This window comes from Lontra canadensis, unplaced genomic scaffold (genome assembly GCF_010015895.1).
Source record: "Lontra canadensis isolate GAN:19392208 unplaced genomic scaffold, GSC_riverotter_1.0 scaffold65, whole genome shotgun sequence".
In the NCBI taxonomy this organism is placed as follows: domain Eukaryota; kingdom Metazoa; phylum Chordata; class Mammalia; order Carnivora; family Mustelidae; genus Lontra; species Lontra canadensis.
The window spans coordinates 10,233,640-10,304,400 of NW_022631059.1; the positions used below are offsets into that span (position 1 = coordinate 10,233,640).

Sequence of the window (70,761 nt, forward strand, 5' to 3'; positions counted from 1 at the left end):
CACACGGATCTGCATCTGTGTGGCCTCCCTCACTAGAATGTAAGCTCTCCTAGGGCTGGAAATGTCTTTTGTTTCCCGAGTGCATGCTCGGTGCTCGGCTTATAGAAGGGTCTTAATGAATGCATGTCACATGATCCAATGAATGAAACCAAAGAACAAAAAGTAAAACATCAAAGAATAGGGTGTAGATTCACACTTCCAAAACAGACATTTGCCCCCAGGACAGGGAAAATGACCAAGAACATCAGTGCCCATTGTTGACAGCAGCCATGAAAATTTGCTCTTGCAGAGAGGAACGGCTCATTTGGGGTTCCCACAAAAGGACCGTGGCATCCCATAATGACCAGAGTTCAGCAAAGCCCCCAGGAGAAGCACACAATGTACGATCCATCAGAGCTCTCCTGGGTGTCCTGGATGGATCTAGAACTAGAGTCAGGTACAGCCTCTTCCCTGGAGAGATGGTACAGCTGAGAGGCTCAGGGTGCCACAGAGGGGACGTGTATCCATTCACACACCTCGTCTAGTAGCACAACCTGAACCAGAACCCAGCTCTCCTGACTGCCAGTGCTTGGGAGCACCCCGGACTAGTTACCCAGCTGGGGGGCACTCACTTGGGGTACAGAACTTAAGGGGGCACTTAAGCCCAGCAATCAAGATAAATAACATCTTGATACAGTACTTTTTAAAATCAAAATTCAGTGCAAAATAAATCCATGATGAACAAAATACTAACTATAAAAATACTTGAATACAGCCGCACCCTTGCGCTCCCAACCTCACCCTCCACGCCCTGATCCAGGCCGGCAGTCCCAACGGGACAACTGAGACCGGGACGAACTGGTTACCTGGAAAACTGGGCACAGGTCACTCCAGGCACCAGGACAGAGCTTGCTTGGGGTGTCTGAGGCACACAAAAGCAGAATGCCTAGGGCAGAATGCCAGGAAGTGGCCGAGGTGGGAGGTGGCCCCGTGAAGGCCCTCCACCCCACCCCACCCCCACTCCCAAGCAGCACTCTTCCCACTGGGTGTGCATCCCGCAGACATCCAGGCAAGTCCCCTGCCAGGAGAGCCAAGGGAGAAAGATCCCACCTGTCACCCACTCTCCAGACTCCTGTCCTGTTGCCAGTTGTCTTGCAAATCGAAGCCCTCCCATCTCAAGGGGTGGGGGGATGGATAATAAAAATTTTGGACAGCTCTGGCTAACCCTTCCTGCCATGGAAAAACAACCTGGAGCTTTATGACTTACTGAAAGTTGGTTATGAATGGGAAGGAAACCATATGCTTAAACCACTGACAGTAACTCCCTTTTAAGGTGTTTCTCGGGGCCAAGAAACCCCCAGACTCCTGCCCCCGTCCTGATAGCAGCTTTCTGCCCATGACGGGCTTGGGCTTTAGGTCAGACAGGCCTGGATTCAGATCCAGTTCTGCATTGACTGTGTGGCCCTAGACAGTCCGCCAGCTCACACTTCCGGGGACCCCCTGGTTGCACGAAGGACATGATGTGGGCTGAGGGGCCCACGGGCTGAGGCAAAGGGGTGTCCCCAGCCCAGCAGCAGCTCGCCACTCACTTGAGGGATATCAGCCAGATCTCTCAGTGTTTCAAAAGAAAAAATGTCATGTGAAATCTCCCGATTTTTAAAGGCTGGCAACTAATTCATGATTTAAAAAAAAAAAAAAAATTAATCCCGCAGAGCCAAAGAAAACGGGTCTTCGAGCCAGAGCCAGAACCCATTTTGTGCCTCTGATGCCTACAAACCGCCCAGCAACCTGCCTGGCCCCTAGCAGGTAGTCAGCAAGCATCGATGGTTCATCTTTCCAGAAAAACCTTCCCTGGCATCATCAATGTGCATTTCCACACAACAGCTTGGGAAGGAATGCTTCTTAGGAGGGAAATGAAGATATGAAGAGAAGAGCTGAAAATCTGGAAGGCTCTAAACGGAGGGAGGAACTACAAAGAGGGAATTCCTTAAAAGGATTTAAAAGGATTTTATTGGACATAGTTTAGTACAAGTCAGAGATAAGATCAGGCGGTAATGTAACTCCTGGGCACAACAAGTGAGTCTGTGTCAGGGGGTGCATTGGGGGGTGTGGGAAGAAAGGACTGTCCCTACTGATGGTCTCCATCCAGTGATGCAGAGTCTTCTGTCCACAGGTCACCCGAACACTCGACTCAAGCACATAGTGTTCTGATAGGCCCAACCCCAAGGGACAGTACCCCTCTCCCAGGAGTGCTCATAAGGTCCAGCTGACCCTACACCCCCACTGGATCTCATAGATCATGTCAGTTTTGAAATCAGACCCAGCTGGGATGAGCTTCAAGTCTTCAACATCAATGGTTCTCAAAGTCCCAGACTAGAAGCATCAGAATGACCAGAGAACTTACTAGAAGGGTCCCACCCCAAACTACTGAGTCAGAAATCGGGCAGGGAGTGGGGGGTAGCAATTCTGTCTTCGTCCTGTGCTCCCCAACAAGTCATATGTGCCCCTGGGATGATCAAATCTACCCTCAAAGGATTGTCCTGAGTGTTCCTCCTTCAATAATTTCAGGAACCTGGTCTGTCTGTGCCTGGCAGTGTGGAAGATGCTGGAAGGATAGTACATAGATGGAGCTTCATGTCTAGTCGGAAGACAGACAATATGCAAGGAAAAAAAGAAAAGACATAAATGCCCATTTTCAGACAGGAGAGGAAGACAGGGACCTGAGCCACCACATAGGGCTTGTTCCTCAAAGTGTGCTCCGGGGACCACCTGACCGCCAAAGCACATACAGATAGGAAGACCTCTCCTACACACCCTCCGCAGCACCTCTCTCTGCTGTCCCCGCCGTCCCTCAAAGATGCGTCCCTCTCCTTCCTGCTGCAGGATCATTGCCTTCGCCATTCCATCCCCCTGGAAAGCTCTCTTACCAGATGCTCCTTGTTCACGGCTGTGTAAATGTTCCCTCCTCAGCGGTCTACCGAAATTGGTCTTTCCCTTATTCTGTACCCGACCCCCCCCCCCCGGCTCTGGCTTCTTCCTTGCCCCCCTCACAGACTGCAATCATACTTGTCAGCGGTTTTCATGATTCAGCCAGAAGGTGAGTTCTTGGGGACAAGTCCTTGTCTGTTGTGGTCATCTCTGCGGCCCCAGGAAGCCACCATTTGCTGAACGGACAGTCGAACCCTATTTCTCTTCCTTAAGTCCCAGAAAGCGTGGGCGTGCACCTGCAGAGGCTGCTCCCCACCCTTCGGTGGGAGGTCTCAGGCCCCGCCCACAGTGGGGTTTCTTCACCGCCTTTCTGGGTTCTCCGAGGGCGGCGGGAAAAGGCGGTAGAGACTTCAAGGAAAAGAGGAAAGGAGGGTGCGAGGCAAAGGACCCTAAGAGGCCAGCCCTGCGGTGGCTCTGGAGGAAGCCGTCCAACCCGACCCCCAGCAAAAGCGCAACTCCTTCAAATTTCGAAGCGAGCCGTCGCTTCCGACCGGCTGCCCGTGCACCAAGGGGTGCTGGACCCCGGGAACCCGAGACCCCAGGCCCGGGTGTGAGTGCCCCGCGTCGGCCAGGCGTGCAGGCGGCCGGACCACGGGGACCAGGAGGGAAAGACGCCTGAAGGGGCAGGTGCCGTCCTTAAGAAGTTGACGCTGCCAGGCGCTTGCAGCCCCTGGCCCGCAGGGGCACGAGGACCCCGCGGGAACAGCACACGACAGGCTGCGACATGTGGCCCCCAGAAGGCTGAAGGGCGCGCGGCCCCGGGGCCGCGGAGCGTGGGGACTTCGCGTGGCACGTGTAGACCCGGGGCCGTGACGCGAGGGATGCAGAGCCACTGGGGCCCCGGAGCGCGGGGCGGGGGGGGGGGGGGGGCCCGGGGGGGGGGGGGGGGGCCGGGGGGGGGGGGGGGGGGGGGCGCGCGGACGGCTCCGGGGCGGCGAGCGCGGGGGAGGCCGGGGTGGGCAGCTGGCGGCCAGGAGGCCCCGGGCGTGCGGTCCGGGTCGGAGCGCTGCCCACCCGGGCGCGAGACCCGCCGGAACCCGGCAGCAGGACGAGGCCCGCGCCGCGCTCTCCGCCGCGCGCCCACTCTCCCCGCCCCGCGCGCAGTCCCCTCCCTCCGTCCCGCCTCCTGCCCCGTCTCTCCCTCGGCGGCTGCGGCGCGGCGCTCCCGGCGCACTCGGAGCCCGGAGGGGACCGGGACGCGGAGGCGGGGTGGCCGAGGGTCCGAGTGCGGGAGCTGAGCCGGGCCCGGGGGCCGAAGTTTGCCCGCGGCTCCGGGAGGCGGCCCCGGCGGCTCCCAGCCCCTGCTCGCGCCCTCGCCCGGGACCCGCCGGCCGCCCCGGGGGGACGGCAGCCGCGGCCGGGCCAACTCCGCCGCGGGGACGCCGTGACGGGAACTTGAGGTGGGAACTTTGCGCGCGGCGGCCTCGCCGAGCGCCGCCGATCGGCCCCCAGCGCCTGTACACTCGGGCTCGGGCTCGGGAATTGGGGGCTGCACGTGGCCGTGAACCCTCGGCTCCCCTGCAAGGGCACCGAAAGCCGCGGGGCGGGGAGGCGGGGGCGACCGGGGACCGGGGAGCGGCTGCGGGCGGCGGCGTGGGGCGCGCTCGCCGCCGTCACGGTGCGGGTCCGGCTTCAGTTTTTTCCGAGCCATCTCCGGGGTGCGAAGTGCTGGACGTGCTCCGCCGAGGTGACGGGGCGGGGGGCGCCTCCTGGCTGTGGCAGAGGTTTCTGGATCCTGGGGGGGGGGGGGGGGGGGGGTGTTGAGGGGAGGTGGAAGAGGGGGCGCCCACCTCTGGCTTATTCACTCCATCCTCGGGCACAGAATGGAGCATCTCCACCAGCGGGCTTTATTCATTTACTCATTCATTCATTTACTCAGCTTTTATCGAGCGCCCACTGTGTGCTAGGCGCTGGGGATTCCAAGGCAGCTGTGTTCACTGGAGGCTCTAGCATCTTCTAGGGAGAGTGGGTGGCCGCCTCCTCAGCTTCAGGGGCTCCATACCCGGGAGGGGCTCAGCCTGGATGGACAGGAGTGTTTGGGTAAGGAAGGAAAAGAGAAGTTCTTTCATTCATGGATTGGACAAAGAGGGATTGAGCACCTACTATGCACAGCTCACTATGCCAAGGGCCCAACGTGCATTATTTCATTCATTTAGGGAGCAATTAGTAAGGTGTTGAGCTGGGACGAGAACACTGAAGCAGAGGGATGGGATCAGAGGGAAGCATCTTGCAGCTTAGAGAGGAGTAGGGGTCAAGCCCAAGCCCTTGCCTTGAGGAGGTCCGGGGCTGCCCCACTGCAGCAACCCCCAGGTGTATATGCAGAAGCAGAATGGCATTTCCTCCATTCATAGAATGCAATCATTCCCAAAGAGAGCGGGACAGCTGGACTAGGTTCTCGGATAGGACGAAAATGTCTTCAAAAAGCTCCTTAGGGGAGGCTGATCATGGAGAGGCAGTGTTGAGAAATACTGAGCTAACCCGACCCATGAAGGCAGGCTCCCACCGAGAAGGGTTTATTAAAGTTGTCTGTTCAGCAGGCATTTTCTGAAGCACTTACGGGGTGCCAGCCACCAAAGTCACCCAGATGCGGACATCTCTGTCGCTGGTACCTTGAGATAGGGGCAGGGGGAGGTGCCATGAGGGAACAGGAATTGCTCTGATTCATTTTGGGGTGGGGGGTTCCTGCCTCGATGAATCTGACCAGAGGTTTATTCACTAGGGTGTGTCTGATACCCTACACATGACTGCAGTCAGAGTCCCTGTGGGGAGCAAGTCTCCAAGGGAAGTCTGACCTGCTGGGGCCCCGGGACGCTGTGGGCCATGTGGCCAGGGCCCTTTCTCTTTCTTGAGTGAATTTCTTGGGTTCTCCCAGACCTGAGCTTGGCCCTGGTGTCTTCTGTCTCAGACCTCTGCAGAGGCCCCTGCTGAGTGGGGAGTGAAGGAAGGTGTGTCCAAAATACAGGCTAGGATGATCCCTGGGGACGGACCTTATGGGTCATTCCCTAACACAGCCCATTCCAGTGGAAAGATGTCTGTCATGAAATATGCTCCAAACCCGTGGGGAGCTGTGAGTAGGCTGGAAACAAGGCAGCCTTGATCCCTGTCCCAAAGTTTAAGAACCCAGGCTAGGGGCACCCTGGAGCCTGGTCAGGACAGACGTGGGAGCCCAGCTCCAGTCCCACTGCTGCTTGGAATTCTCTAAATTGGACACACAGCGGGGCCCCAGCAAGAGGCTTGCCAGATGCCCCCGGGGAACGTGAGAGCAGAGAAATGTGTCCTGGATGCAGGACATAAACACTCAAATCAGAGTGAAGGAATTAATCCCCCGCACCCCGAAAAAGTGTCCTGACTGGGCTGTCTGAATACATCATGAAACATCAGCACTTCCGGTGGCCAAAGACATGGGGGTCTGGGAATCCACTCTTGGTTGATTTGTTAAACCCAGAAATGGAGTCCTTGGGTGGGAAATGGTGGCCACATAGAATGAACGAGAAGGGGTAGGCAGGGAAGTCTAGTGGCAAAGCACTCAAATCACTGTGGGCCGTTTTGATGACATAGACAGTATGTGGTTAACAAAATTGGGACACAAAGGAACGTGCCACAGACAGAACCTACATTTGGCCTCAGATTTGTGCCTGCTCTCTGGGGACTTTGCCCCACACCTGCGTCTCCCCAGGCAGGCAAGTACAGCCAGGCTCTCCCTCCTTCCTCACCAGGCCACCACTGCTTACCACACACGCTGCAGCCTTAACGCTTCCTGAGGGCTGGAGGGACTGAGAACGCAGGTGTCCCCCTCTGGCTGCACGGGTCCACGATGCTTCCTTCCCCCCGGGCTCGTTCTTCCGCTGATGCCTGTGCTCCCAAGTTTCCCCGCTGCAAGGAGGCAAATAGAAAAGGACCCTTGGCTCCCACCCCAAAACACATCCCGGTCGAAGGCAAATGTGCATTTGCTGTAATTTTGCCAGAAGCAGAACAAGGAGGCTCCAGAGGCCACTTGGTCTTTTTATGGAGACTCTGGCACATTTTCTTTTGGGGGGGCAAGTGGCGATGGAGGGAAAAGCCCTGCTCCCAGCAGCTACATCTTCAGCTACATCTACATCTTCGGCCCCAGCTGTCAAAACAGGGCTGAGATCCTTCCGGCGCTGTTGCATGGTGATGAGGATGGACAGCAGGTAGCTAGGCAAGACAGATTCTCCATGCAGGTGCCGCATCTCTGGGCGGTCCAGCACGCTGGGACCCGGGCCAGCCTACTGGCTGGATCCATTTTGATTAACGTTTTAATTGGGAATTAATGCAGCATGACCCGCCTCTGAGTCAGCCCAGCCAGGAGCCCTAACCCTGACAGATGAAGCCACACTGGCAGGAGAAGGGCATCGTGGGGAGATCTCAGAGTGAGGGAACGTCACAGGCTGAGAATCATGATGGGAAAGGAAGAAACCAAAGCCCGAGTTGCTCAGGAGAGAAACGCTTTTCTTTTAGAAAGTTGCCTTTGAGCTTGTGTTCATTTCCTCCTGCCACAATATTACTTCCATGTTAGTGGCTTAAAGGAACACAAATTTAGCATCTTACAGAATGAGGGATCAGGAGTCCAAAATGGGACTCCCCGCCCTGAAGTCAAGGGGCCGGCAGGGTTATGTTCCTCCTGGGGGAGAATCCATTTCTCTGCCCTTTCCAGCTTCTGGAACCTGCCCGTACCCTTGGCTCCTGGCCCCATATCACTCTGACCGCTGCTTCCACTATCCCATCCGCTTCTCCAACCCTGACCCTCCTGCCTTCCTCTTAAAGGATGCTTGTGACTACATGCACCCCTCCCCGATAATCCAGGATTATCAAAATAGTCATATTTTATTAGTCTCCCCAGCAAAATCTCTTCTGCCACATAAGGTCACACATTCTCAGGGTCTGAGGATTAGGACATAGACCTTTGGGGGGGCCCGTTATTCTGCCTACCACAGGGGTATGCCTCATCAACTTATGTTACAGATGGGGAAACAGAGGCTCAGCTGAGGGGGTGACGACATCAGTACCAATGTAAAAGGAGAGCCAGCACCGAAGCCCCACTCTGGAAAGTGTTTTCCACTTCACATGCCTCCTTTAAGAAAGGAAATGTGAGGGGAGGTGCCAAGCTTGCTACACAGAAGCCATTCTAGCAAACACAGAGCCCGAACATGTGCAGACACAGCTCCAAGTGCTCACAGAAAATGTGATGGTGACTGCAGTTTGTAGCTGAGAACGCTCAGGCAGAGAGACGTGAAGTCATTTTTGCAAGGGTGCACAGCTAGAAAGTAGGGAAGCAGGCAGGCAGGCAGGCCCAGAGGCCACCACCTCTGACAGTGTTTACGGCACCGGGAGAGCTCTCCACCCGGAGGCCAAAATGGCAACTCAGAATTTGACAGCTCAGTGGTTTTGTTGATATCCTGCTCTGCTGTGTGCAAATATACACTAGCAATCAATGTGTTTCCCCCAGCCACGGTGACTGCCTGCTTCTCCCCATCACAAAAGATTTTCCAAAAGCTCATCCATAGACACAGAGGAGAGAGATCCAGTCCCTAGGTTGCAGCAGGAGGTAAAGACCTCCCCCTTCTCCTGGGAGCTAGTAATCCAGGGAGATGGTCAAATGCGGATGTCAGAGAGTCCTATAGGTGTAGACTGATTCTGGCTTTGTCACTTATATCAGCAGAGTCCTGAGTTTTTATTTAGCAAAGCCTCGATTTCTTCATCTATAAAATGGGGGTGTTAGTGGTCATGCCTGAAAGGCTCACTCGATGAAGGCTCTTAGCACAGCGCATAGCATTTAGTATGCAATTAAGGGTGGCTATGGTTGTCGTCATTACAGCACCGTGAGGGAATGTCCCCCCTCCCACTCTCGGAAGAGGGACAGAGAGTTATGTCCCAAGGGAGGGGCACAGGGCAGGAAGAACAGAGTCAAGAGAGACCCATGGTTTGTTAAAAATACCAGGAGGTATTTTAGCTGTTCGGATCAGTGCACACCAGTTTATGGAACCCGCTCATGACCTTGACGGGAGGTGGCGATGGGGGAGGGTCAGCGATCAGGTGACACTGCTAATCCCCGCAGCAACCCTCCATTCACCAGAGCCTCACAAGAGCCCTGTGAGCTGGTCATGCTTCTCCTTTAGGGAGAAAAGAGGCTCAGAGGGGGCCAGCGACACAGTGGGTGCAGATGGCTGTCTCAGGCCAAAAGGTCATTAGCAGGAGCAGCTGCGGTGGCCAGACCAGCCAGACCTGGACCTTCATCCCATCCCACTCTCCCCTCCTACTCCCACCCCCAGGTCTAGCCCCTCCATTCGCAGCAGACGCTGACCACACAGCAGCCTCTGCCACCCAGAACTCCTTACGGTTTCAATGACCATTAATCTTGGAAATGAGTACCTAGCCCTCGGTCAGAGCTGGTGCACATCATCTTCCAAAAGGAAGGAAAAGAAGTTGCACGGGGAGTTTCAGCAGTTCCGTGGGGTCCCCAAGGGGAATTTGATCGAGGCAGCCCCAAGGCAGAAGGAAGATTTTTCTCTCAGAGCAGAAGGGTTTCTCCTTCTCCAGTGAAGTTCCCCAAGATTGGGACCCACAGAGCTTTCCAGGACCCCCAAAGGGTGGAGAAGTTGGTCAGGGGGTTCCCCACCAAAGTCCAGAGCCGCTCTTGAAGCCCCCAGCTCCGGAGGGCGTGTGGGCTACAGGTATTTAAGGCACACTCTCTTTTTGTCTGTCTTGAACTTGAGCGTACATGAGCATCCGTAAGGGAGCCTGTCAAAAATGCCAATTCCTGGGCACCCCCCACACTCCGGGATTCCGACTACGAAGGTCTAGGGATGGTCCCCCAAATCTGTGTCTCCCCTGAGCACTCGGGCAATTTAGAGCCTGGTGGCTTGGTTGGTTTCCTGCTCTGCATTTTTCTTTACCTGGATTAAATCCCAGAGTTGTGTTAACCACACTCTTCACTTCGTGCCACTGTTCATCCCTGGCCTGTGCCAAGCTGTTTTATTCATTGTTTTCGCGTTCCACACACCCCCTTCCCCTTGCTTCTCCTGTTCCCCTGTCCTGCCAGCCACCCTCTCCGCAGTGGATATACATCCTTCCTTGTGCTTGAGTCTCTGTCAAATTTGTAATGTGTGTGTGTATGTGTGTGTGTGTGTTCATTTACATAAATAGCATAGTGCTATAAACTTCTGTTTCTTTTGCACTCGGCATCATGCTTTCAAGATCTAAATGTGTTGCTAAACCTACATCTAGTTCAATGCTTCTAATTCCTGTGCGACGTATAGGAGTCCACCATCTGTGTCTACCACGACTCACTTGTCCGTCTCACCCCACCCCCATCCCTCACCTGCCCACCCCCGCCCTGGCCCCAGGATGGACACCAGGGGACCCCCAGGCAACACAGGACCGGCATTCTTGTACTTGGGTCCTCTCTTGGATCTGAGTCCCCAGAAGCAGACCTCGAGTCAAGGTTCTATGTGCAAATGATATATTATTGTGTCCCACACCCCCTGTGGCCCCAGGTCTGAGAAATACACCCAGGACTGGGATTGCTGGCTCATACAGCAGCAACACCCTTGTATCGGGCAGTACTTCCTCCAGCAGGGAGCTCTGGGGCTCAGACCAATGCCAGGTTCCAATCCCATTGGATCAGGTCAAGAAAGGAGTCACCCTTGGCAGGTGGAGAGAAAGATGACAGACCTCCCTCATAGTTAAAAATACTGCGGGTGTCTGTTGAGGGTCCACTGTGTGTCAGGTATTAGGCCAAGCACATAACCCAGGTCATCTGCCTTGGTCTTCACCATGACACAGGGAGGTAGGAGCTTTTCATATCCCCATTTTACAGATGAGGACAATGAGTCTCAAAGGTAAGACATGACTTGCCCAAAGTCAGAGTGACTGGCCTTGAACCCAAGTCTCCAGGTTTCAAAGTGCATGGGCTCTTCTGCTTCCCCGGGTTGGAGTAGTCAGCAAGCTGTCCCCCAAGCTGGAGTAGGACCTGCTTTTTCTGAATCTCCCCAATATTTTGCTATCTTAACTGAGCAGCTGAAAACAGCACAACCTCCTTACCTCACATTTTGGGAGACAGAAGTCTCAAATGGGCCTTGCAGGGCTAAGATAAAGGGATCCACAGCCTGCATTCCTTTCTGGAGAATCCAGGAATCAGGCCTTGCCTTTTCCAGCTTCTAGAGGCTGCCTGCTGTCGTCGGCCTGTGGCCCCTTCCATCTTCAAAGCCAGCAGTGGCCGGCCATGTCTTTCTCACACCGCATGGCATCGGAAACGCTTTCCTGCCTCTCTCTTCCATCTTTTAAGGACCCTCATGATGGCGTGGGCCCCCAGAGAACCCAGGATCATCTTCCCATCTGGAAGGCATCTGACTGGCAACCTTAATTCCTCCTCACATGTAATCTAACCTATTCACAGGTTCCAGGGATTAGGATCAGGGCATCTTGGTGGGGGCACAGCACTCCCTCTACACGTCTCCCTAGTGGGATCTACCTGCACTAGCCAGGCCCAGTGTGGAGTACAACTTCGACAAAAAAGTGGGTGCTGAGTGCTGGGTGCTGGGCACCGGGAGCGCCTCAGCCTCTGGGCTCTGCTGTTTCTCTGCTAGCCTGGCCCTCCTGTCCTCTGCAGCTCAGCCAGGTCAAAACTACCAGCTGAAACTACCACTACCACCACACACAAAAACACACACACACACACACACACACACACACACACTCATCAAGGCAGCTTTGGTGTGGTCTGCCTCTGTCCATCCATCCATCCACGCAAACCACTCTCATCCCTACTCTCTCTCCCTGATTTGCCCATCTGCCCTCCGGTCCACCATCCCACAGCCAGCAAATGCTGCCTCTACAGGAGGCTCACCAAAACGCCACCTAGTGTCTCCTCCGTGAATGGCACCACTGGAATCCATTCTCTCCCCTTCACCACACTCCCCTCCCACAGCAAGTCTTAGCAGCAATTCCTCCAAAGTCCATCTGGAATGCAGCCAATTCTCAGTCCCGCTTCAAGCCTTAGCTGACTCTTTCAAAAATGACTACAGAGAATTCCAGCCTGTTTTCCCCAGCCCACCCATAGTCTACTCTTGAGGACCACCCCCCCCCCGCCCGACTAAACCCCAGCTCCTTGTCATGGCCCACTAGGCTCTGTTCCATCTGGTGTCTGCTAACTTTCTCCCACTCAACTTCTCCCACCTTCCCCTCACTCACTGCACCCAGCCACTCGGCCTTGTCTTGGCTTGACCACCCAAGCCCACCCGCAGGTCAAGGAGCAAGCTCTTCCCATTCCCTCAGCCTTAGACACCCTTCTCCAGGTCCTCATAGGGCTGGCTCATTCCCATCCAACCTCAGCCCCAAGGTCGTCTCCTCCGAGAAGCCCTCCCAGACCACTCCAGCTCCTCTTGCTGTCATGTTCTTGCTCTATTTCCTGAAATGATCTGTGTACTTACTTAGAGACCACCTCTGCCACTAGAATGTCCACCCCCAGAGGACAAGGTCTGTGACTGTCTTGGTCTCTGCTGTGCCTGTAGATCTGGCCCAGACCCAACACGTGGTAAGTGTTGAATGACAGCTCAGGACTCCTTGTCATCTTCCGTATCACAGCCCCTTTCTCAAATGGCTTTCTCTTCCCAAGCATCCATAGACCCTCAGAGACAAAATCACTAAACTCCATCATGCTCTAGGACTGACAGACCCAACACTGTAGAGAAATGTTAAAAGACCAAACTTCTCATGAGGGTATTGGGCTGGGTGAAAAGTGACATTGTTTTCTAGAAGCAGGGCTTTGGGGCCTGTTTGATTTATGAACTTCACCCGAGACGCTAGAGTCTAGCATGCAGAGCCATCCCCCCACACACACCCATCAAACTAGGTGTCCCCAAGACCCAAGGCCAAGGAGAAGTTTGCCCATTCCCCATCTAGCAAATCCCAGCACCTGGCCTCCTGTGAGCAAGCAACCTGCGTGACGCGGGTTTTCTCCTTCTCCATGCTAAATGGTATGATGGGACAGGATAACTTTGCACATAGGAGATGCTGAGCCTTTAACTCACAACTGACAAGGGTCATGAGAGAAAGAAATGAGGGATCGCTAATTGGGGGAGCTCTGTGCCAGAGGGAGAGCTGGGAGCTTAAAAGAAGACATTCTGTCTGTAAGAGGTGATTACAGCCGAGGGAGTTTCACAAGGGCTCTTCCAGGCTTACAGGACCAGAAGAAGGTTCCTTTCCCTCTGTCACCATTCTTGCCAAACAGAATGTCACTTTTCCTCTTGTCTCTGGTGGCAAAGATAAAGCAGCCGAACTGAAAAGCGGTACCACTCATGTGAAGTGCCTAAAAGGGATTATTCTCGCTCCTCCAAGGGATTCTGGCAGGCTATGCCCGAGGAGACGGGTTCCAATTTTAGGTGAAGTTAAGAAACATACTCAACACTCTAAAATCAGATCATTTTCATTTTAAGCTCAGGTGTACTTAGTTTTCTAGAACCCAATCTGTGAAACCGTAGCTTTCCCCAGAGATAAATGAGTGGAGGAATGATTTGCTTTATGTACAAGAATTTCTATTAGGAAGGATCTTTTTTCGATGGACCTCCCCACCCCGGCTCCTGTTAATACTTTCTTACCCATACAGGTGTGTGTGTGTGTGTGTGTGTGTGTGTGTGTGTGTGTATGTGTGTGTGTGCGCGCGCACACACGTGTGCGCACATGTACGTCCTCATGCATTTTCCCTGCACGTGTCCATGGCACAGATCAACACTCAGGTATTAGAAATGGAACTGATAGACTTTGCTGGTACCACTTGTTTCCATGGGGGACTGGGCTGGGGGGAGAGATGATGAATTTTTTAAAAAGTAGAGTATTAGAATCTTACTCCCTTTCTATAGATCAGCTTCATTCTGGAGAGCTCGGTGGCTATAATCTGGGGGTCTCAAACTCAAATGCCTGCAGGGGCTAGGAGCGGAACATCCAAGATGAAGGAGAGTGAGTATTAGGAAAACAACTGGTAAGGGTGGGGATTGTGGTAGATTGCCACGTGCATGCCCTGCCTACGGGGAGACAGTCATTTCTCAGCTGGAATTTAGGCCACATGTTGCCTAATAGTCTGATTTTTCAAGAGAAACCAAGAATATACATTTTTACAGAAAATTCCTCAATTTTCAGAATCTCCTCCAAGCCAGGCAGACTATCTGTGAACCAAATTCAGTCTGTGAGCTATGAATGAAAACGCAACGTCATTCCAGTGGCACGTACCCTTAGTTAGCTTTGAGAGCTGAGAAGGAAGGAGCCCGTGTAAATGGATATTTTGACCTCAGGTTTTCGGAAGTGTCTTCCTCATGTTGGCCTCATTCAGCAACTCATTCAGCAGCTACTTCTTTGAGCTTTTATACTGCTGGGCACAGAGATTCAGAGCTGAGCAGAGCCCAGTCCTTGCCCTACAGAGCAAGCAATCTCGTACAGGAGTCAGGCTTGCATAGTTATAGTAAGGATGATGATCAGATACAGGGGTGGGAGGACTTGATTTAGAAGGAAGAGCCAAGGAAGGCTTCCTAGAGGAGTGGTCATCCCTGTCCAGCTCACCCTTATAGCCTCAAGACATTGGATGGTATACGGGCAACTATGGCCCTGTTGTGATAATTTTGCATTTCTCCGGACCCTGCCTCTTACTTACAGCCGATGATACAGGTTTTCCACTTACGGAAGCAATACAAGGTGTCCCTGGAAGGTAAACAGAAATAGTCATAATAGCGAGGACCAAGAGCCTCCTGTGGGCCAGGCACTGTGCTGGTAAATGCTCTTAAGCACATGATTCATTCAATCTTCTCAACAATCCTACAAAGTAGGCGAAATGGTTGTATCCACTCTACAGATGAGGAAATTAAGAAGCATGCCCAGACCATGAGGCTCCAGAGTCTATGTTTGTAACCACAAGTGCTTGGAAGTCCAAGTTCAGGGTGCCGCTGGGGTTGGCTTCGGGTGAGGACTCTCTTCCTGGCTTGTAGGTGGCTGTCTTCCGTGTCCCCACTTGGTGGAGAGAGAGGGAGCTCTGGTGCCTCTTCCTCTTCCCATAAGGGCACTGATCCCACCCCTCATGACCTCAGCTAAAGCCTAAGCACCCTCCCCTCTGCCTGCCTATACTGACCCACAGGGGTCAGGCCCTCCCCTGTGAGTTGGGAGGAGGAGAAGGGGGGGCACGGTTCTGTCCCCAGCACCAAATACCGGCAGAGTGGGCACCGTCAGCCCAGACTCAGGCCTCACTGAGGGTCTCTCTTCCCTACTCCACCCCAGGCGCAAGGGGGATGTGAAAGCCCAAAATGACCCTCCTACCGGGAGACAACTCCGATTACGACTACAGCGCCCTGAGCTGCGCCTCGGATGCCTCCTTCCACCCGGCCTTCTTCCCGCAGGGCCAGTCCCTCAAGGGCGTCTTCTACCGCCGGGCGCAGCGGCTGCGGCCCCGGCCCCAGGACGCGCCCCGCCAGCCGGGCCAGCCCGAGGACCGGCGGCGCCAGATCATCATCAACGTGGGCGGCATCAAGTACTCGCTGCCCTGGACCACCCTGGAGGAGTTCCCGCTGACGCGCCTCGGCCAGCTCAAGGCCTGCACCAACTTCGACGACATCCTCAACGTGTGCGATGACTACGACGTGACCTGCAACGAGTTCTTTTTCGACCGCCATCCGGGCGCCTTCGGCACCATCCTGACCTTCCTGCGGGCGGGCAAGCTGCGCCTGCTGCGCGAGATGTGCGCCCTGTCCTTCCAGGAGGAGCTGCTGTACTGGGGCATCGCCGAGGACCGCCTGGACGGCTGCTGCAAGCGCCGCTACCTGCAGAAGATCGAGGAGTTCGCCGACGTGGTGGAGCGCGACGACGATGATGAGCCGCTGTCCAGCGAGGACCCCGACAGCGAGGGCCCGGCCCAGGGCGAGGGCCGCCTGGGCCGCTGCATGCGGAGACTGCGCGACATGGTGGAGAGGCCGCACTCGGGGCTGCCCGGCAAGGTGTTTGCCTGTCTCTCGGTGCTCTTCGTCACCGTCACGGCGGTCAACCTGTCTATCAGCACCCTGCCCAGCCTGCGGGAGGAGGAGGAGCAGGTAAGAGCCACAGCTGTGTGCAGGGGAGGCTCGCTGCCCGGAGGGAGAGTCTCTGAGTCCAGGAGACAAAAGAGTCTGCTGGACCCCTCTCTCCGGAAGTCCGCCTCCTTCACGCTGGCGCGGTCACCTCCACCAGGAGGCCTTCCCTGACTGTGCCGGCTGAGCAGCATCTCCAGTCCCTTCTGACGTCCCCTTTACACGTGTGTTGTCCACCTCCACCTTCAAACAGGAGCTCGGTGCCTGTCGTGGTCTGTGTTGTGCCCCCAGGGTGTAGAACAGTGTGGAGCATGGACGAGGCCCTCAGCCACTCTGTGGAAGGAGCAGATGAGTGAGTCCGGGAATGATGTGATGTTTATTGTGCCTGCCCCTAAGCCAAACGTAGACTACATCAAGAATTATTTCACCCACATGAGCCCTATCTCAAGCTTCCTAATTCCCTTGTTTAAAAATATCCCAGATATTTTCTGGGTCTTGCATATAATTTTTATTGACAGCTGTGCGTGTGTGCATATGTGCTCAAATAGTGAACATCTCTGTGTTAAGCAAGAGGATGTAAAATGTTTACTCCATGGCCTGGCAAAGGTGTGAGCTCCATTCTCAGGGGTGGCACTCGGTAGGCAGCTACCAGCAGCCAGGGGCTGGGCCGTGGTTCTCTCTACAGCTTATATTCTCAGTGACTCCCAGCAACTGTAAACAGGAGGCGTTCTCATACCCACTGGCAGATGAGAACAGTGAGGCAGGGCAGCGTGCCCAGACGCAGGTCTGCCTGAGTCCAAGGTCTGTGTTCTTGAACAAAGAAGTACGGGTCCCACATGGTAGCCTGGACTTCATATACCCCCACAGAAGTGTGTGATTGGCCCACACTGTGGTCCCTAAAAATTTCACTTGGTTGCCAACATTCAAAAGTAAAACATCTTGCATTTAAAAATTCAAACTCTCAGCTCCTCAAAATGTATATGGTCAGGTCCCCTGGCCTGCTGTCCACACAGCAGCTCTGGGTGGAAGCTGAGTCTGTGGGAAATGTGTGCTCCCCAGTTCAGCTTCCTAATATATGAGACTTTTGGGCATTTAAGTTGGGAGCTTTTCCCCACATGGGGGTGGGGAGGGGGAGCATGGCAGGTTCTAGAAGCAAGTGTTAAGACAGACCAAAACATTCAGACAAGTACAAATTATATAAGCAATGGAGAAATAGGTATGGCTGTATGAACTCAACATGAATATCGTGCCGGCCAGCATTTATTGAGCACTGGCTGTGTACCCTGCATGTGCTGAATGCTTCACAGGAACTCTCTGATGGAACACTGGAACCTCTTACCAGGCGAGGGTTTTTCCACATACATATATAATGCAGGAACAGGTGGCAATGGCTATTGCATTTATAACACATGGAGAGGGGATGGGTTTCTGACACTTTTTTATACACGGATTTTTAAAGTGAGTATTAAAAAAGTAACACTCAACCAGTAAAATTAATTTTTGATGAGAAGGGGGAGTGATGAGGAGGGCGGAGCTAGAGCTCAGTGGCCTGAATTTGAATCCCACGTGTCCACTCTGGCTGCACGTCTGTGGGCAAGTTACCTACCCCCTCTGTGCCTCAGTTTCCTCACATGGCCAAGGGGGCTGCACAGAGTCTCAACCTCACGATGTTGTGAGGATTCAGTGAGTGATTCCCCAGGAAGTGTCCAGAATAATGGCTGGCCCTGGAGCGTGTGGGCAGTGCTAACCGTAAGGGGACGTGCACCCGCCAAAGAAAGAGCGAGGAAATCCTCGTCATTTGAGACCTTCTGGAAGTACCTGCACACGGTATAAATTTTTTCTTGGCTCCAGCATCGGCAATCCTGACTTTATCAGGAAAATACTAATAAAGCTACTGTTTTAGTCACCTTCTGACACTTGCTTTTTTTTAAGGACACTTGGGCTTTTTCTTGATTCAGTGATAACGCTGTTCTTTAACTTCATTTTGGAGACCAGTGGGGTTCACTGTTTCACTTGCTCCTTGAGCACACGTTCGAGGGCCCGCTGTGTTCAGGCATCGCCTGGCATGCAGGGGAACCACAACAAGTGTTCCAGCTGCAAGGACTTCAGGTCCCATGGAGGAGGGTCAGTGACACCCCTGTGACCGTAAGCGTGAGTCACAACCGAAGGGGGCTCTTATGAGAGGCCTGTCAACTGCATTGGGGATACTTGGAGGAGGCCCACTCCAGGAAGGAAGAGGCTTCCCATCCCAGAGGGCTGAAACCTCATGGCCCACTGAGTGCTAGTTCATTTCTGCAGCCTCTAACTTATTCCTAGAGAGAGAGCTGCTAGCACGGGTCTCATAGAACCCATCTGTGCCCAGGAATGACAGATGCCCCAGGCTAAAACCACGTGTGCCTTTCCGCTCTGTCACAGGCTGCTTTGAGACTGAGCTCCAAAGCCACTGGGCACGGGCTCCCATCCAGTTCCATGCCAGACCAGAGGGACAAGCAGGCAGCCCGCATGCCAAATGCAGCACACAGACATGTTTGAGTGGCCCACAGAGTGTTCTCTTTGTATTGATTTAAAACCCAGGAGATTTCATGCTAAAGTCCAGACTTCCAGGCTCTCTGAAAACTTCAGCGTGGCAGCGGCCTCCAGCCTGAATTCTCCAAGCATAGCCATCAGGAAGTACCTAGCAGGACAGCTGCGCTCTCTGGCTGGCCTCCACCCCACCTGGCCCAGCTTCCTCGGGTTCCCCTTGCCCACCTGGCCCTGAGTTGGCGCTCCCATTTAAACGCCAGTCCCATGAGCTTCCATCCATCCTGGTGACAAACGCAAATTGTTCACGTGTCACATGTGGGGCTGTTCCAGGCACTGGGGTCCTGCGAGCGAACAGCACACGAGCTGCCCCTCCCTGAGGGGCTCTAATCTGCTGGGGCAGAAGAGCAGGGGAGGCGGAGGGGGGAAACATAATAAACATGATACATAAGTGACTTATAAAGCATTTTAAAAGATGAGGAACCCTTTGAATAAACAGAGTAGGAAAAGGAGAATCAGGGTGGAAGATAAAGGGAGAGGGGACTGGTAATGGAGGGGGTCATGAAAGGCCTCCCTGGGGAAGCGATATTGAAGCAAAGAGCAGGAAGAAGGGAAGGTAGAGCCATGTGGGTATCTGGGGGGACGAGGACCCCTGCAGGGGGAGCAGAAAGTCAAGGCCTGGCTTGGAGGTGAGGGGAGCCTTGGGGAGTGGGGATGGGCTGGAGAACACAAAGAAGGCAGGCAGGGGGCTAGGAAGTGGGAGAGGTGGCAGCCAGGCCGTATGCGCCCTCGGAGGACTCGAGCGATCTCTCCCGAGCCATGGAGGGTGGCGAGCCGAGAAGGCACGGGATCTGATTCACATTCTCAGCATCCCTCTGGCTATGTGCTCAGAATAAACCGTAGGGACCAGGGATCCCAGGAAGGAGGTGCCTGCAGCTGTCCAGGCAAGAGAGGATGGTGGCTGGACCAAGGTGCGGGCAGCAGACAGAGAAGAGGTTTGATTCTGGAATCATTTTAAAGGAACAACCAAGGTGATTTCCTGAGGACTATGTGAGAGGTGTCAGAATGAGGCTGAGAATCCCATCCTGAGCAACTGGAAAGGTGGGATTGCTAAGAAGGGAAAGCACTGGTGGGCGGGTGTGCAGGAGACACTAAGAACCGGAACAGGCTAAAGCTTAATTGTTTCCACCCCCCAAAAAAGAAATGATAACTATGTGACATGATAAAGGTGTTAGCTTAAGGCTACAGTGGTAATCTTATTGCAATATATAGATGTATCAAATCAACATGTGTACCTGAAACCGACACAATATCATATGTCAATTATATCTCCATAATAATAATTTTTTTTTTAAAACCAGCAGCCCGGTTTGGGACATGATGAGTTTGAAACGCCTATCAGACACCCTAGGAGTGACATCCAGGAGGCAGTCCTTCTGGGGTCTGGAATCCAGGGGCAGCAGGTGTGGGCTGGCAAGAGAGAGATGAAGAGGGGTTGTTGCAGGGACCTCAAGCCCTTGGCCTGGCCACGCCCCTCCCCCCCCCCCCGCCTCACTAGGGCGGGGCCAGGGTAAAGCACACCAGTCTGGCTGGTGGGACCACTGACCTCTGCCCCGACCTCCCCCCTCCCTCCCAGGGCCAGTGCTCGCAGATGTGCCACAACGTCTTCATCGTGGAGTCGGTGTGTGTGGGCTGGTTCTCCCTCGAGTTCCTCCTGCGGCTGATCCAGGCGCCCAGCAAGTTCGCCTTCCTGCGGAGCCCCCTGACGCTCATCGACATGGTGGCCATCCTGCCTTACTACATCACCCTGCTGGTGGACGGCGCGGCCGCGGGCCGCCGCAAGCCGGGCGCGGGCAACAGCTACCTGGACAAGGTGGGGCTGGTGCTGCGGGTCCTGCGGGCGCTGCGCATCCTGTACGTCATGCGTCTGGCCCGCCACTCCCTGGGGCTGCAGACGCTGGGCCTCACCGCCCGCCGCTGCACCCGCGAGTTCGGGCTCCTGCTGCTCTTCCTCTGCGTGGCCATCGCGCTCTTTGCACCCCTCCTCTACGTCATCGAGAACGAGATGGCCGACAGCCCCGAGTTCACCAGCATCCCCGCCTGCTACTGGTGGGCCGTCATCACCATGACCACTGTGGGCTACGGGGACATGGTGCCCAGGAGCACGCCCGGCCAGGTGGTGGCGCTCAGCAGCATCCTCAGCGGCATCCTGCTCATGGCCTTCCCCGTGACCTCCATCTTCCACACCTTCTCGCGCTCCTACCTGGAGCTCAAGCAGGAGCAGGAGCGGGTGATGTTCCAGAGGGCCCAGTTCCTCATCAAGACCAAGTCGCAGCTGAGCACCATGTCCCACGACAGTGACATCTTGTTTGGAAGTGCCTCCTCGGACACCAGAGACAACAACTGAGCCCAGAGGACCTGCCCCGTCGCCACCACCACCGCCAGAAGCCGCCCTCCCTGCCCCCTCCCCCCAGCTCTGCCTGCCCTCTGTGGCTTGAAGCTATCGCCGTCGCTCCAAGACGACTTCGAAGGCACGTGGGCTCGGAGTGGTCCCCGCATGGGACCGGCTCGAACCACACCACAAGAAGGACGTCTGCAACAGCCACAGAGGGGTCCCCACCACTCTGCCTCCACAAGTGAAGCCGTAGCTGGTCAAGAGCCCAGCACACAACTGTGTTGCCCCCCACCCCCGCCCCGCCCCCATATCTGTTCCCCCCAATAAGGAGATGGCTTTGTTCTTTCTACCATGTAAATAACATGCCCAGCAAAGACTTGCTTTGTGGGTCCGCCCGGAGAAAAAAGGACAAATGACAACAGGAACATGTGTGTTGAGTGTGGATCGTGTGCAATTAAAGAAAACCGATGAAAAAGAGAAAATGCCTTCCATGGGGCTCCGAAGAGGGGAAGCTGTTTGCCAGCAAAGCCAGCCCGCGTGGGTACTGGGACCACAACTGGCCTGTTTGCTTGGGTCGTTCATGCCTGGTGGGCCCCGTGGGGTTAGAGAACAGGGAGAGAACAGACACTTTGGGAAAATTGTCAGTAAACACCGCGTTCCCTTTCTGCTTTTCTTGGATTCCTCCCACCTCCTGGTCTCTCTTCCTCCCTCTTTCCTTCTCTTCTATCCTCTGTTTGCTTCTTAGGTGCTTTAGGGTTCTCAGACTTTTCCCCCAAGGCACCCCAATGGTTCGGTGGACACCAAGGGTCCTGTCCGCATTGCCAACTACAGGGGTGAAATCACTTCATTTTATCTTTTAAAAATACTGTGGATTTTCTTCTCTACTCCACATTCATTTTAACATTCTTTAAAAAAAAAAAAATGCTTTAAATCACCTCCCTGGATATAAATCTACATCTGGAGTGGGGTTGATGCTTTGGGAAGGTGGGTCATGGGCCCCCGGGCAGTCTGAGAGCCACTGTCTGGGGCCCCCTACGGCCTCCCCATGCCCTCCAGAAGCCTCCTGAGCACCCTCCCAGCACCCTCCTGGCTGCAATCTGCTCCTGATGCATGTTAGAGACGGCCCCTAACCCCCTCACCCCAACCACCGCCAGCCAACAGATTTACTCAGCCCGAGGGCTCCAGATCCCTTCAGTGCTAGGACAAGGAGGCGGCTTCACCCCCAGAATGAACCACAGCCCGGCTTCACCCCCACGGCTACAGCAACATGGCTTTATCAAACCTGCTGCTGCCTCGGCCATGACCCCTCTCTTGGGCCGGCAGCAGGAAGCGTGCTCTGACACAGATCTGACTGTCTGACCTGGTGGCCTGCGTCCGCCAGGGGCCGCCCGTGATATGGAGACTAAAACCCAGATGTCCTGAGGGACCCGGGCCCTGTCCTCCTCTCCAGCTTCATCCCGGCCTGTCTGCTTTGCTCACTCCACGCGGCCACAGGGCCCTCCGGCTCTGCCGACGCACCCAGCCCTTTCCCAGCTCCGGCCTCACATCGGCAGATCCCTCTACCTGGAATGCCCTTCCCGAAGAACCCTCCACAGCTGGCCCTTCCCTCACTTCCCCGGCCACCTCTCTAAAGAAGGCACAGCAGCCCCTCCGTCTAACTCCTCCTCCCCCGCTTCGTCTTCTTCATCGCCCTGTCGACCTTCCAAGATGCCCCGTGTGTTCCCTGCCACTCGGTCACGGTCTGTCTCCTGCACAAGGTCAGTGCTACTCTGGTGCTGTGAGTCCCTACGGGGCAACGGCGCTCACTGCTGACTCCCAGCACCGAGCCCTGGGCCCGGCATCTAGTAGGTGCTCCCTAAATGTCTGGGGAGCGAGTGAATGCAAGGAAACGGGAAAGATGGCCAGAAACCAGAAAGGCCTTCGAGCACGTCTTCTCTCTGTCTTGGGTGGGGAGGCCTGGCGATCTCAGCACCATGTACTGCGAGGCAGAGTGGAAATATCCTGTGAGTCACGAGGGCCTCGTTAAAGGCTCTCCTGAAACCTGCTTCCCGTGACTCACGCCTGAAAAGGAAGTTTTCCGTCTAATTAGCTCTACCTTCCCCAGCCTGGTGGGTGTCACAGCAATCGGGCCCTGCCGTCATGGTAATAATACCTTAGATTTGTGGGATGACCTTTCGTTCCCCCTCCAAAGTGGCTGTGAGAGGCAGGAGACAATTGAAAATGCTAAACAGAGAGAAACATGACAGAGGGCCGTGTACAATGGAGCCCTTGAAAACTCAGTGGAGTGGAAAGCAAATACGTTTTGGGGTGGAGGAGGGACCCCCAAATGGGCCAGCACTGGCAGGGGAGCTGGCCCCCCCGCACATGGAGGACAGAGTCTAGGGCTGTCCAGAGGAGGAGCTGGGGTCACGGAAGGGTTGAAACTTCTGCACCTTCTTGCACAGGTTCTGATGGGCGCTGGGTGTCCAAGACACCCAGATGTAGGCACCCTCCAGACCTCCCCTGAGGGACGGAGGACCTCTAGACATGTGCACACCCAGAACGCAGTGTAGGGTCTTTGGCCCTAATTAAGAATTAAGAGGCCTTGGAACTCCTAACCAGCTGCTTCTAGGGCAAAAGGGACCAACTTAACGATGACCGCTTTTGCGGTTTTTTCTGGCAATGTGGAATCTGACGCAGACAGCCCAGCTGGAAATCACACTGAAAAACAACCCCGCTCATTGAAGCGTGGGGGCAAAGTCCTTGCCCCTGCCCTAATGGGGCCTCCCTTTTGACCCTGGTACAGGCAACAGACCCCATACAGCTGGGAAGGTGGTGTGCGAGTCACAGCTCTAGGAGAAACAGCAAAGCAAGCCTTTCCAAATTTGTTTTATTTCTTGGGTCCCATGGTTATCCTCCATCTCCGATTTAGCTCTCGGTGCCTGCAGGACTCACTGCGGGGGCTTGGGAAGGCAGATTTAACAGCCCGGATTCTCGGGCCCTACCCCTGAGCATGTTCAAGACTTCTCTCCTTGCACACAGAATGTGCAGGGAAGCCAAAAAAAAGACCCAGTAATCAAGATCAATCATATTGTAATGCAGTTCCTTTTTTTTTTTAATCAAAATTAGGGGCACCAGGCTGGCTCAGTCAGTGGAACATGTGACTCTTGATCTCAGGGTTGTGGGTTTGAGCCCCACATTGGGTGTAGAGATTACTTAAATAAAATCTTTAAAAAAGAAAAAAAATCAAAATTAATGCCCCAAATCCACAATGAACAAAATATCAGAATTTTAGGTAAAGATGGGCTCTGCCTTTGCACTCACATGATTTGGCCCCACGTGTTGCTCCCACGTTCTGATCCTGCCCTGCCCCCCAGGCATACCCTGCAAGACCCCTCCAACTGGCTGAGGGCTAGTCGTCCAAGAAGTGCAGGTGGGAGCTGTTAGCAACTGGCACCCACAGCTGCTGGGGCATGAGCGCCCATCCCACTGAGGGGGATGAGTGCAGGCACCAAGACCACCTCCCACCGCAGAACCAGAGCCCTGTGAACTGAAGGTGATAACTTCTGATGTTGGTAAGCACAGAGTTACCTGGCGAGGGGTAACTGGGACCAGGGAGCGGTGGAGAGAAGCCACTTAAGAAAGTCAGGGAAGGGGGCCGCCTGGCTGGCTCAGCCAGAGGAGCATGGGACTCTTGATCTCTGGGTTGTGAGTTCGAGTCCCAGGCTGGGTATAGAAATGACTTAAATAAATAAAGTGGAGGGGAAAACAAGAGGGTCAGGGAAGGTCTCTCTGAGGAGGTGGACTTCAAAGGGGATCTGGGGGAGAGGTGTGGACAGCAATCCAAGCCGAGGGGACAGCTCAGGCAAAGGTTAAGAGGTGAGGAAGATGGAGACATTGTCCAGTTGTCAAGGGAGCACGTGGGCATGGAAACTCATCCCCGCTGGGCACATCCTTCCTCCCAGGGAGAAAACGCAGATCTGCAAAGTGGACACTGAGCAAACATTTCCAGCGAACTTCCTCTGAAATAGTCTTTGTCACAGCAGCTGGGGACAAGACAACCAAAAAAAACAGAACTGGACCCAGCCCCTGCCCCAGAGGTGCTGATAATCTGATGGAGGAAAAGACACTCGAGTAGACATTTCCAGACACGTGGAATGATGGGCGTGCGGGCACGGGGGCTGTTGGAGCGTGGAGGAAGATGTCAAAGAAAGCCTGGTTTTCACGCAGATTTCCATTTGCTAAAATGGCTTCACGTATGTTTTCCTTCAGAAACAAATAAAGTGTTCCTCCTAACGCAAGTTCTGTCTCTCCCACTCTGTCTCAGACCTCTCCCCATCCAGGCCTGTCAGCTTATAACGGGAATCTGTCCACTTGGGTCCCACACTGGGGCAGCCCCCAGCCTCTTGGTCCTGGATTGTTGCCAGAGCCTCCCCCCTGGTCTCGCTGCTCTCCCACCTCCCCTCTGCACAGCAGCAGAGGAGCCCCATTACAACCCCAGTCAGATAACGCTCCTCCTCCGCTCAGAGCACCACGCTTGCCACAACGTGGTGACAGCTCACCCACACACTCTCAGCCCTACCTCCCTGACCTGCTTCCACTGTCTCTCCTGTAAGCTCTGCCAGCCTCTTCTCTAGTCCCGGAATAGACCAAAAACAGTCCTACCTCAGGGCCTTTGCCCTTGCTGTTCCCGCCACCAGGAAGGCTCTTCCCTAGGTTATATCCACTCGCCCCCTCTCTTCATTCAGTTCTCTGCTCAAATATCACTTAAACAGGGGGACCTCATCTGACCTCTTCCCCCAGGCCTGTGGAAAGACCACATTCCCAGAACACCCCCCAGTGTCTTTTATTTTCTGTATTCTGATGCTTTGATAGCTGAAGACTTGCAGACCTTAGGAGGACTGCCCCTCCCAGGAGTCAACAATTCCTAGAGATGATAAACCGTGCACACACAAATGTGCTTTTCCCATACAGAACAATCCAGACCCCACACACAACCACCTCCTTTCTCAGGCTCTCACACACTAGGACACTCTCCACCTGCCCTAATCACCCCAGGGCCAGGTACACAGCCAGAAACGGCCCTCATGTCCCAGAACCTGCTGAAATCTTCCAACTAGCCACTCCTAAGCCTGCTTGAATGGCCTCGTCTCTTCCTTCCCTTAGAGGTCACAGTAAAGACTCCCGCCACAGGTCTCCCCAGCACCACCTCTGTCTCTGACCAGCTCTGGTGCTTTCTCATGCGCCCCCTGCTCGCCATTTTGGCGTGTGCCCCCTCTTCTTGGGAAGTGTGATTATAACAGACTAGCTTTTCAATGGCAATTTCTTCTGATCTTTTGGCCTTCTCATCCCTGAATGACAATAAAATCTATACTTGAAAGCATCCAGCCCCCTTACCCTGCTTCCTCCTTCTCTGAAATGCTTATCATCACCCGACACATTGTATATTGATTTGCTCATGGTCTTTTTCTCTCCACGAGATTTTTAGCTCCAGGAGGGCAGGGACCTTCACAGGAGTATCCCTGGTCTAGGACAGCAGCCGGTACATAGTAGGTGCTCAGTTAATATTTCCTGAATCAATGAATCTGTAAATCCCTCACTCTATACAGAGTCCTGCCAAACATATACACGTAGCAGGCGTACCTGTTCATACACATGGTGAAATGAACCTCCTTAAAATCTATTCCTATGTGTTGACACCACAGTACTGGCAGGCAGAAAACCTGCCCAGCCCCCAACCAGGTCACACAATGGTTTCTGCTTGGAAACAATGCCTACTGTGTGAACGGTCCTCCACCAACATCCTTGAATTTTGAATTAAATGTATGAAAAGATACTCTGGGACTTTGTTTGTAACCACAAAACAGAGCCTGAAAAATGTTTTTCTTTTCCTTTTCTGGAATGAACATGCCACTTATGCAAAGGACCTATAAAATCCAAATTAATGAATTTCTTGAAGTAAATTTAAAGCCATCAACTGGCCTTGCTTTAAGAAATAAGGGGGAGGGGTGCCTGGGTGGCTCAGTGGGTTAAAGCCTCTGCCTTCGGCTCAGGTCATGATCCCAGGGTCCTGGGATCGAGCCCCATGTTGGGCTCTCTGCTCAGCCTGCTTCCTCCTCTCTCTCTGACTGCCTCTCTGCCTACTTGTGATCTCTGTCTGTCAAATAAATAAATAAAATCTTAAAAAAAAAAAAAAAGAAAGAAAGAAAGAAGGTGGGGGGGATGTAATAGGCTAGATCCCGGGTCTCAGTTACTGGTTATTGGGGGTTTTTTTCAATATTTTATTTATTTATTTGAGAGGGAGTACAAAGGCAGGGTAGGGAGGGGGGCCAGAGGGAGGGGGACAAGCAGACTCCCTGCTTAGCATGGACCCCAACAGAGGACCGATCCCAGAACTCTGAGATCATAACCTGAGATGCTTAACTGACTGAGCCACCCAGACACTCGAGGTTTATTATATATACATGGGGCCCAGGAAAAGTCACTAGAGTCATTCTCTAAATGACAAGTGCATTTAAGAAGTGGCTAGAATTGCTGCTAAATGGACAGAAACTGTTTCTCCGTAAAGTTGATTAAACAGGATCTGCCTCCTCACCTTAGAAGCTCAGAGGTCTTTTGCAATTGGCATAAAAATTACTTAGCAGTGACAATCAGTCAAGGTATCTGGGGACAGTTGTGGGGAAGAGAAGGGAGCCTGCAGGAAAGAAGTGATACCTTTATTCTCTTGCCCTCTGCTATTCAATCTCATGCCATCAGGGACTGCTGGGCTATGCTTTGCTTTCAAAGGAGAGTAAATCCGCAGGTCCAGCGGAAAGCCCCAAAGGCTGAGACTGATGGTCTACAAGCAAGCATTTGGAATGGGCCCTCCAGCCTCCTCCGCATACATAAGGCAAGAGCCCACCTTTGCCCAGAAATTGCAGGGCAGGGTCTGGGACAGTTAGGAGGGTACTCCTCGCCCTTAAGGGAGTCTAACATATTTGCCTGCAGGGTCATCGGAAAGATCTGAAGGGTAAGGGACAACCACACATGTCTGTGATCAGTGCTCAGACTTCACACCCCCAGTGTTAGGGGGCAGATGCCGCTGGCTACCTACGTGAAAGACATTCCTCCAATTTCCCCATCAGGAGGTTGGGCTTTTGCTCTGTCCCAGAGTTTATGCCAACCACGGTCATCCCATCAACATTTGCCCACGAGTCCTGGGAGTGGGTACATGACCAGTCCTGGCCAATGAGACCCCAGAGGAAGTCAGCCTGGGTGGTCACATGACCCGTTCTGCCCCATGAGACCCCAGCAGTCGGCCTGAGGTTGCTGTGGATGTTTTCCCTCAGACGACAGCAAGCCTTTTTGTCCTCTTTCCTTTGTCCTAGTGTCCTTTGTCCTTGTGCCTGGCTCCTTCCTTGTCTCTTGTCCTGGTGCCCGGCCCCAGGTTCTGTATGTTGTCATGCCTCAAGACAGGCCCCTCTCTAGGGAATCACAGCATGTGGAGAGGCCTGTGAGGTCACACACCTCCCCTACCGAGGCATCTCACCCAGCCAGTGACACGCTGACTCGGACATGCAAGTCCTTTGCCTAGAGACAGAATGTGTCCTGGGATGGGGGACAAGCGTCCCAGTTACCCATGGAGTCAGGCTGCAACCCGACTCCAGCTGAAACCACATCCTCATTTCTCCTCCCCACCCAGGGCCCCTCCCTTGCTGGTTTCTTTTGAGAGCACACCTGATAACTCACGGGCACCTCAGTCCCCATCTCAGCCCCCTGCTTCTGCTTCTCAGGAGCCTGAGCTCAGACAGCGGGTGCCAGAGCTGGGGGGCCACACTCGGGATGCTGAGCTGGAGGAAGGAAATCCAACCTGCAGAGGAGGAGGTGGGGCTGAGAAGCACGCAGAACAGCTGAAGACACAAGAAGCAAAATGACGTGTATGTGATCGCACAGCCAGTTAGTTGCAGAGCTGGAATTGGCAACCAAAAACTTATGGCCACTATTCCAGATCTCTTCCTAAAACACCCATTTCACTGAGGACGAACTGTAAGACCCCAGCACAGCACTATCTGCCAACGTTAGTGGACACCTGTAATTCCTCTCCCCATCAGCATCTGGCAATGGCCACTGGGACAGAAACTCTAGTGGCCCATCCAACATCCACGCTCCCCTTCCTTCCTACTAATGTCAGGATAGAATTCTACCAGTTTAATCCAGACACGCTGCCCCTGAGAATGAAGATTATGTTTCCCAGCCTCTCTTGCAGCTTGAAATGGCCAAATAGAAAAGTACTGGCCAGTAAGATAGTCTTGTGGGGGAAATTTGAGAAGGTTCCTTAAAAGGGAGGAGATAGTACGTCTGTTCTTCCTGTCCCTGGAACATATATGTGATTGCTGGATCTCTAACAGCCCTCTTGGACCATGATCATAAAGATAGAAGCCAAATGCTGAGGGCGGTAGAACAGGAAGACGGGTCCTTGAGGTCCTTGAGGAAACCTTAGAACTGTCAACTTCCTGGACTCCATGCTCCAAATGGATGTTAGGGTTCTTATAGGTCCTATCCACAAAGATCTCTCTTGTTCACTGAATATAAACTTGAGTGGTATAGAGACAGGAGACTGAGAATGGAGCAAACACAGAGGAAATAGATCCAAGGCATGGAGAAAATGAAACCAGGTTCTAGTCACTGTTGAGTCTCTAGAACCAACAGTACCTGAAGCCATCGCTTCCCTTGGACTTTTTATTAATGTGATTCAATAAATTGGGTTTCTGTCATTTTCAATGTGTGGTTGATACCTGAGTCTGAATTAGAAGTCCAGGAAGGGTCCTGTGAACTTTAGCATCTATCAAAACAGCTTTAACAAGAAGTGTCTTAAAGCTGAATTTTGGTGGGGTAGGGGCCGCCAGGATGGCTCAGTCAGTGGAGCGTCTGACTCTTGATTTTGGCTCAAGTCATAGTCTTGGGGTCCTGGGATGAGGTCCCGCATTGGGCTCTGTGCTCAGCGGAGAGTCTGCATGAGGATTCTCTCTCTCCCTCTCCCTCTACCCTTTCCCCCATGCTCTCTCTTTCCAAAATAAAAATAAATAAATCTTTAAAGCTGAATTTAGCACTCTAGCCACAGTTGGGCCCACTTGCCTTCAGAAGAGTCAATCCACACAATTTTCTTAAATAAACCACCCCAACAGGCACATGCTAATCCATGAGTAGGACAACTTGGAGTAGCAAAATGCATTGCAAGTCCCAGAACAGAAAGAAGGATCTTGGGCTTTGGAGCTGACAAGTTCAATTCCTTGACAAGCTACAACCTTGCTATGTCTCCCTGGGTAAGATACTAAAGGTCTCATTCGTCCACTGTAAAAAAGGAATTAAAAAAAAAAAAAAACAAACCCATACTGGAATGACAAGAGGATTGAATGAAACAAAGAATATAAAGCACCAAGAACAGAGTCTAGCCCGTGGTTAGTGTTCAACGAATAGTAGCTATTGCTATCACTGTTCATTACGCCCCAAGAATTCAACTAGAAACAATGAAAAGAGTCTGGTAAATTAATAGCATACACAAGGTAACGAGGGTATGCGTTAGTCTGCTTTTTTATAACATTTCAATGGACATTCACACATTTCTCATTTGCCTGCGCGGCGGTGGCTGCTAATTACAAATGCATGTTCTCACTTCGTTCCAACAGATTTGGCAGTACCGCCACTTGGAGATCTTTTCATTAGCAGTCAGGTAATGAACGTGGGGGAACTGCATTGTTGTACAATTACTCGCGGATCCAGATTTCGCCCCTGCCTTCCGCTGCGGCCAGTGCGTCCTCCCTCTGTTTCGATCAATGCACGGCTCTTGTCAATTGAGAAGATGGGCAACTCACTTCCCTCTGCTGGGAGGCAGCATGAAGGCCTGTATCCTGCTTCTGCCACTGACTAGCTGTGTAGCCTTGAGCTAGTTACCTACTTCTGTGAGCATTGTTTTCCTTTTATTTTTTTTAAGATTTTAAGATTTAAGAAAGAGTGCACGTAGACAAGCAGAGGGGAGGGACAGAGGGAGAAGGAGACTCCCCATTGAGTGTGGAGCCTGACATGGGTCTCGATCCCAGGAACCTGAAATCGTGACCTGAACCAAAGTCAGATGCTTAACAAAGTGAGCCACCCAGGCGCCCCCAAGCTTTGTTTTCTTCAACTGGGAGGGGATAATAATAACAACTTCCTCCAAGGCCATGTTGGGGATGGGGAAAGGATCTCATGACATAATACAATCCAGGCCTTGGCAAGGAGGAGGTATTTAATCATAATTTTTTCCTAAAGCCATTTTGTAAAAATTAAATGATTTTATATCAGGGAGGATTATTGTATTTCTAAATAGCAGAAAACCCAACTCAAACTGGCTTAAGTGGAGGGTGGGGGAGGAATATGTTGGTGGAAGAAGAAGTGTAGAGAAAGGACATTCTTAGGTTCACATAACTGAAAAGTCCAAGGTCCTGCCAGGCTCAGGTGCAGCTCAGTGTCAGGAGTAGTCAGTTTCTCTTCATCTTACAGTTGGCACCTGGGCGGCTTCCCTCTCTGGTTCCACCTGGCGGCTCAAGACTCTGTCCATATGGTGACAAAAGAGCTGCAGCTGCCCAGCCTCTCATCTCTTCAAATTCAAGTCCAACAAGAAGGAGAAAGGCACCTCTTGGGTAGCTTCAGCCAGAAGTTCTGAGATTCACTCTAACAGCAGTGCAGTAGCTTAGACCCTGTGCCCACCCCTGAGTCAATCAGGGAGGTCACCAGGAGTCGGTGCTCTGATTGGCCAGGCCTGGGAACATCCTGGGCTGAAAATGGGCAAAGAGTGAAAACAGAAGCGGAGCCCGCTGTGTCCCTTTAGCGCCCTCTATGGTTGGAGCTTAACATTGCACGCACTGCAAAAGAGAGATGCTTACAGAGCCCTGTAGGTATCACCAAACAGGTGTACTGAAGGGTGAATTTGGAGCTGAGAGGCAAAATACACTGGTAATTGGAACACAGCCTCAGGCCTGGAGCTGGAGAGGCATCTGCCTGGCAGGAGCTGTGGTCAGACAGAAACACACAGCTTCAGGCCAGAACAGGGAGGAAACAGGTAATAAATCCCCCAACCCCCATCTTCTGCCAGTGTCTCCTTTTGCAAACCAACCAGAAGCCAGAAGGCAGGATGCCCGAGTGAGGCAGTTTCTAATGATCCGTCCCCTGGGGCAGAAAATTACTTTGGGGAACGAACAGGGAATGCCCAGCTCAGTAGACCCAGCCATTATCCCCATATTACATGTAGGATAAGAAATCTGCCAAGGTCACACCCCACCCAGCTCCACCTCGCTGACCTGGCCTGGCACCACCCTGTGTAAGCATAGTGAGAGGGAATCAGGGCTGATGGGGGGCTGTGGGGGGAGGGGTGCCGAGACTCCTGCTCTTCAAAACAACATTCCTAGAACTCAAATGTCATTGTCGTCCCCTCCAGCAATGTCAACAAACCTGCCTCTACTCGCTCAGGAGAGGGGAAGGGGGGAATATATTTCAATCTCTCTCCAACAGGCAACTCAGCAAGTGTTCTCATCTTCCCTGGAATTGCTTTCATTCGCACCCGGACCCAGGCTACTGTGGGGGGGAATGTAAGTGAGCTACAAGGAGGAGAAAGGAGGAGAGGAGGATGTCAGAGGCAACCCACTGCACCTAGTCAGAAAGCAAACCCAGGGGCGCCTCGCTGGCTCAGTCATTAAGCATCTGCCTTCAGCTCAGGTCATGATCCCAGGGTCCTGGGGTTGAGTCCCGCATCGGGCTCCCTGCGCCGGCTTCTCCCTCTCCTTCTGCTGCTCCCCTGCTTGTGTTCCCTCTCTTGCTGTGTCTCTCTCTGTCAAATAAATAAATAAAATCTTAAAAGAAATAAAAAAGCAAGCAAGCAAGCAAACTAAGTCAGCGATGCCTGTGATGGGTGTTGGCTGTGAGTGGTGTGCATGGATTTTAAGCCAAAATACATTCGGCAAGCTGATCTGCACTGCAAATCTGGGGCCTGGACGACCCACTGGAAACACGAATGTATTTTTTGGACGAGCAAAGCCCCGCCCCTCCCCTAGTTGTGGTCAAAAGCAGCTGGTTTGCAGCGAGCCTAAGTGTGTTCTCGGCCCTGCTATTCGAACAGCAGAGCGGGGACCAGAGGCCCCCAGGCCCCTGGAAGCCTGTTAAAAATGCGGATTCCCAGGCCCGCCCCAGATGGGGACTCAGTCTGCATTTCAGCGAGAGTCCAGATGGTGGATGTACATGGTGAGGCTTGAGAGACACTGATCTGCACCCACGAGGGCAGGCCCAGGAGCAGGCAGGGAAAAGGTGCAGGGACACCCGGCTTCGGCTGGGGTGACCAGCTGTCCCTGTCTGATTGGGGCTCTCCTGGTGCGGCGCTCAGTATCCTGTGCAAGCTGGTCACCCCCGCTGGTGCTCCACACACCTTTACCAGTTTCTGGGGCCCACATGCTTTTAAAACAAACAAACAAAGTAAACACATCTGCCCTCAGGCTAAAGTCTAAGAGGCCTTGGACCATCTTGAGTTGTCCATGGCCAGGCCCCAGCTTCCGTCCCCAACCTCTTCCTTCTCCACTTCGCCTTCCCCTCTTGGAAGCTCCAGGCAGGTAGGGTTCTGCACCCAAGCCCTGGCCGTGCAGAGGAGAGGAGGCTCAGCCCCAAGCAAGCTGCCATCAAGGGCACAAGAGTTCCTGCCCAAACCTTTCAGGTCCTCTCACTGCCAATTCGCAGAGTTCTCTTTATGTGGGATGCTCGGGGATGCCTGGGTGGCTCCGTCAGTGCAGGATCTGCCTTGGGCTCATGTCATAATCCCAGGGTCCAGGGATCAAGTCCCACATCAGGCTCTCTGCCCAGCGGGGAGTCTGCTTCTCCCTTTCCCTCTACTTCTCTCCCGGCTTGTGCTCTCTTGCTCTTTCTCTCTCTCTCTCAAATAAGAAATATATATTTTTTAATTCCGGGATGCTCTCGCAGCTGCCTTCTCCTCACTCCCTCCTCCCCTCCCCAGCCCCACCCTGCGCAGCTGTGTCTCTCCCCTCCCTCTCTGCTGAATCCCAGCACCGACCTTGGGCCTGCCAGTCCAGTGAGTGGACTGTGTGGAATCAGGACTCATCACACTGAGCTGGGCTGAGATTCTTTCTGAAAGTATCCAGAAGCCATGCTCACACCAGCATCTTCTGGGGGCTTTTTAAAAAATTATTGAGGGGCGCCTGGGTGGCTCAGTGGGTTGAAGCCTCTGCCTTCGGCTCAGGTCGTGATCCCAGGGTCCTGGGATTGAGCCCCGCATCGGGCTCTCTGCTTGGCGGGGAGCCTGCTTCCTCCTCTCTCTCTCTCTGCCTACTTGTGATCTCTGTCTGTCAAATAAAATAAATAAAATCTTTAAAAAAAATTATTGATACCAAAGTTTCTGGTCAGGGACCACTAAGATAAATCTGCAAGGCGGCACCAACCACCATTCCTATCCCAAAGACCTCAGGGAACTAGGCAGGGTTTGGAAACTCAAATGTGAAACTACAGGGCCCAGACCAACACTTGCATGTGGAAATTGGGAGATGACAATTTCCACAATTGGGAGATGACAGAGGATGGCAGTGTTGCGGAGTACACGACCCACTCTGAGGCTATCAACATGGCAGCCCAAGCAAGGCACAGTCAATGAATGGCCTTCAAAGTGGTTGAGAGGGAGCAACTTCCCCTTTCTCAGACTTCATTTCCTCACCTGTAAAATGGGTATGCTACTGATAACTATCTCACAGGGTTGTTATGAAGATAAAATTAGTTACTGCATGTAAAGTGATTAGAATATTGCTTGGCACATATTATGCATTCAATTAGTAGTGCTGGAATTACTAATTACTATTATCTGCCAACCACGGCCTCCCACGTGCGTGCTGCCAGGGTTTGGCACCCACTGAGCAACCAGATTCATATTAGGGATTGCAGTAAACTGGTTTTTATTTTGTCTTCTGAATTTCCTTCTAATGTTGAGGGACCCCCCAACATCGTGGTACAACACCAGTCTCCTACCAGTAGACTCACTTTCCCAGCCTCCCTCGCAGCAGGGCACAGGCACGTGGCAGAGGATCCACCAATCAGATGCAAGAGCCCAGGGGCGGGTAGGGGAGGGAGGGAAGGCAGGGACTCTGCCTGCTCTGTGCCTGGTGCCATCTTTGGTGGCAATAATGGGGGAACCAACAGCATTCCTTTGAACTTAAACGGTTGCACGAACTTTAAGGAGAAGCTTTCTATTTCTTTTTTTTTTTAAGCTTTTTTATTTATTTGACACAGAGAGAGAGAGAGCACAAGCAGGCAGAGCAGCAGGCAGAGGGGGAGGGAGAAGCAGGCTCCCCACTGAGCAGGGAGCCCCATGTGGGGCTCATCCCAGGACCCTGGCTGGAGGCAGTGCTTAACCAACTGAGCCCCCCAGGCGCCCCAAGGAGAAGCTTTCTAAATAGGCTCAGCTACTAACACCAACACTTCTGTTACCATTTCTAGGAGGGAAGCATAATGGTTGGGAGCAGAGGCTCCAAGTCATTCAAATCCAGGCTCTACCTTTCTACATAGATGACCTTGGCCAAGTTACTTTTCTGACCTTCAGGTTCTTCCTCTGCAAAAAGGAAGTGCTTAACGACAGTACCGGCTTCAAAAAGCTGTTTTGAAAAAATATATATATATATTAATTAATTAATTAAAGCCCTTTAGGGGGCACCACGCTGGCTCAGTGGGTAGAATGTGCAAATCTTAATCTCTGGGTCGCGTGTTCAAGCACCACGTTGGGTGCGGAGCCTACTTAAAAAACAAGCTGACACACTAACTAAATAAAAACTGTTTCAAAAGTTAAGTAAGGCAGGACATGCAAAGTGCAGCACCTAAAACATGGGCACTTAACCATTTTGTGCCAAGGACACAGGTTCGGGACAACGGTTTTCAGGTCAGAAAATAAAATGCACAGGATTATAATAGAAACCCATCATACTGAAATACGGTTATGAAACTATTTTTTCCAACAAATAGGTCATTCAAGAAATGAGCTTCTTTATTCACCCATTAACAAGATATAGCAGTGTCTCAAATTAAGCATAATTTGGAGATAATGTGGAACATAAACGATATTTAAAGCTATCTGCAGCAAGGGTAAAGAATTAGGAAAATATCTGGGATTTTATCAGTGATCAGTGCAGGATGGGGGAAAAGAAATCTTTTTCCTCCTACCGGTCTAGGTTCTCAGCTGGGTTGTGTAACAAAAGATAGATTAACAAGACAGAAAGCACAAAAATTTATTTAAGGGGTGCCTGGGTGGTTCAGTCGGTTGAGTGTCTGACTCTTGGCTTCAGCTCAGATCACGATCTCAGGGTCATGAGATCGAGCCCTGTGTCAGGCTCCACACTCAGTGGGGAGTCTGCTAGAAATCCTCCCTCTCCCTCTGCCCCTCAGCCCCACTGGCTTACTCTCTCTTTCTCAAATAAATAAGTACATCTTTTTTTTTAGTGTTTAATAAAAGTTCTATGTGACACCAAAGCCCTCATAAGACCCAAAGAATGGTAAGGCCTCCATGCTACACGAGGTTGCACAAAGAGTAACAATTATGGAAAAACGACTAAAATATATGGGGAGGCTAAAGGAAGATGAGTTATTTTAACAAAGTTTGTGCAGATTTTTCTTAGCCAAGACTCTCTGTCTCTGGCAATAAGAATGTTGCGTTCCTCCTGGTGCAGGGAGGAGACATCTTTCACGTGGGAGTTTATCCTCTGCTTTCAAAAAGAAGAAGGGAGGGAGGTCAGAGTGCCCTTTTTTTGCACCTGCTGTTTTTCCAGTGCCTTCAGCTTAAAATAATCAACACGTCAAAGCCGCGCCTTTGGCAGTGACATGTCTTGGATTCCTTCACGGGTCCCGAACTCCGTCATGGGCCAAGCCCACAACTGATACAACTGATACTATGGAGGTTTGTCACTACACACATGGTAGGAGAAAATCTTAACTTCAGTTAGAGGTTAGCAAAATAAAAATGGGTTTTTTTTTTCCCCACCCAAGGTCAAGCACCATCGGAATTCCAGCTCTGAAACCTTGGCCCAACACGAAGTAACACTTAACTATTAACTAACCCTTTCGCATCAGTTGGTGGCCTCCCGGCATCCCCCGAGGTGTAGCTGGCTTGAGTGAGTCTAAGGCATTGGCTTGCCCGCTTACGAGGTGTAGGGCTTGGCTGCTTTCCTTAAGAACCCTGTGCCTCTTTTGCTCGTTCTTAATGTACCCACATTGCTCAAAGTGTGGTCCGGGGACCTGAAGCATCAGCCTCGCCTGGGAGCCTATAATGCAGATTCTCAGGCCCCGGGGAGACAAATTGCATCAGAAATTTTAGGACATCTGCAGGTGACTGGCGGGCCCAGTAAACCTTGAGAGGCACAAAGGCCATCTCGATCCAAGAGGAGAGGAGGATCCAGAGACTGCTATCTCCCACCCCCAGCGGCTGGGGGTTTTTTGGGGGTTTTTTTGTTTGTTTTTTTAATTGTAGTAAAATACACGTCACATAAGATCTACCATCAGCGACATTCAGGGCATTTGCACTGTTGGGCAGCGATCACTCACCATCTAGTTCCAGAACATTTTCATCACCCCAAACAGAAACCCCATCCCCATGAAGCACCACCCCCATTTTCTCTCCTCCCAGCCCCTGGCAAGCACTAGCCTGTTTTCTGTCTCTACGGATTTGCCAACCCAGGACATTTCACAGAAAGGGAATCACACCACATGTGGCCTTTTGCGTCTGGCTTCTTTCACTTGACATCATGTTTTCAAGGCACATTCATGTTGCTACGAGTGTCAGGATGTCATTTCGCTTTAGGACTGAGTAACATCCCGTCGTGTGGCTAGACCTCATTCTGTTTATCCGCTCACCAGCTGATGGACATCTGGGCTGTTGCCACGCTCCAGCAACTGTGAATAGCGCTGCTGGGAGGCAGGCTAATTTTGAGTGAGTGACTTCCACATGTCCTGGTCACTTGCTTCCGAAGGAGGAAGCGCAGTCTGGCTTCCAACTCTGCTTCCCTCCCCGAGAACGGAGCAACCCCAGGCAGTGGCTTGAGCTCTCCTGCTTTCTCAGAATGGCCATTTCGTAGTGTGGATAAAACGGGAAAGTGAAGTGACAGACAGCAGGTCTCCTCCCAGGCACCTGGCGACACTCACTAGGGCTCCCTTCTACCCCCAGTCAAGAGACCAGTAGCAACCCTTCCCAGAGGTGGGAAACTAGTAGCATGGAGCCTGCACTTAGCCCGTGGAAGCCTTGAACTGGGACTGAACAGTGTACTGTGAGTTGTTAACATTTTAAAACCTGGAGCTTTTCTATGACAATCCTGGCTTCTCCACAAAATTGGAACCTCTGGAAGCACCAGACCTATATTCTGGCCAAGCTGGCACCCAGGTGCAGCTGAGTAACAACCATCCCCTTTAGACAGACATGTGCTGTCCTTCGGCTCAGAGCCCCCACCAACAGCAGGCAGACCAGTCACTGTCCAACCTCCAGCCAGAGTGCCTCTTGGTTCTCTGAAGCCTATAATGTTTCTTATAATAGAAAAAGCTTTCTCTGTGCTTATGATGCCTACCCAAAATGGAGAAATGAAAACATTACAAAAGAGTATGTGTTGTTCACTGTCCCCCCACCCTCACCCCATGCCTTATCCGCTCATCTCCATTCCCTGCACCACCCCTGGTTTTTATAGTAGTGGGAAGGAAGAGGGAGAGGCTTGCATGCAAATAACCTTGAAGTAGCTGGACGCATAACAGGTGCAACATAAATGTCCTTTAATTTCCCTCCTGGGGCTCTCATACGTTCTCAGACATACTAATGTAGCAGAAACTGCCATTCATATGCTGTGTTTTTGCGCTGGATTTAGCTCAATCTGAGCTACAAGGGTCCAGAGGCTGCAAAATTTTGTCTGTTCCTTATCCTTCAGCTCCACCTACAGGTCTTCCAGAGAATTACAGCCTTCAAGACCAGGTCAAGACTGAATTTTCCCCACTGACCTTGGTTGTTAAGTACCCAGGTTTGTAGAACTCCATAAAGAAGGTAAGAAACCGAAAACATCTATGCTTCTAGGAGTTCTCTCCATGGTTCCCCTTGATCCCTCATGTTCTTCTGGACCCTTCCATAGCCACAGGGAGAAATGATTCCAGCTGTTTATTACATGAGTTCTCTGTTACCTGGAGGCACTCAGTGGGCTCTCTTCAGAATAGTTTCATGGTTTCGACCTCGGATTAGACATCAATCCCAAAACTTGGATAACATAAGCACAAGAGGAATACACTCTCTTCCCAGAACCTCACATGCCCAGCTATTTCTGTCTTCAGTCCTCAAACTCCGGGAGCACCCACTCTGTAGGATTACATGGACCTCTTTTTTGTATGAAGCTACCACCCAGCTGCCCACCCAGTCAGTCCCCCTTACCACCTCACCAGGACTGATTTACTTCATAGCTAAAATTATTTATCATTTGTTTTCTACCTGTCCATTACCTGCTGACCCCAACAGAACATAAACATCCTTATATTTTAGTCTAATTTGCCCTCACTGCCACCCTTTAGGACTAGTATTATTTTTATGATACCCTTTTTTTTAAGATTTTATTTATTTATTTGACAGACAGAGATCACAAGTAGGCAGAGAGGCAGGCAGAGAGAGAGGAGGAAGCAGGCTTCCCGCGGAGCAGAGAGCCCAATGTGGAGCTCGATCCCAGGACCCTGGGATCATGACCTGAGCCAAAGGCAGAGACTTTAACCCACTGAGCCACCCAGGCGCCCCTATGATACCCTTTTTTAATATAAAAGCAGTCCTTTCTTTCAGTAGAAAATTGAGATCTTTGCCCCAGCCATCCCATGTCTAGAGAGTTGTCCTAGAGAAATAAGCATAAGGATGTTCAATGCTGCCGGAACTGGAAACCAGGTAGGGGGTCCTTATCTCAGGGTACAGACTCCCAGAGTGCCCATTGAGAGAACTTCTATACACTGTAATCAGCTTCTCTTCTACTCCTGTGTACTTTTCTTTATGCACATAATTTTTTTTTTCCTGAAGAGGATGTCTATAGGTTTTGCTGGACTGCTAGAGGGAATTATGAAAGGATGAAGATTCCTTCATCAAAATGGACTAGTTAGGGGCACCTAGGTGGCTCAGTAGGTTAACCATCTGCCTTTGGCTCAGGTCATGGTCCTGGGATCCTGGGATTGAGCCCTGTGTGGGGCTCCCTACTCAATGGGGAGTCTGCTTTTCTCCCTCTCCCTCTGCCATTCCCCCCACTTGTGCTGTGTCTCTCTCTCTGACAAATGAATAAATAAAATCTTTAAAAAATAAACAAATAAAATTTGAGACTAAAGTCTGAGGAACCTGGGTGGCTCAGTCATTAAGCGTCTGCCTTTGACTCAGGTCGTGATCCCAGGGTCGAGGAATCGAGTCCTGCATTGGGCTCCCTGCTCAGCGGGAAGCCTGATTCTTCCTCTCCCACCCCCTCTGCTTGTGTTCCCTCTCTCACTGTGTCAAATGATAAATAAATAAAATCTTTTAAAAAATTTTTATTAAATAAAAATTGAAAAATAAATGCCATCATGACGCTTTTTAAAGTGATCTAGCGCCCCCTCCTGGTGCTGAAGCAGCAGCTATCTGGCTGATCCTCTGGTTCAGAAGAAGAAATCAGAAAGACAGAAGAGGTGATGTTCTGGACTGCCAGCCCCAAGAAACGTGACCCCGCAGTGGTGAAGTAGCTTGTCGCGAACCCACCCCCCATGCTGCTGTTGTGTAATGGTCATTAAGGGCTCAGTGTGGCCCAGGGCAGAAGGTGACCCAGACTCAGCCAGCCGCCCTGCCCCTAACCAGGGATCCCTCTCTGGTTTCCCAGTCTGGCACTGCCATGGACAGTGATTTTCTCCAGAGAATGTCTGCAGGCTTGAGGAAGCCCAAGGGGTCCTCTCCACTCCAGCAGGGATCTGGAACCCTCTAGCAAAGACACTTCAGAAGGAAGGATTCATCTTTCCTGTCCTTGTGCTTTTCATATATTGTGACATTTCCTTGGTAGGTTCACAAGACGTAACTTTCTCACAGGCTCTCCAGTCCCCACACCCTCTGACCCTGACCTTATCCCGCCCCTCCTCTCCTCTCTCCCCACAGTGGCACACTGGCCTCTGCCTGCCAGTATAGGGAGCTTCTTCCCACCTCAGAGCCGGTGCCCTTGTTAGGACCTCCTCCCAGATTGTCACACCACTCAGTCCCTGTGTACAGGTGTCATCCCCTCCCAAAGGTCCCAGTAACCCTGGCATCCAACCCAGTTCACCCCCAGCTCTCTATGCCACTGTCCTGTTCTAATCCCTTCCTGACATTCTCAACAGGGCCACTATTATCTTTTTTTCCTTCCCTGTTTGTCACCTATTTTTCTCACCTGTTGTGAGCTCTGAGGAAACAGGTGCCTACCTGACTTGCTCACTCACCCTCTCCAGCTCCTACTTCGTGTTCAATATATACTGGTTTCAGGAATGAACATTATGCCCTCTTCACATTTAAGAAAACTCAGAGAAGTAGAGTGACTTGTCACATAGTTAGAAGTGTCCCCCAAGGTCATGCCTTTGACTTAAGCCATGCTGCCTGGGTCTGGCATGGCTGTCAGACCACCAGAGTTGGGTCAGGCATCTCCAGTGAAATTGCCTTTCCCTTTTGGTGGCGAGTGGGACCGTGATTCTGGTGACATCCCATGGGGGAGTCATTAAGCCAGCTCCCTGGCCAGCTCCATACACTCCTCCAGCCCATGATTCATCCCCACTGACATTTTCAAAGAATGTGTAGACACGGTATCAATGGAACTTCTCACTCACAGACAAGAGTAATGGATTGCTCATTCCCTCAGCCACCACACTATCTAGAGAACTGCCCCCAGGAGCCGTGGACATAAGGGGAGCCCTCTGCATCCTCAAAGCTTTTTTAAGGGTCATCAACACTTCCAAGGCCTTATTCAGACCCTAAGGTGGTTGCCAGGGTGATTTGATCAATCACTTGACAAATATTTACTGAGCACCTACTGTGTTCTAGGCACTGGGATACAGCAGGGAACAACACGGACACAAGTCCTCACCTTGTAAGTGCTGATACTCTAGAGACAGATGGTAAACAAATAAACAAGTGAAGCATATGGTATCACGGAGGATGACATGCCATGGAGAAAAACAAAGCAGGAAAGGCCAAGAGGAGGTGTAATTCGAAATTGCATTTTTTAAAAGATTTTATTTATTTATTTGACACACAGAGAGAGATCATAAGTAGGCAGAGAGAAGGGGAGAGAGAGGGAGAAACAGGTTCCCTGCTGAGCAGAGAGCCTGATGCAGGGCTCGATCCCAGGACCCTGAGACCATGACCTGAGCTGAAGCCAGAGACTTAACTCTCTAAGCCTCCCAGGCGTCCTCGAAATTGAATTTTTAATTTTAAATTATTTAAATTAGCTAATTAGAGAGGACCTCCCTGAAAACCGACACATGGGCAAAGCAGGCATAGCCTGTGCAAAGGCCCTGGGGCACACATCTGGAGTGTTGAGGCACAACAGTGAGGCGGTATGACAGGGGTTGAGTGAGCAGGAGACATGGGGAGAGCAGATGGCAGTCCTCTGGGCAATTTGGGTTTTGCTCTAGTGAGATGGGAGCCAGGGCCTCCTTGGACCTGCTTTAGAGCACAGGTGTGACAGGACAACACCTGGGTGCTGACAGATTCCCTCTGGCTGCTGTGAGTAAGGGGGGCAAGGGGACAGCAGGGATAGCAGGGATGTGATAGTCCCCCAGCCAGTGGAGGCAGTGAGAAATTGGCAGATTCTGGCGGTATTTTGAAAGAAGAACCAACAGGATCTGATGACAGATGGGATGTAGGAAAAAGAGAAAGACAGGGGGCAAGGAGGATGCCCAGGCTTACGACCTCAGCACCCAGAAGGGTGGGACTGCCACTTTCAAAGCTGGGACTGCTGAAGGAGGCACCAGTCTGGGAGATCCATGTAACAAACCAAGCCTCTTTGGGTCCAGAAAGTTCAGGATGATCCTACACCAATGCCTCACAAGAACCTAAAGATCCGTGCACCATGTGGCAGAGAAAACTGTTCAACATGGACGTGCAGATGCTGCTGCGGGCATCGGCTGAAGAGCAAAAGGGGCTGCTAAAGCCGAGGGAAGGATGAAGGCTGAGCAAAAAAGCCTCCTGCGGGAGGAGGGTGATGCTCTGAGCCCTCTCTCCCAGGCTCGGGGCTTTGATTGATTGATGGGCTCCCCGTCCAGCCGTGACAACCACAACCCACAAAGGACGCTCCTTCCAATCCACAGCCTCTGATGAACGCTCAGCAACCTGGGAAAGGATCTCAGTAAGGAAAGGGACAGGAACCAAAGGGGCAAGGCCCCTGAACACACCACGTGTCTCAAAACCTGACAGTCTTCTTTCCACAGAAGCCGTCCAAGTGGCAGCTGCCCCAGCGCGCGTCTCTCACTTGGCCCAACGCGGGTGCCTCTCGGGTGACTAATGCGCCCGTTAACGCCTGAAGACAAACAGCTGAAATTGTTCAGATCACCTCCCACCCCCGCTCCCAGAGACAGCAGGCTCGGTTCCTGGACAGTTTAAATAAAGCAAGAGGTTCTAGTGCCAGGGGAGGTGGGAACTGCGGCCACTGTCAACTGTCAGCTTATCCCGGCTGTGGTCCTGAATGGATAGTAGTGGCAGGTGCACCCCGTGGGCCATGGGACCCGAGGCAGAGAAGCCTAGAGAAGACCTGCACGCTTTGTCAGACCCAAGGAGGGCTAACCGGGGGGCCTGTGGGTGCAGCCAGTCCCGACAGAGGGGAAAGACGGCCCTTCTGGGAGCCCAAGGATAGAAACTGACAAGGAAAGCAGGGCTCTAATTTGGGGCCAGAAGCGGCTGGAACTGCATTTCTGTATCATGTCTCCTTTGTTTCTGCCTGCCCAGCATCTGTTGCTACTTCTGCCCACAGAAACTGGATTTTTATTCGGAGAACTCTATTGGTTATGTCTTTTCATTATGTATTTTTTTATGCTTTCATCTGCTGGGGCCTTGCTGGCCCTGAAGGGGTTTTCTTCCCAACGTTAACCGATTCCTAGAGACACTAAACAACTCTGGCCTAGAGGGCCCTTTTCCTATGCAGACCAGCCAATCCAGAGACACACCCCCAACCTTCGCCTCCATCTGCTCTCATCCTCCAGGCCACTATCCACCTGCCGTAAACCCCAGGCACCGGGCAACTAGGGACAGTCCCCCTGCCCCAGAGCCCACTGAAATGATTCAAACTAGCCAGTCCAGGGGCCCCTGGGTGGCTCAGCGGGTTAAAGCCTCTGCCTTCGGCTCAGGTCATGATCCCAGGGTCCTGGGATGGAGCCCTGCATCAGGCTCTCTGCTCAGCAGAGCCTGCTTCTACCTCTCTCTCTGCCTGCCTCTCTGCCTACTTGTGATCTCTGTCTGTCAAGTAAATCAATAAAATCTTAAAAAAAAACAAAACTAGCCAGTCCTAAGGCTGCTTACGCTGTCTCCCTGTTCCTTCTTCCAGAAACCACAAGAAAGGCACCTGTTCATGTTCCCCTACCCCTTTACCCCGCCCAACCCCAGGGCTCCCCCTTGGGGCTCCCCCATGTGGCTCCCCCATGACACACCCCCTCCGCTTGGGAGCTGTGGGTATAAAAACCGTCAGCTGCCATCTCCTGATCTGCTGGTCTCCCCATCCCTGAGTCATAATAAAACCCGCATTGGAAGAGCCACCTCCCCTCACTCGAATTAGAAGGAACTTCCCCACCCCCAGCCCAGCTCCAGGGGAGCCTAGGTGACCAGACCTGGCCAGCAGGGCATCCCATCCCTGCTGGTCACTGTTAAATGGCCAGTGAGAGTCAGTCCTGAGGTTCGAGTTAGAGCAATTGGGAAGGTGGTTGAGACGATGATCTCTTGTGTCTGCTTTGGTCTTCCTCTCAGTTCTCAAGAGGACTTTCCCCAGTGGGCGGCCAGACCCCACTTGGCTGAACAATGATGCCATTCGGCATGGCAGTGTCTTCTCCAGCCGCGCTGAGCTGGGCATGTGCGGGCGTAGACCAGAGTCTGGATTAGTTAGCTCCGGGGTTTCGCCAATAGCTTTTTAGGTAACAGCAGGAGGGGCAAAGGTGTGGAGTATGCTAGAAAGGGATCGAAGTGATGGACAATGGAATCTAAAACCGGTTAGGGGGCAGTGAAATGATGGGTCAGGGTGCAGTGAGAAGGCTGTAGGGTCACGGATTTGTAGGGCCCCACGGTCAAGGCCGGGCTAGAATTGAGGCACTGGAGGGAGTGAGTTGAAAAGTAGAAACAGGATGGATCCAGGCCTGTGAAACCTGATGCTCGTATAATTTGGGGATCCTTGTGAAGAAAAATATTATGAAATTCTAAATACGAAATTACTGGGATCCCATCCAGGACCTCGAAGAGGGGTCCGAAGCTTACGCTTTGTTAGTTTCCTGGTGAATCCGCCACTGGCCAGGATAGTCCTTAAAATTTGGTTATGGAGGACACATGGTTGATTCTTGGTTCTGATCCGGTCTGGGTCTAGGCTGTGATGAGATTATAAGTGAACATCTTTTGGTTCCAGTAAAGCTTCACCTCTAAGAGGCAGAATTTTGATGACGATGGTTGCTGATTTCATTGTGGCTTGCAGCCCTGTCTGCAAGCTGGAATTCTCAGCCACATCACAGAGAGTCTGGTTTTAAATAATTCCTGCCAGGCCTACGTTGGTTCTGCTTCATTGGCTGCCCCCCCCCCCAGTTTTATTACTATTTTTGAGGGAAGTAGTCACAAAATTGGGGGCCTTCCTGGGACTCTGCTTCCCCAAGTCAAATCTGATCAGGGAATGGAGGAGGAATGGAGATGGTTCAAAACCTACGAGCTTCTTTCCTACCATCAGGGCAGAAATGGTGGAAAAACGAAAACCAACACAGGTCATTCACCACTTTGCAACTCCCAATGAACATACCCTCGTGGGCCATGAAGGGCGGCTGACATCATAGACAGGCGTTCCTGGCCTCCTGCTGGAGGAATGCACTACCACGTATGAAGATGATTTGCCCAAAAAAATTAGTCCTAAATCTGATTCAGCCACTAGGTCAGAATACTAATGTACAAGGAGGATAGAGGAACATTTTAAACTATGCTATGGGGCTATAATTAGCAAAACCCAGACTGTGGGAAACTGTACAGGACACACCAGCCAGTGTGTTCAACAAACATACGTCGGGATGGGGGGTGGGGAAGAAAAGGTAGATCGGGTGCCCAGGTGGCTCAGTGAGTTAAGCCTCTGCCTTTGGCTCAGGTCATGATCTCAGGTTCCTGGGATCGAGCTCCACATCCGGGATCTCTGCTCAGCAGAGAGCCTGCTTCCCCCTCTCTCTCTGCCTGCCTCTCTGCCTACTTGTGATCTCTCTCTCTCTGTCAAATAAATAAATAAAATATTTTTTTTTCTAAAAAAGAAGTCTATAGATTAAAAGATACTGAAGACATATAGCAACCAGTTGGAATATGTGAACATTATTTAAATCTTCATTCCACTTCTTTTAATGCTAATATTGATGAGACAATTGGAAATTTGAATATTTATTGGATATCCAATGATATTACTATCCAATTAATATCCAGTCATAATTAGAATTATTATGTTTAAGATACAATAATGGTATTGTGGTTATTGCTTCTTTTTAAGTCCTTATTTTTTAAAATATGGATGAAATGGTTTGGTCAGCAGAATTCAAAGATGATCCCCAATCTCTCATACGCGTGAGTATGGGTGAGATCTGTGATACGAGGATTATAGCTCCCACCATATGTCACCTTAGAGGCCAAAGAGATTGTTGCAATTATAAACATGCTTCCTAACCAGCTGAAGTTACCACCAAAAGGGAGGTTACCTTGATTGGGCCTGACCTAATCAGACGAGCTCTTTAACCTTTATGTGGAGGTCAGAGACAGAGTAAGTTAGAGAAAGGTGCTCCTGCTGGCCTGGCATCAAGCCAATAGCCATGTCGTGAAGGGTCTGTGGGGGCCACATGGCTGGGAATGTCCAGCAGGAAGAAAACAAGGGCCTCAGTCCCACAGCTTCAAGGAAATGAATTTTGCCAAGAACCAGTGACCTTCAAAGAGCACTTCAAGCCCCACTTGAGCATCCTGACCAAGATCTTGACTTCAGGCTGGTGAGGTCCTGACTGGAACAGTCAGGTGACCCCGACCCAGACTCCCAACCTGGGGAAACTAGGAGATCCTAAGTGTGTGTTGTCTGAAGCTGCCAAGTCCATGGTGATTTGTTATGTGGCAATAGAAAACCATAGACACAAGCATGTTTGGGTTCCCTTCGAGCTACGAAAGGCAAGAGAAGGTGGGTTGCTCGTGAGCTAACTTGCTGGGGGAGGGGAGCATGGGGCTTCATTTTACTATTCTGTCTTCTCTTGTGATTGAAGTGTTTCATCAAAAAAGTAAATAAAAGAAGAGGGTATATAGCTAACTAAGCCAAGGATGAAATAAGATATTTCCCTAGAGATAAATGTCAACATCTAAAAAGACAGACGGACCAAAATGAAGAAGCAAATGGGAAATGAAGGGCCAACTTTTTCTTTTTTAGAGAGAGAGAGAGAGAGTGAGTTGGGGGTAGGGGCAGAAGGAGAGGGAGCGGGAGAATCTTAAGCAGGCTCTGCGCTCAGCGTGGACCCCAACATAAGGCTCAGTCTCATGACTTGAGCCAAAATCAAGAGTCAGAAGCTTAACCGACTAAGCTACCCAGGTGCCCCCCATGACCTTAAAGGGAAAGGGACTACGATATCCTACAGGGCTACGATATCCTACTATCCTACAGTCAGGTCTACGATATCCTACAGGGCTATCTGAAGAGAGGAAAAGCCCTCATGGCTACTAGAAACCAAAGAGGCCTACCAGAGGTAGTAAGGCCCGATCTGGACAGCCTAGAGCAGCCATCGGATATGAAGGTAAGATATGGGAAACCTTTAAAGCTGCAAAGAGAGAGACTCCAAATTAAGCATGAGGAGGGACTCACTCCTTGAAGGGAGAAACAGCTAGACCAAGTGGTTCAGATTCGAAAAGAAAATATTCTAGTAAAACAATCAAAATTATTATTGGATGAGTTTCAAGGTAACAGGGATTTAGGTGAGGACACAGGACTTGCCTATGTCCAAAGGAAATACAGGCTTGAAAATCTTATTCAGTATCCTGAATGGCTCGGTCAGTTAGTTGTCCGGCTCTTGATTTCGGCTCAGGCTACGATCTCAGGGTCATGGAATCGAGCTTCCAATTGGGCCTTTTGCTCAGTGGGGAGTTTTCTGGAGGTTCTCTCTCTCCCTATGCCCTTCCCCACCAATAAATGAAAAAATCTTAAAAAGAAAAAAAAAAGGGATGACTTTAGCTAGGATGAGACAAGTTAAAGAGGAATCAGAGACCAAGCTAAGGCTGGTACAGAAGTTGGTCTGAAAGGAGAATGTCTCCCAGGGAAGACAGACCAAGTCAAGGAAGAAAAGGGAATAAGATCTGTTTTACTGTGGATGCTCTTGGCAGACCTAGAATTAACTTCATAAGTCTCCCTCTGAGAAATTCCACAAAGAATGAAGAAACCCCAGCAGAAGAATATGGAAGAAAAACAAATGGCAGGGCCAGAAAGCAGAGGGAAAGCAGAGAAAACCAACCCATGGGTTTAACCCACAGTGCTCGCTTTCCTTGTGACAGAAAGGGAAAAAGGACCAGCCTTGAGAGACAAGTTAAAGGAGGGGTTGGCCAACAGTGACCCGCAGGCCAAATCCAGTTCTTATCTGGCCTGCAACCCACAATGGGTTTTACATTTTTTTTAATGGTTGAAAATAAAAATCAAAATGAAAATAATATTTCATGTCACATAAAATTATATGAAGTTCAGATCCCAGGGTCCATTGATAAAGTTTTATTTAAACCCAGCTACATGCACTCATTTACATACTGTTTCTGGCTCCTTTTTTTTTTTTTTTCCTTTTTTTCTTTTAAAGATTTTTTTTGTTATTCATTTGACAGAGAGAAAGAGCACAAGCAGGCAGAGCAGCAGGCAGAGGGAGAGGGAGAAGAAGGCTCCCCACCAAGCAGAGGGCCCAAGGCAGGGCTTAATCCCAGGACCCTGGGACTAGAGCCTGAGCCAAAGACAGACACTTAACAACTGAGCCACCCCCTCGCCCTGTTTCTGGTTGCTCTGATGTTATAGCTGCAGAGGGGCTTAGTTGGGACAAAGGTCGTTTGGCCTGCAAAGCCAAAAATGCTTACTGTCTGATACTTTACCAAAAATGTTTGCTGATCCCTGAGTTAAACCATTAAAACTCTAAATGATCCTTTCCTATAGGATGAGACCAGCAGGAGAAATGCAAACTGGGAGCAGGAGTTCTTAGACTAGGTCCACAGATTTCTAGAAGCACCTAAGGAGTGTCTGAACTTGGAACAGGAAGAAAAGAACAATCTTTATTCTCATTAACCATTAATCAACACGCTATGTTTCAGGACCAGCAGATTAGCAGTATAAACAGACCAATAGAAATCATGGATATTTTTATAATGCATTACAGTTGTTGCAAATATTTCAAAATACTGCTTCTTCTCAGAGGTAGGGTGGTTGGCCTTGCCATCGGGTCGTTATTCAATGCATGAGTAACACAAAAACACAAGAAGCACAAATATTCCCACCTCACAAGTTTGTTTCTATAAAAACTTAACTGTGTTTCACTGTAAGCCATACAGAGACTTACAAGGGAAGCCAACCGGATATTCTGAGAAGGGATTCATGGGCAGCCCTAACTGCCAAAGGCACCAGGGCACTCTCCCCCAAATTAAAAAGCCCTGTCAGGCGAATGTAGCCCACCCCTGCAGGAAAAAATAAAAATAAAAATAAAAAGACTAGAACATTCTCTTGTGGACGAAAAGCCAGACCTTGACATAGGCTCTCACTAAAAACCCATTCCTGCTTCCATAAGGGTTCTGGAAACACAAGGCTCAAAAAGGAAACAGACATAAAGAGGCTTTAGACCAGCTCAGACTGTGTGGATTCAAATCCTGTCTTTAACGTTACCTTCTAGTTGCGTAGTCTTGGACCCAGTTATCTAACTGCTCTGTATTGTAGTTTCCTTCCCAGCAAAATTGGAGTAATAACAGAATCTGCCTAATGAGTTCTCATGAAAATCAGATAAGTAAATAAGTATAAGGCACTTAGGCCTGTGCTGGACACAGTGACCTGAACCAGATCATTATTTGCTGTAAATGATTATCCTAAGTAGGAAGGAAAAGACCTCAAATAAGATCCTCTTGTCTTAAAAGTTGGCAAAAAAAAAAAAAAAGAAAAAGAAAAAGAAACATCTTAAGGGCTATTCTCAGAGGAAGGAATCACATGAGCTAAGGGATCTTCCCCCAGATATGATAAATGGCTAGTGCCAAGAGTAACTTCTTGCTGGGAGATTCCTCCCAATTAAGGGATTGGTGGGTTACAGCCCATCACCTAGTTTTGTAAATAAAGTTTTATTGCAACACACTCTTACTCTTTGGCTGAATACTGTCTGTAGCTACTTTCATTCACACTGCAATGGCCAAGCTGAGCCGTTGCAAGGGAGACCACATATCTTGCAAAGCCAAAAATATGGACTTTCTGGCCCTTTACAGAACAAGCTTTCTGATTCTCTTTCCAACTGGATTTATGTTTACTAGCTGTGGGTGTGTGGAAATTCAGCCTGCCTGCATTGCATCCTGAGGAAGCTGGTGTTTTTTGTCCTTGCCATTAGCAATAATAATGTGGGCCTGGGTAATGCCAACAGGTGGGCTGTGGCACAGTTATTTTGCTTGAAGAGGTGCTCAGGGTGGGAACTGGCTTCCTCAGAAAATGTTGCGGGCACAGGGCTGGTGCTGCCATTTGCTGGTTTCACTTTCCCTCTTTCAGACCTTGAAACAAGGGCCCCGGGAGACTATTTCGACCTCTGAGATCCTTCGGGAACTACACCTGTTCAGGAGGAAACAGCCCAGACCGCGGCTCCTGAAGCATCCTCTGCTCTACCTGCCATAGTAATGAGACCCCCCCGTGGCTGAGACTGAGCCAACGAAGAAACTAGGGAAAATGAATTTGGAACCTAATTGCTTTGGTCTTACAACTTATAAGGCAAGTGGATTGGAGCTCAGCCCTTAATTACTTTGGACTTCAATTTATTTGCGCTTTGAGTTACAAGGACTCTTTGGACATTCATTCATCCCAGGGAATATAATAAAGACCTTATCTTCAAATGTGGGGGAACATACTGTTGACTTGTATTCTGGGAGTGTATATAATCTCATTACTGAACCCTCAATGAGCTACATTGGATAACAAGGCTGGACATAATTTGAGATAGGAAAATAAATAGGGAATTCATTTTTCGTGAGGACTACTGAGTAGGCTTTGTGTGGTTTTAAAGACCATGATTTTCCCAGCCCACTGCTGAGCCAGCCAATCCAGGAGGATCCTCTAGGAGCACTAGCTAATATTGGGGTTCAAGAAGGCAGGACTGGTCAGAGAAACTATTATCCCTCCCATGCGGACAGCCCAACTGTGGTTGCCCACAGACTTGACAGTTACGTTTTGGTCAACAGAACCAAAAGCAGGAAAATGTAGGAGGACAATGATTTCCCATGCTTCCTGCTTCCTTGGTTCAGTGGGCTCAAACTTGGCTACAGGTGGAAACCTCTGGGATCACAGGGTTGCCAGATTTAGCAAATAAAAATACGAGACACCTACTTAACTTTGCATTTCAATGAACAACAAATGCATTTGTATTCTAAGTCTGTCCCATGCAATCTTTGGGATATACCTGAACTAAAAAAATGTTGTGTGTTGGGGTACCTGGGTGGCAAAGCATCTGCCCTCAGCTCAGGTCATGATCCTGGGGTCCTAGGATGGAGCCCCATGTCGGCTGCCTGCTTGTCCTTCTCCCTCTGATGCTCTCCTGGCTTATGTACTCTCTCTGTGTCAAATAAATAAATACAACCTTTAAAAAAATGTGTTGCTTATCTGAAAGTTAACTGGGCATCCTGTAGTTTTTCTGACAACCCTGGGAGGGGGAGCATTAAAAAAAAATCAATGCCTGATCCCCTTAAATTCTGGCTTCACTGGGCTCGAATGCTGCCCCGGCAACAGGGCTTTTCAAGGGTCTCCAGGTTATTGTACTCCACCACGGTGGAGAACACTGAGCGCGGAGCTCCTGTCTGCCTTCCCTCGACCTTCACTTACCCTCTCACGCCCTTGGTGCCAGGGAGGGGGAAGGACTGACCCAGCTGGTGAGAGGCAGAGGGGCAGGGGGGCAGAATACTGGGCATATACGCCTTGGCCCCTTCCTGTCTCCTCCTTCTGAGATTGTTGCGGTGGGGGGGGGTGCTCTGGTGACAGCAGAGCAGATTTGTCCCTTGGAGGGGAGAATGCTGTTGGCAAGATAAGGGCATGGCCAGAACAGCAGATTAGCAAGTGTGGTCACACCTTAGCACGGTCCCCAAGAAGCTTTTTGAGTTATAAAGGTGGAAGTGTCACCTTTGTCTACCTAAACCCCATGTCTCTTTCTTGTTTGGATTTGAACCTCCGTAGGGATGAAGATGACGTTAGGAATTCACACACACACACACACACACACACACACACACACACACCCTTATGACCTCAGCTGCTGCCACCTCCTCTCCTCTCGAGCTTGGCTAACTCAAACCCATTCTTTGTGTCAAAATTTAAAGGGTCTTTCCCCCAAGAAGCCTTCCCCAGATTACGGCAGGTCTCCAGGCTATATGTTTTCATAGAACCCTCTGAGTTTGGGGTTCTGTTTTGTATTTGTTTTTGTTTTTCTGGCACATATTAAAACCGCTATTGACTGAAGCAGGATTCCTCAACCTTGACACGACCAAAATTTGGGGTCAGATAAATCTTTGCTGTGAGTCTGTCCTGAGCAGGATGGGATGTTTAGAAGCACCTGTAACCTCTATTCCCTGGGTGCCAATCCCCAGCTGTGACGTCACCAAAGAGCCTGTACACAGTAATTGTGCTCCAGGCCAGCCGCAGGTGCGGTCACGCAGTCCTACCCACAGTCTGAGGCTCTGCCGTCTCTGTCAGGAAAGTCTCAGCAGTGTTTGAATAAGGGGCCCCATAAATTATGTGGCTGGTTCAAGCTGTGTGCCTACGGTTTTGTTTGTTTGTTTGTTTTGGGGGGGTTTTCTGTTTTGTTTTGTTTTTTAATGCTTCTCTCCCACCACAACATGAACTTTGGGAGTGAAAAGTATGTCTACCTTATTTATTGCTGTTACCCCAGTGCTGACACAGAGAAAGTGCTAAAAAAAATTTTTTTTTTTTAAAAGGAAGACAAGGAGCAAGACAGAAACTGAATGGAGGCCCTGCCTCCTCTCCTGGCTGAGGAACAGAAGGGAAGTATAACCTCAGCCAACCCGCTTAAGTTGCTCTATTCAATAGCCTTCCCTCCCAAGGCTGCCGGAACATTCTTCCAAACTCTTCATGCGTGTCGAGCAGCAAGTGTACCCTGTGTGGTCTGTAGGTCTTTCACGTGGCCCTCCATATGTCATGTCAGCTGACTGAGCAGTCAACCCCCGATGGAAGAAAACAGGACAGAGCCGAGAGTCCTCATGCTGAATTTCTAAACTCTGCCCGTCCAAAGCAGGCTTTCACTTCGCATTAATTCTGGCCAGTTTAGCTTGTGCCCTCCCCCCCCATCCAAAAATCTGGGGCCCCCAGGTTGCAATTCTTAGAGTCAGATGAGCTAAAGACAGCAGGCCCTGGCTGGGCGAGAATGGTTAGCACCAGAAAAGGGTTGTTGATAGCAAGTCTGCTTAAAAGGGAGACCCACATTCCGGAGTCAATAATGGAGGGGAAGAAATTTGACCAGGGCTTTATCTTGAAAAATGAAAGCAAAATTTATTTAAAAGAATAAATCTATTTATGTTCATAGCAGCTTTCTGCCTTACCATCCCCAGACTGGAAATAACCCTATGATTAAATGAGCCACTGTACCATGGGTGCGGTGGAGCCCACTCAGCAATGAAACAACTTGGATGGAGTTTCCATCAGTTTCCTAGGATGGATGTAACCAGTTATCATGAATTTAGTGGGTTTTTGAAGATCTGTTCATTTATTTATTGGAGAGAGTGAGAGAGACAGAGATAGTGAGAGACGGCAGGAGCAGGGAGGAGAGGGAGAAGCAGGCTCCCTGCTGATCCGGGATCCCGATGCTGGACTTGATCCAGAGACTCTGGGATCATGACCTGAGCAGAAGGCAGTCGCTTAACCAACTGAGCCATCTGGGTGCCCAATTTCAGTGGTTTTAAAAACGGATTTTATCCTTGTAGCTCTGGAGGCCCAAAATGCATTGCAAGGTGTGGGCAGGGTGGGTTCCCACCGGAGGCTCTGACGGAGAACCTCTTCCAGGCCTGTGTCCCAGCTTCTGGTGGCTGCCAGAGACTCAGTGTTCTTTGTCCTGTGGCGGGATGATGCCAATCTCTGCCTCCCCCTCCACAGGGACTGCCCCTCCGTGTGCCTCTGTGTCTGACATCTCCCTCCCTTTGCTCTTCTAAGGACACCAGTCATAGGACTTAGGGCCCAACATCTATCTGGCATAATTTCATTCCAGGATCCTTAGGTTAATGCCATCTGGCAAGACTCCATTTCCATATACAAGGTCACATTCACAGATTCTGAAGTACATAGTAAGCTCTAGATTATTTGTTCAATGTATTTGTACAAAGATACAAATACCAAGATATTCTTGGAAGCACTATTACTAATAGCAGAAAGACTATAAATATCCTGAAATAGGGTGCCTGGGTGGCTCAGTGGGTTGCCTCTGCTTTCGGCTCAGGTCGTGATCTCAGGGTCCTGGGATCGAGCCCCACATCAGGCTCTCTGCTCAGCAGGGAGCCTGCTTCCCACTCTCTCTCTCTCTCTCTCTCTGTCTGTCTCTCTCTGCCTACTTGTGAACTCTGTCAAATAAATAATCAAAATCTTAAAAAAAAATCCTGAATGTCCTTCAGTGGGGGAACTGGTTAAAGAAATTCCAGGGCACGTATATGATGGTGTTCTAAATGTTGGATAAACAGCATGAGGCTGGTCTATGTCAGAAGAGAACAAAGTGGCCAATATATAAATACTTTTTTAAAAAACAAAGTACAGGGGCCTCTGGGTTGCTCAGTTGGTTGAGCATCTGATTCTTGATTTTGGCTCAGGTCATGATCTCGTGTTGTGAGATTGAGCCCTGCATCGGGCTCTGTGCTGGACATGGAGCCGGCTTGAGATTATCTCTCTCCCTCTCCTTCTGACTCTTCCCTCCCAGGGTGTGCTCACTCTCTCTCTAAAGAAAAAACAAACAAAAAAACGAAGTATACGGGGGGGCCTAGGTGGCTCAGTCCATTAAGTGTCTGCCTTCAGCTCAGATCATGATCTCAGGATCCAGCCCCGTGTTGGGCTCCCTGCTCAGAAGGGAGCCTGCATCTCCCTCTGCTCCCTGCTCATGCTCTCTCTCACTGTCTCTGTCTCTCAAATAAATAAATAAAATCTTTAAAAAAAGAAACATAGAAACAGTGTAACTACCCTTTGTATTTAAAAAGTATAGGCACAAAAAGGTGTGTGTAGGAACACACCAAGATTGCTTACAGAGATGGTCTCTGGGGGAAGGAACTGAGAGTAGTTAGGAGTGGAAAGGAAGACACAGTCTATGTGTACAGCAGACCATCGAGCAACATGGGTTAGAACTGTGCGGGTCCACTTACACACAGATTTTCTGCAATGATTAAAAGCCAGAATCAGTATCACTACTTAGAACTTCATAGTAAATGATATCCTGTTTATCACCCCAATTCTGGGCTGGTTTCATTAGCTTTTCTCTCACATCCTGAGTGCCTCAGAGATTATAGTACATGGAAAGCATAAATTAACCCATTTTGTTTGCAAAACACTTAACCACCCCTGCAACATTGCTTTCCTAATATTCCAAACTGACTCCAGGATTATCCTGAATCTGAAGGCGGGTGCATGATTTCAAACGAAGAGATTTTATTCTTAACCCAGATAGGGCTACCTCATGTTACATATGGAATCCTAAGACTCAACGTATAAAAGCAAAAAAATTCTCTCCTGGGTAGAGCAAACTGGGCTGCGTACCTGAATTTGGGCTCTGAGGGGCCCCTCTGCTGCCGTGAGAGGGAGCAGCTAATTAAAAATAAACACCCTTGGAAAAAAAAAAATTGCTCCTCTCCCACGGGAACAGTCTCAGGAGACTTCCTGCCCTTTTTTGACCCCCTTCCTTGGTAACCCTTCTATTTACCAGCTGTGGCTCACGTTGAGACCTTATTTCTCAATTTCCTTGACCAAAGTGACTCATTATTAACTGGACATTACCTAGGTAACACATTGGTGTCAGAGGGCTCCCAAGGATTTCAATCTGGGTTTCCTTCCCTAGAGAGAAGCCTGCAAGCCAAGTGAGTCGGAGTACATTTACTTCTGTGTCTGAAATCCGAGCTCTTTCCAACCTGATGCTTAGGGCATGGATTGTTTTTCAAAAGTGAAACCGTATAAAACAAGTACAAAGTTCCCGCTGGGAGTCAGTATAGCGTATTGCTTAGAACACGGGCTCTCCAGCCAGACCATCTGGGTTCGAGTTCCTAATCACATATTAAGTACCCAGTAAATGTTAGCTATTATTTTACTTGGAATAAAAACCAAACTTCTGGTCTACAACCTACTCTTGATGTGTTCCCAATCTTCATAAACCTCACCTTGCTCCACTTGCCTCAACTGTCCACAACCCACTTGCCTCTTCAGTTTCTCGAACTTATAAACTTAGAAGTTTATTTGCCTCAGGGTCTTTCCACTTGTTTTCCTCCCAATCAGGGAGGTTCTCCCAAATTGAGCTGGCTCCTTATCACCCATTAGGGTCTGGGTTTCACATCAACCCGTCTGCAAGGAGCTTTCCTCTAATTAATCTATCCAAAATAGACCTCCACCCCAATACATTGGTTTCATTTTTTTTATGACACTTAACACTGATTTGTTGATTTGTCTCCTCTCATTTACATGTAAAGTCTGAAAAAGAAAATCTCTTCTTCATTTTTATCTGAGTTTAGAATAGTAACTGGTACACTTGATGTTTGCTAAATAAAAAGGAAAAAATATCAAGTTAAAAATCCCATCTGAATGTAGAAAAACTGGTCACAATCCCCAGAGAAAACAAAGTTCCAAAGAATAAAAGAATCCGGATCCTGTAACAGATACCGGTCATATTAACAGACCAACTTTTGAAAAAAATCTTTCACGAGTTTGAGAAATAGCCAGATTGGGTTCTGTTTCCCGACTGTAGACGGCAAGACTCGAATTCACAGCTGCTTTTGTAGTGAGGATGGAGGCACTGAGACTAGGCTCTCCCTACCAGACACACCTCAGAAGACTGATTCAGAAGAGCAATCGATGTAAAGCGATTCTGTCCCCTGAGCCGTGACTGACGTGCTGGGCTTCCTGGGAGAACAGTGAGGCTATGCTAGCAGTTTCCTCAAGGGCTAGATGGGGCAGCACAGCATAGAATGTATTCTGAGGTCAGTTCTGTGCGTGGTTTGGGGAATCACTCCTGGAATTATAGCTTTAAGGCTATCCCCAAAATTCTTGGAAGCACCTCATCTCACTTTAATAAGCCCCTTTCCCACTTAAGCAGCCAGAGTTGTCTTCTGTTGCCTGTCCTATTGAGAACCAAGTTTGCAGGAACTACCAAAACTGTTCAACTTTAGGATACCAGTCCTTAGAGTAGGAAATAGTTCCCTTATCTGTCCACTTTATTTCTTGGTATGAATCCAGCACAGTTTTTGTCCTGGAAGTGACAGTAAGACACAGGCCAGCCATCTTTACTCACTGGTCTTGATCATTTATTTCCACAACTCCTTGGGAAAAACAGTCACAAACTTGCTCCGTCTTTACAACAAAGGTTGAGGCATGCCCATTCAAAACATGGGTTACAGTGTTTCACAGTTAAAAGGTTAAGGACTATCCTAATTTTGAATTTGATTATTAAATAATACCACCATTTTATGATTAAAAAAAAAAAAGGAGTCTCTATCAGAGGTTACAAACCGAGGAAATCTGACCTGCAAGGGTTTTTGTATAGTCCACAAGCCGCTGAACTTAAAAAAAATTGTAGCCAAAGATACAAAGATTTCACATTTATATCTGTGATTTCTGAGGATTATAGACCTGGACGCAACAATCAGCTGGAGAGCAGAGGCCCTCTTGACACGGTAGGCCTTCTTCAACTTGCCACAGATATCGACCAAATCTTTGCTTTTCATTTTGTATAAAAGTTATGCAAACCTGCCATTTCATGAAAACGTTGTCTAATCAATAAACATAAAAACACCTACATTTTGTACTACTAAAAAATATGGGAGTAAAATAGATTAAATCAAAATAGAAGAGGCAAGCTGAAGGGCAGAAATGGGGAGTGGTTTGGTGGGTGTCAAGTTTTAGCCATGCAGGACAAGGGATTCTGGAAACTGCTGTATACCATGTGCATGTGGTTGACAACACCGTATTGTACACTTGGAAGTTACTGAGAGGGGAAATTGTGTGTGTGTGTGTGTGTGTGTGTGTGTGTTGCCACCAAAGAGAATCAATGTAATCCACTGCATTAACCAAAGAGAAAAAAGCAGCACATAATAATGCAAAAAAAGCATTTGATGAATTCAACGAAAACTTAGCAAACTATAAAAGGAAGGAAATTTTCTTTAATCTGATAAAAGGCAATAGCTACAGTAAAGCAACAACAAGTCATATTGGTCAAATAGTCAGTTTTTCACCTGAGATTGTGAAGGAAATAACAATGCTCACTATGCCACTTTAATTCAATACTGTATTTGGTGTACTTGGCCAGTAAAGCAAGAAAAAAAAAAAAAATAACAGATTGGGTAAGGAATAAAGGGCAGGAGAGGGCAGAAGTTTGGGACCTGGGCTTGAAGATTCCAAAGCAAGCCAAACCACGGTACACAGTGTGTACAAAACTGTAAGAATTTTTTAAATCGGCAATTTATAAGAGAAACTGAGACTACAAAGGTGGTTTCCTTTATCTTACTAAATATCTCACTTTGCTATTAATTCAAATATTTAATAGAATGACCCTTTCCCAGATAATTAAAATAACTTACATTTTAAACATTTCTGTGGAACATAGTCTATCATTTGAAATTGAAGACCCAAACAATGTCTTGGCAAACAATATACTGACCTCAAGTATATCATCTGTGATCAATTCAGGGAGACTAAGTTTACTACAGCTTTCCAAGCATTAAAATGACAATTTAAAGTATTTTTTGATTGGGGGAGGTGGGAAAAAAGCAGAACAGAGAAATGATCAGTCAAAACACAGAATCCTGTCACTTAACACTGTAATTCACATGTTCAAGGCATCTTCCAAGTGCTGGAAACACAAGACAGTTCTCAGAAACAGTATTACAACCCGTTAATAAGAAGAGCATCCAATGCATTATAACAAAAAAGCCCCTTACAAAAAGGGGTCCAATGTACTCAGTTTTTGGACAATCCCCATCTCTCCCATACATTCCTAGAAAAAACTCAAATAAATGTATCTTTTGGGTAACATGGCAGTCCACATCTGCCTCAGGTCAGGATCTCCCATCCACCTCAGTACTGCGGAAATGTTCCATCGATTTTGGCAGCCCAGGCCATGAGACCCCCAACAACATCCTGAATGGTTGAAGATTCTAATTCCTGAACCGCCGTCAAGGACTGCAGGACCTTCACGGCTTTCTGGGAGTCATTGCCCAGTTTGCAAATCACATAAACTGGGAAAGCCGCCCCTTCCTGTGTGCCCTGCTTCCCTTCCCGGATTGCTTCTCCTAGGAGTTCTAAGCTCTCTGCATCCCTCCGTTCCAAATGTTTCAAAGGGATGTGTAAGGCATGAGGCAAACGACAGATGTCCACCTCCACTTGAGGCCTGACGTCCAGCAACAGATGGGGGGAGCCTGAATCCAGAAGACGCTTATAGTCGGTGACCGAAACTCGCTCCTCTGGGCTCAGCAAGTGCAGAGAGCGGCACTTCTCAGTGGCTGAGGAGCCACAGAAGGCTTCGTAGTCCTGCAGGTCTGTCACAGTGGGCCGCTCGCCGCAAGCTGCACAATCAGGCCTGCGGCTCCGAAGCCGAATACAACGAAACTGTCCTCTGAGGGCATCAAAGATCAACAAGCTGCGACAGTAAGACGGACCCAGACCTGCTACGATCTTCAACACTTCCAACGCCTGCAAACAGCCCAGGACCCCGGTTACGACACCGAGCACCCCGCCATCCGCGCAGTTGGTCACCGTCTCCGCTGGAGGTGGTTGGGGGAATATGCAGCGATAGCAAGGCCCGCCGTCATAGTGGTACACTGTGATTTGGCCCTCAAAGCGCAGGGCGCTGGCCGACACGAGAGGTCGGCCGGCTAGCACACAAGCGTCATTAACCAGGTAGCGAGTGGGCACGTTGTCAGAACAGTCGGCCACCACGTCATAGCGGCGGATTAAGTCCAGCGCGGTGGCTGCCGTAAGCGCCTGAGCGTAGGGCACGCATTCCACCGCAGAATTGAGGCGGCGCAGCGAGGCGGCGGCCGAGAAGACCTTGGCTTGCCCCGCCAACGCCTCGCCATGCAGCACCTGGCGGGCCAAATTGCTCACTTCCACTACGTCGTAGTCCACAAGGCCGAGGCGGCCCACGCCGGCCGCCGCCAGGTACTGCGCCAGCGGGCAGCCGAGCCCACCGCAGCCCACGATTAGCACGGACGCGGTGGCCAAGCGCAGCTGTCCGTGCACGCCCAGCTCAGGCAGCACTAGCTGCCGGCTATAACGCAAAATCTCATCTCGAGTCAGGGCGGCCTTCGGCGGCAGGGGCGACACCGGAACCAGCCCCTCCGGCTCCTGCTCCGCCAAAAGAGCCGCCGCCAGCCTCTGCTTCAGAGAACTTAGCTCTTCCTCACGCCGGGCAACTTCAGCCCGCAAAGCGAGCACCTCCTCCCTGGAACCCATGGCGCCACTCTCGGAAGTTGTCTTAAAAGGCGTTTCCTTTTCCGGCTTAGCGTCCCCTAGCGACTGGAAGAAACTAAAAAATTTTTACGGAGCATGGGAAAAAGTGATAAGTAGACATGTACTCCCTGGAGAAACCCTCATATTCAACTTTCAGGAGTCATAGTTCCTGGATATTTCTAGGCACCACGAAGATAGCCTTAAGAGACCTAGAACCCAACCACAGGGCCTGTCCCCCCTTCCCGAAGTTGGTACGGTCCGAGCCGTCCGCTTCTCGAGGCGCGTTGACGTCATTCCGTTTCCGGCGTCTCGCGCAGTTCCGCCATGGCCTCCGAGGAAGCGAGCGATAGTCCTCGTAGTTCTCGGCGGGAGTCGGAGGGGCGCGCCCGGGGACAGGACAAGTATTCAGTGCTTTTGCCCACCTACAACGAGCGCGAGAACCTACCGCTCATCGTATGGCTGCTGGTGAAAAGCTTCTCCGAGAGGTAACGTGTCCGGCCGCCCTCCCTGAGGAATGAGATGAGCTGGCTTAGCCGGCCTGGGTGTCGGCAGTTGGCTGCGCGAGGCGGCCCTGCGCCGCCTTCCTTGGGCTCTTGAGGGAAGACTTGGGGAGAGGGCCACCCTTGGAGAAAGCAGAACGGATACTTCTGGGATTCTCTCGGTGTCTTGTGTTTTCATTCCTGCCCTTGGGTTTTGTGAGACATTCTCTTAATTGTACACCCCCCCCACCCCCTTCCCCCCCCCCCCCGCTGTCCTTTTTTTTTTTTTTTTTTTTTTTTTAAGTAGGGTTGGTTTCTCTCTCACTTGGAGCGAGGTTGAAAGCTTGACCTCACTCCTACTTCTAGATGGTCAGGATGCGGCAGGAGCCGGGAGTCTCAATGAGCACGCTCACTCCCGCCCCCGTGCTGAGTGCTTATGTAAGCATGAGGTTTGATCTCTGTGGGTTCGAGAGCTGCTGCTGGGCCGGGCAACTTCGTTGGTCACTAGTGGATGTTCGATGTGATTGTTAGAAAGTAGGGCTTTTCGAGTTTGCGTTTGGAAGTGTTACACAATTTTTTTTTTTTTTTTAAGATTTCGGGATATCTTGGTGTCAGTACGAAGTTACTTGTTTTAGGGTTATACCAATGGGATCATGTATAGATCTCTGAAGATCTTTCCAGATCAACATATACCACCTTGGAAAATTATCTTTTTTAATTCGATAATATTCCATATAACTCTTATAATTTAACGAGTCGTGTCATCCCCGTGAACGCAGATTATTTCTGGAGCTTTTTTCGTTTTTCTTTGTTGACTTTTGCTTTACAGATGAAAACAGAGACTTTGTTCACCCCATGTTTTCCACGATTTAGAAGAATGCTGGACACATAGTGAATGCTCCTTTGGAAGAATGTTGCAACAGACACGCTCGTACTTTTACTAGTGTACTGGGGATAAAGTCTTCAGGATGGAATTGCTGGGTCAACAGATGTGCTTAAAATTGACAGTTATTACCAAAATGCTGGGGGATGGCGGGATAAATATGTATATATATATGTGTATATACATACATATATATAGTACCACCTTAGGACTGACATTATCCCGAGAGTGCTTGTTTCCCCAACAAGCCAACCCGGGCTTTATTAAACTTACATTTTTGGAAATGCTAATTGGTGAAAAACATTGCGGTTTTGACTATAATTCTTTGAATATCATCATGTGTGTGGCTCCTCACATTTTTTAAAAAATTTATTTCTTTTTCCTCTTTTCTTTAGTTATCTTATTTTGGTTTCTGTAAGCACTTTCCACATGAGAGAAATTGTCATATGGTCGATCTTGTTTAGTTTGTCTTCTGAGTCTCAGATATTTTTTTGCTTTAATTGGAGGGAAGCTTCAAGAAGGGAACAACGATTTTCTTTTCAGGCATAGTCGAATTAAAGGCACCTTAGCTGGATTCCTTTAAACTACCTTACCCTCAGGTGTTCTGGGCACATTGAAGTGAGAGAAAGTATAATTTGCTAATGAGTAACTTCATTTGTTTTTGAAGTATATCTTTCTCAGCGTATCAGCTAGAATCAACATCTTACATATTTTGGCTTGTAAAGCAATTGCCAAAATTAAAGCACTGTGGGAAGCTGAAGTCTAGTATTTCCTCTTAACAGATAGGCTGAGTTTAGCTTTCTTCCTAGTATGCCGGGGCTGACTTTTTTAAGCCTTTTACAATGGAATGTTTTTTTCCTTATATGTGTGGTTTTTTTTTTTTAATTTTTTTTTTTTAAGATTTTATTTATTTGACAGACAGATCACAAGTAGGCAGAGAGGCAGGCAGAGAGAGACAGGAGGAGGCAGGCTGAGCCTGCTGAGCAGAGAGCCTGATGTGGGACTCGATCCCAGGATCCTGAGATCATGACCTGAGCCGAAGGCAGAGGCTTTAACCACTGAGCCACCCAGGCGCCCCTCCTTATATGTGTTTTTAAAACAGTGTTGTAGGGGAGTTTTGCTGTGCTTTCCTTTACTTTCCAATTAAGTTTCCCCAAAAAATTATTTAAAAAAAAAATCTAAAATGAGGTGAGGGAAAACATAGTGATAACATGTACAACCAAGTATTGTGTTGGCTTATTTTTACACTAGAGCAGTAACATGAAATTAATGGAGAGCCGTTAGATGTTCACTTTGAAGCACATTGAAATCTTATGTAATTATCCGTGCTTTATGTACTTAATAGTGTGACGAAATGGGTACAACTGTTTGAAATAGTGGTGTAAGAGATTATTTTGCCATTTTAAAGAGGGTTTTTTAACAGATGGAATGAACTCATATTTGTTTCTTATGTCACTTAAATCTATTTGGAATTAAATTTAAAAGAATATTCACTCAGCAACTCAGTCAACATGAGATATCTTTTAAATGTACTTTTGAAATATTTTTTGTAACCAAGGTTTGATATTAAGGTCCTACAATTCCATTTCCAAAGTTGGTAAGTAAAATTTCGTAATATCCTATCATATAGAACATAGAATTGCTGTGATTGTTTTAAATTGAAGAGTATGTTTTCTGTATGAGAATTTATTTTAACATCTCAGGACTTTATTACAGCATTTTTCGGCAACATGCTGAGTTTGGAGGTGAAGTACTAAATGACATTTATTTCATTTGGTAATTGAAGTTTCCTTTAGTGATTAATGTGACAATAAATTTCCACTTGTACTGGTGAGGAATTAGTAATTAAAAAAATTTTTTTTATTTTGAGAATACTGTCTCCAAACAATACAAACTTTAATTTTGTTTTTTATTTTAGTGGAATCAATTACGAAATTATAATCATAGATGATGGAAGCCCAGATGGAACAAGGGACATTGCTGAACAGTTGGAGAAGATCTATGGGTCAGACAAGATTGTAAGTCATGTGAACATTTTTCTGTCATATCACTTGTGTTTGTTTAGGGAAAAGAATGAGAAATGACAGTGCTTAAATTCAATCAATTTTTCTAGAAACTGAAATGATAAAAAGCATCTTACACACTTGAGATTCAGATGCATTTTCACTGTGCTTGAGGTTATACATGCCTTTGATACGTTGGATCAGTAGTAATTGTACATACAGCAAGGGATTCCTGGGTGACTCAGTTGGTTAAGCCTTTGGCTCAGGTCATGATCCCAGGGTCCTGGGATCGAGCCCTGCATCGGCCTCCTTGCTCAATGGGAAGCCTGCTTCTCCCTCTCCCTCTGCCTGCTGCTCCCCCTGCTTCTGCGCGCGCTCTCTCTCTCTCTCTCTCAAATAAGTTCTTAAAAAAAGAAAAGTAAGTGTTAAAAAGTTAATAGTTGGCCTTTGGATCAACTCTGTTTTTACAACTTAACCTGCAGATAAGTTCTCTTGAAGGGCAAAATTAAAGCATGCTCCTGAATTGACAAGGAATATTATGGAACTAGATTGCAAATAGTAATGTATGTTTTGATCTTTTGGCTTCCTTTTTTGCAAGTATAAAAGCTTATAGTTGGGTGGACGATTGTTTTCATGGAAATTTGGCATCTTTTTATTTTTCAGAGCACTTAGCATCTTTTGTTTAACCTATAAAGCGGTCTTCTGGGAGGAGATTGACTTTTGGAGTCTTACATTTTAGATTTTCCCACTGTACTTTGAAGGGTGTTGTTTTTCTACTGGAGAAACTTAGATGTAGAATTCATTTTATAATGGCTTTATAATTTTTATTTTTGATCACTGGTTTATTTTTATAATGGTTTATTTTGTAAATGTTTGAAAATACTTGTGAGCTCAACTTTAGATAAATCTTGGGCCAAAAACATGCAGTTAAGTCCAGATTTAATTAGAAAACACATTCTAGACATTGGGTATTTTTTAATATGTATAGACAAGAGTTTCTCAGTCTTGGCACCATTAACATTTGGGACCTAGTAACTCTTCACGGTGGGGGGATTGGGTTGGTTGGTGTAGGGGCGGGGGCAGTGTCCTGTATGTTAGAGGACATTTAGCATCATCCCTGGACTCTTGCCCACTAGATACCATTTGCAGCCCCTCTCCCCAAGGTGACAACCAAAAATGTCTCTGGGTATCATCAAATGAGCCCTTGTGGGCAAAATTGTCCTCTCCTCCCAAAAGAGAACCATCAATATAAACATTAAAAAAGTCTCTTGGAGAACCTTTATTGATATTTGCATTTTAAGAAAAGGTAATTAAGCATTAGGGGAAAAAAAAAAAACTGTCACCGGGTACACACATTCTTCATTAATCCTGATAATGAAATAATTTCTATTCAGTTGGAGGAGATGGTGGTCAGTAGAAGAGTTTAAGGGACATGTGTTATTCTTACACACATGGTAAATCTTTTCTGTGCTAGTAATTCTTTCCATATCACACATGGGCAACTCAAATGTCTGTCACACCTCCAGTTGTCTAAATATCTTGTGATACACAGGAGGAGATTAAAAATTGACAGATTTCCAACCTTCTAGCAGTGACTTCTGAGGATGTCAGGTTCATTTTTTTTGGCCAGCAGCTCCTCAGTTTTTCTTATAGAAGTGAGCCAAGGCACTTAATCACATTTGTTACTGTATAGACTACTCTGAGTTATGTGTTGTTATTGAATCTGGGAATATCAACCTGACAATATTTTGAACACCTTTGTCATAGAACTTGATTCCACCTTGAGATATAATTGATTGATAGTAGAATATGTCTATTAAATTGACCTTTTCAAATTCTAAAACTACGTGACCCAATAAAATTCAAAATAATGAGAAAAAAAATTATATTCACTGTTATGATTTTCCTGTATTACCTGGGAAGTTCCCTGTTCCTTCATTAGTTTATGACCTTTAAATCATTTAAAATAGAAAATTGCCCGTCTCCTCAACCCAGACAATATCAGGCCATGCCTTGGATAGCAAAGCACTTACTTGCTTTGAAGTGATGTGTGTGGTTTGTTGGGATAGAAGATGGAGACAAATTATTTCTGAAGTTATTTTACAATATCTGGAAATATTCAGAGATGCTTTGTTTGCTAGTCTTTCAAAGTGGCTGAAATGAATGTTTCAAAAAATGAAGGAAGTTTTTTTCTTTAAACTCTGTGAGGAAACAAGAGTTTAAGGCACTTTCCAAGGTTACACAGCTAACAAACAGCGGAGGTGGGGCTGAAGAACAATTGGAGGCACGTATCCTGAGCTGTTAACCATGCTTGTAGGGCAGAGGGATGGGAGATGGGGCTTCAGCCTTTCCATGTTGAGTGCTTCTGTTATGTTTGATGTATGCCGTCTGTTTCAACCTCCCAACTAGAGATTAGTTTAAGTCACCTATGTTATTTCATATGTTAGTCTTTTTACAGATTGTTCTTTTAATAAAATGTAATGCATGTTCATTACTTTAAAAACATCTAATATAACTGTAGGATTGAAAGATTTGACTATTTTAAGAATATCGTTTATCCCTAAGTATCAAAATATTACCTCTAACAAAAAGATCAGTACCCTGGGGCACCTGGGTGGCTCAGTTGGTTAAGCGTCTGCCTTCAGCTCAGTTACGACCCCCGGGGACCTGGGGTTGAGCCCTGCCTCTCGCTCCCTGCTCAGTAGGGAGCCTGCTTTTCCCTCTCCCTCTGTTGTTCCCCCTGCTTGTACATTCTCTCTCTCTCTCTCTAATAAATAGAATCTTAAAAAAAAAAAAAATCAATACCCTAATCAAATGTACGAAAACATAATTCTCAGGACTCCTGGGTGGCTCAGTTGGTTAAGCATCTGCTTTCAGCTTGGGTCATAGCCTCAGGGTCCTGGGATAGATCTCACATTGGGCTCCCCCCTCAGAGGGGGGCTGCTTCTCCCCCCCCCCCCCCCCCCCCCGCCACTTGTGTTTTCTCTTGCTCTTTCTCAAATAAATAAAATCTTTTAAAAAAACATAATTCACAACTATAAATGGCCAAAAACTAAAAAAATAAAATGGAAAAAAACATGAGCCTTGCATTTCAGTGAAAAAGTTGCTGATAAAACTGACGTTGCCTTTGTGGTCCCCCTCCAAGTTCCTTTTCCAGGGGACACCCCAGTCTGGCAGCTTGGTGTGGCTTGCTTCAGACCTTTGTGCATGCCTGTGTATGTGTCTATTTGTCAAACTAGGCAGTGTGGCATTCTTTGTTTTTCATCATAAATGCAATCTCCGTGTATCATTCTGTTTATTTTTAATTGTAGCCAAGAGATCTTTTATTGCTAAATTATCTCATTCTTTTAACTGTTCCATAGTACTCTATCATGCAGCATGGTTTATATTTTATAAAAACTTTAGAAAAAAAGATTTTTCCAACTGAAACATAGGATTATAGAAAATCTAAGGTGAACTTTAAGGGATTTGTTTTTTTGGGCTGATACCAGGTCAGTATTTTGTCAGTAATCATTAGTGACAAAAATAAAACCTGATATATCTTGTTTGATTTTGTCCAGTGAATTATAATTAGTATACATGATTGATTAAATGTCTAGTTTTCTTCTATATAAAAGTTCATTGAGCAGGAATGCATTTTATCTTTGTTCCTCCCCAAGACCTATAGCAGTTCACATGAAGTTTTAACAAAAAAAAAAAAAAAGTAGTCTATCCTGGTTGAATTAAACTGAAAATACTTCAAGAGATTTATACTGGAAAATGTGGAAGGGGTGTAGATAGGCTTGGTATTGAGTCCATATGAGCCCCATACCTCAGAAACTTAGAGTCAAAATCTTGGCATTCTACTTTTTTCAGAAATCTCCATACGAAAGAAAAAAAGCTAAACCTGAAGTCAAGTTTTATATATGAAGGGGAAAAAAGGGTAGAAAGAGTAAATGATCGACAAAAAGTAAGAAGAGAAAAAAAAATTTTATTGTTAGGCCTGTAACCCTAAAATCATGTCATTGGGCCAGTAGAGAATGTAATGAGGTCTTCCAAGCATAAAGTCAGGATAAGTTGATGGAGTGATATCAGCATTTAAAATCAGACAAGGAATCCAGAGAAAGAAGCATGCATACCTTTTCAGCCACTGCGATTCAACTTTTGGGGATGCTAATTACAGAAATGACAGGCCCGTATATACAAAAGGATATATGTACAAGTATCTTTATTGTAGCAATATTTGTAACGGCACATACCTGCAACTAACCTGAATGCCTTAACTAATGTATGACCATATATTGTCTGACTTGTAACCGTAAGCCTGTATTATTTTTGTGACTGAAAAAAATAAAAAGCCAGGGGTGGGGGGGTGGATCAAGAATGTAAATAAATAATAAAATCACAAAAGGGATTGAGAAAACAGATAAGGCTATCAAATACTCAAAGGTATAGGATAAGTGAGTTAAATCCTCGGTTTTTTTAGGAGAAGGAATCAACAGCTACTGTTCAAAATGATAAAATAATAGATATAACATTGTTTACCTACTGTTTTCTGGTGAATAGCACCAGGAAAAAAAAAATGCTTAAAATTTGACCTGCAGAGTTGGGTTAAAAGAATATTGTTTTTCCAACTTACTAAGCTATTTGATTTGTTAGCAAACACTTTTTTACCGTGGCAAAAAATGTTAAACATACTCTGCTTTAAGGTCTAATAAATGCAGCTATATTTTTGTTAAAAGAAGTAGACATTTATAAAAATTTTTATTAGATTATTTTTAGTATTTGTGTTAAAATGCTGTTTCTTATTCTTGCAGCTTCTAAGACCACGGGAGAAAAAGTTAGGCCTGGGTAAGTAGAACCTCTCGACCCTCATACTTGCTTCTCGCCTTGGTAAGCTTACCCAGTGTGTATTTTCCGAATTTGGAAGAAGGCCAAAATACAGTGACCTCTGATGGTTTTTTAATGATCTTAATGATGTGTATATGGTTTAACTTGAGTTGCACGTATCAGTCAGGGTCCACTTGGGAAAACAGAAACCACTGTCAGCCTTTCAGTGTAGGGAATTTAATACTAAGAATCTGGTTACACAGGTGAAGGAATGCTAAGAGGCCAAATGGAATGGAACAGTGAGGCCACTCAAACTGGTAATGGCGAGAGGTTGCTACCACCCCTAGAATGGAGCAGCAATAGGGGGAGATGGTGTTTTGGAGCCCGGGAACCCAGGCTATTTAGAAGGGGCTGGAAGGATGAAGTAGGGGATACGTGGCAGGAGCTAGAGCCATAGAGGATACCCAGTCAGTGCTGGGAGGCAGAGTAGGAGAGGGGACACATAGTTTTCCTTTTCTCTCTCCTGGAAACTATCCCTCCTGCCTCCCGAAGCTATCTGACCGCCAGTTGAGGAGAGTACATGGGAACTATAGTTCCATGCAATGTAGAACAGGGTAGAGCAGGGCCAGAAAAGGGATCTGAGGGCAAATGTTTTGGACCAGCATGCTGCGTTAGCTATAAATCTTTGAACATTTCTTTATAAGTAGTAAAAAGTTACTCTTTAATTTTAAAAAAGAAAACTTTTCTAGCTTTTAAAATCTTAGATGAACTTAATCATTCTGAAATGAGTATCTCAGTACCTTTATTTCTGGGATGGTTATAGTTGCTTAGATTAAGAAGTAGTATAATTTTACTGAAAAATTGGGAGAGCATGGAGGAAGCACAGTTCTTAAAAATTTGAGTATTTGCTGCTGTCTTGAAGACCATTTCTCTGGCATCATCTAGTGTTCTGAGTATCTGAACCCAGAGGTTCTTTGAGATTGAAATAATGGAAACTGCCATGAAAGCAATCAGGAATTCCTACGAGTCCGTGGAAATCCAAAAAGCTGTGATCCTCACTCTTTAGCAAAAGAAGTTAGACGAGTTCACCATTGCTAATAAGATACTGTGGGGGTTTGGAACTAGGGAATGTGGGCCTCCCCAAATCCCCACTTACCCTTACCTGTCAGGTCCCTGGGGGACTTTTAGGCATGAAGGGAGCTAAGTAATTGCTGGCTGTGTCTTTGACCCCAAATACCAGATCCCTCTAGTATACTAAGCTTGCAATGGAGACTACACTTGGGATAGCTTTTGTGGAGATGGGCCAGGAGTGCTGGGAAGAGCAGAATCAGGGAAACACTTTTAGGTAGAGAGAGCTGAGCGTCAGAAGGTGGTGCCTGGGACCAAGGTGAAGTGGCAGATGAAAGAATGGAATGGAGAGATGTTTTTGACTGATTTTAATTATAGTTTAGTATCACCGTTAAGGAACTGGTGTATGCTTTTCAGGTGCTTAATTTCACATGTATATGTAAGCGTTTCTCCTGGTTTTCTTTAGTGGGTATATTTTCATTTTCAGGAACTGCATATATTCA

At 48.9% G+C, this 70,761-nt stretch overlaps 3 protein-coding genes across 3 annotated transcripts in view; 2 read left to right on the top strand and 1 right to left on the bottom strand.

The window, feature by feature from the left end:
• The first annotated feature begins 4,128 nt into the window (after positions 1–4,128).
• KCNG1 (potassium voltage-gated channel modifier subfamily G member 1) lies at positions 4,129–21,085 on the top strand. Its single transcript, XM_032878966.1, has 3 exons — positions 4,129–4,367; positions 15,247–16,052; positions 20,185–21,085. The coding sequence occupies exons 2-3, from the start codon at positions 15,273–15,275 to the stop codon at positions 20,953–20,955; spliced, it is 1,551 nt and encodes a 516-aa protein (XP_032734857.1). The 5' UTR covers positions 4,129–4,367; positions 15,247–15,272; the 3' UTR covers positions 20,956–21,085.
• A 37,622-nt stretch (positions 21,086–58,707) lies between these two features.
• On the bottom strand, positions 58,708–61,081 carry MOCS3 (molybdenum cofactor synthesis 3). The gene has a single exon (XM_032878975.1). The coding sequence runs from the start codon at positions 61,017–61,019 to the stop codon at positions 59,643–59,645; it is 1,377 nt and encodes a 458-aa protein (XP_032734866.1). The 5' UTR covers positions 61,020–61,081; the 3' UTR covers positions 58,708–59,642.
• Positions 61,082–61,303: 222 nt separating this feature from the next.
• Positions 61,304–70,761, top strand: part of DPM1 (dolichyl-phosphate mannosyltransferase subunit 1, catalytic) — a 17,485-nt gene continuing 8,027 nt past the window's right edge. The window contains exons 1-4 of the mRNA XM_032878977.1: positions 61,304–61,501; positions 64,297–64,396; positions 69,178–69,211; positions 70,746–70,761. The exon at positions 70,746–70,761 is cut by the window's right edge and continues 61 nt beyond it. Coding sequence (XP_032734868.1) covers positions 61,341–61,501; positions 64,297–64,396; positions 69,178–69,211; positions 70,746–70,761 — 311 coding nt within the window. The 5' untranslated portion in view covers positions 61,304–61,340. The remainder of the gene's footprint in view (positions 61,502–64,296; positions 64,397–69,177; positions 69,212–70,745) is intronic.

Coding starts and splice junctions, on each gene's coding strand:
- KCNG1 (XM_032878966.1), top strand. CDS start 15,273: ATGACCCTCCTACCGGGAGACAACTCCGATTACGACTACAGCGCCCTG. Junction 16,053..20,184: donor TGCGGGAGGAGGAGGAGCAG/GTAAGAGCCACA, acceptor CCTCCCTCCCAG/GGCCAGTGCTCGCAGATGTG.
- MOCS3 (XM_032878975.1), bottom strand. CDS start 61,019: ATGGGTTCCAGGGAGGAGGTGCTCGCTTTGCGGGCTGAAGTTGCCCGG.